The following is a 54,017-nucleotide window of genomic DNA, read 5'->3' as shown; positions in this document are numbered from 1 at the left end:
TGTGTTGGAGTCTTGTATGACTCGTTGAGGCATTTTGCCACATTTTATAACTAAGTATTCGATTTGACTTCCGCTGAATTATCTCTAAGTATGATTATCCTTTCATCCAAATTATAAATGACTTGTTCGTATGTATTAAGATAGGTTGTTTAACAAAAAGGATTAGATGTTCATTGATTCATAAGATGCTTCTGATATTGTTCATATCACCAGATGTCTGTTACGTCCAGGGTCGGGTTTGGGGCGTGATAACTATGCAGGGTGCTCATAGACCCCACTAAACTTATTTTGTTCATATTATTTACCCCCTTCACTAAGCTGATGATACAAGTGTTGACTGTCAGCGCTGATGTCACGTTGACGTTACGTCAAAAATGAGCATGGGCATCTAGGTAATTACTTTGGGTGGTGGGCTTGCTTGGGTGAAGTCTTTGTCTTTGTCTTTGATGAGCAATTATGTAGTGAAAGACCAATTTCTTCACAAAACACCATGTATATTTTTGTGGCAAAATAGGTTAGGTGATGGATTGCATCCGTCACTACTAAGCTCACAGCTAATCACTTCGCGACGGAAAAAACGAATCTGCAGTGAAGTTTGTGACGGATTAGCCACGTACAAATTGTATCTTTTGCCAAGTTTAGTGACAAAAAAATCTGTCTCCATATTGATTAATTCTGTCGCTGAATTCATATTATATTTCGTCATTGGAATTAATTCTTGATGAATATTATGTCGCCAATCTGTTGCAAAATATTTTCTGAGCCATTTCTCCCTATGGATACATCAATTCTATCGTTGAATTCATATTACATAGGTGCTTGCAAATGCTGCATTTTAATTTTTTTTCACCGGATGATTAGTGAAGCGGCTAAATAATGCAATAAAAAATAAGGTGAGTTGTGTAATTGACAATTTCACCATAGTATAGGTGTATTTCTATGTCTTATCCCTAAAATTTACATTTAGGTGCACATATCACGGCAGTAAATTATGTGACAATGAAGGAAACCACTTATTTGGAATGCTGATTGCGAAGACAGGATATGAAAAAATATCCATTTTTTCCCTTTAGAGTACAATTAGATTTTCGCTGTGGCTGAGCACTATTGTTCTTAGATATGTTGCTGTATTCTCATCAATGCTCTTTGGAAGAGTAGACTAATTAAATAATTTCTATTTTGTTTTAAAATGATATTGATTTTTGAGTTCCACACTAAGTAGAGAAAATGCAGAAATGTATATTAGTATTTTAAAAAGCTAGAGTATGTTTTTTATCATTTCTTTAGTATGCTTTTCTTCGTCTTCTTCTTATGCTTGTAGGAATTATTACTATATATTTCATGTAGGATTAGATATTAAAAATATCATTATTTATTTTTGTTTAATCACGTATTCAACCTTTTACCTACGTAACTTCTTCTATTCACAATAAATCATCATACAACTTTTTTAAACTTTCATTTAAAACAGATCACATGTTGTATAGAGGTAACTCTTCAATTCATAATAAATGGATGCCTAAAAAGTATAGTCACACGTCTCGTAGAGTCAATTTATGAGTCCTAATCATCTAAGTCAATTTATGAGTCCTAATCATCTATTAGTGGAATGGTCATCAATTATTACTCAAGAAGTGAATTTTGGATGATGATATGAAGAGGTTGATCAATGCCATAGAGTTCCTTTTAAAGAATTCTGTTTGTTAGAAAAAAAATAAAAATACATGGCATTACATATATAGGTGGTAGAGTTTTCATAAAATATCAATACGTAATATAGTAGCATTACATAGGGTGACCCTTTTATAACAGTTTGATGGGATATGTACGTACCTAAAACATTAATTGAAGAAACAAAAAATATGTGGCTGATTGAACTTTTTCTTAGCCTTATTTACTTATCATTATTTACTTGGTTACTATGTATAGACTTGTTTGACAAGTTGAACTATTGTTTCTTCAATTCCATATTCCCAGTAATGTACATTTGTACTTTTCAAATCTACCTCTATTCATTTGGATCACATCTTTGAGCGTAATATGAATTATTTTGAGAAAAGAAAAAAACACGCAGTTTACTGAAGGCCGTTTGGTTATAAATAGATAGCTGAAGTCAAACTAGTGCATCCATCACTTCTAATTAAGTTTATTCATAAGCATTATTTGCTTTTTCCTTCTAAAACCTCCTTTCTTTCGCTTTAAGAAGAAAAAGATACTCTTGCATCGTAATAACAAGTATTCCTTCATTAATCCATTGGGTCTTAGTTGTTTCCGTTTATAATTGTTTCTCTATTCTTAATTGTTTTAATTAAAACCTGGCAATGCCTTGTTTCTCCTTATAAATGTTGATTTTAATGGAACCAACTTTTAGATGGAGGACAGAGTTGATGGCGTACTAGACAATTGTTAAAAGAATTTATTCACCCCCATGTTATTCATCAGTCTTATCACCTTCGAAAACGCTTATATTACTTTCTATCAATAAAGATTATTCCTCATCTCGAATTTGGTTGACAGTTAATTCTGCTTCAATGCTTTATAGCTACGGAGAGAGAGACAACTGATATTTTGTATAAAATAATTAACAAATCAAATTAAATTTCACAAACTAATTTTAAGTAATTATGATGAAGTAGGTTCCTTGATTATAAATTGTTACGGATTATTTACTTATAAAAGATCGATAATTGGAGGTAAGAAAAATAAAAAGGGAACAGGAATATTGGAGTTCTCACAAGATTAGCTAGGCCTTTTAGCTGTTACAAGCGAAATTCAATATCTAGTTGAAAGGAATTGTAACTAATTAAGCCATACAATCATCGTTTTTTTTTTTTTTTTTTTTAAAAGTGTGTGATATTACTGAGTTTTCAACAAAAAAAATTATATTAATGAAACTTCATTAATGTCTTTCCGGAAACAATTGCATGAAAAGGAACTAAATTCATTAGCTTTTTATTCTTTAAGTTGCATGCGTTACATATCTGAATTTTATTCATTGCTCTAATCTACTTATAACCTTTAACCTTGTCTTTGGAAAAGGTCAGTTTAAACCAAAAATTGTTGTACTATCAAAATCAAAATGATAAGCACAATTTTTTTTTCTCCTTTTATTTATTTATTTAGTATTTTTGTGTTTGTTTATTATTGTGTGCCACCTCGCTTCTTAATATATGTGCTTCAATATTTACGAAATCTCCATTCTTTATACTTGAAATTGTAGGTCAATTATCTTCTAATTGGTAATGGCAGCACTTATTATGAGTGTTTAAAAATGCTGCACTTTTGCGTACTGGATGCAATATAGAAATTGTTATGTTAATGACTCTAAATTTCTATTTAAAAAAATAGGAAAGACAAAATAATTGAAGAAACGAGGGCGACGATGATACATTTGGGTCTTGGGAGTAGGTAAAACAAATTGAAATGCCACTTAGGAACCAAAATTGAGCTAGTCTTCGTGCTTGATTGAAAATATCTTATATTTTGAGGAAAAAAAATGACCTTCAATCCGATTTTTACTATTTTAGAGGATTCTTTTATGCTTCATAAGTTAGGCGTACTATATATATATATATATATATATATATATATATATATATATATATATATATATACTAGTGTCATTTGGCTCGCAAACCGATCTTATAAAATTCAATTTGTAGATATTTTGTAAATTTTTTCTGCTATTGTTTCTTTGTTTTTCTAACATCATTTTTTTTAGTTTATATATTAGATTTAAAAAAAAATAAAAAATAATAATCAAACATTGATTTTTCTAATTGCTATTTTACTTAGATATTTTTAGATTAAAATCTCCGATGATCCAAATTCAGCTTTTCATATGTTAAATTAATTTCATTTGTTTTTTTAATTAAACTTGCTTATTTTTTACCAAAAAATATAACAATATTCAATTAATGTTAAAAATATTTACTGCGAAAAAATATTGTTGTATGACGAAATCAATAAAGTTAACTTATTAATAAATATAAATAATAAAAATCCTTGATATTTCAAGATATTTTTGTAGATGTTTTCTCAAATTAAACACACGAAAAAAATATTGAAAAGTCCATAAAATTGATTGTTCTTACTTTAAGCTTTCATTTTCCTTCCAAAAATGCATATTAAAAAATAACATCTTTTTCTTTTACTTAATTTAATAAATCATTTTATGAAATTCACATTGTAATAAATTTTTCATGTTGACTTTAATTATTTTATCTTTTATTATACGGTATTTTGCAAAATATTTTAATATTAAAAAGGGAAAAAATATACTCCACGTTTTGCAATTATTTAGTATTATTACTATTTGGTTTCTTTAACTACGGTGTTTTTATAACTATAATATTTTATAGTTCCTCTTTTAATATAGTAATTTATTAGACAAATTTTATGTTGAAAGCGTGTGCAAGTAAAATTTGATTAATTAATTAACATACTTCGGACTATAATTTACAATTTCGATTCATTTTTAAGTATATTTAACAACGATAGTATATTTGTTTTTATTCTTTTTATTTAAAACCTAATCTTACCTTAAGTGAAATCTTTGTTAATTACTTATTTTTGCCAAAGATGTACGACACAAAATTACAGGAGAAAATAAAAAACTTTATCTATAACCGGACGAATAAAAATTTTAAATAGCAAATGATAATTGGTAATTAACATCAACAATTAATAAATAGTATTATAAAAATAATATTTTAATTCAATAATTAAGCCTATATTATAGAATTTGATTGACCTGATAATTATATTCTTTAAGTGTCTATAATAAATGCTCAAGGAAAAATATAATTATAAACAAATTTAATATACTTCATAAAAGATTCAAATATGTCTAAGCATATTTTGTGGGAACCACTAATCTTTTCCATGAATCATCTTTAGTGGCATAAAAAAAACCCTTAAAGTTCTCAAAATTTACCAAAATTTGTAAGAGTTTCCAAAGTAATAAAAAATTTAATTAAGGGTAAAAAGAGACAAAAAAGTCATGTGAGGACTACAAAAAATTGATATTCTCCCTTATATATAGTAGTAATATACCAAAATTTGTAAGAGTTCACAAAGTAATAATTTTTTTTAATTAAGGGTAAAAAGAGACAAAAAAGTCATGTGAGGACTACAAAAAATTGATATTCTCCCTTATATATAGTAGTGATATACCAAAATTTGTAAGAGTTTACAAAGTAATAAAAAATTTAATTAAGGGTAAAAAGAGATAAAAAAGTCATGTGAGGACTACAAAAAATTGATATTCTCCCTTATATATAGTAGTAATATATATATATATATATATATATATATATATATATATATATATATATATTACGGACTTTCGTAGTTTTCGGAATCATTTAGGAACAAAACTCTTTTAAAAACCAAACTTTTATGCAACTTTTGAAACTTAGCCATACAAAAGACATAGGGGCCAATATTTCATCATATCATGCATACGAAGACCAAGAAACAAATAAGAGTCACAGACATGGTCGGATCGCGAGAGTAGAATTTCCTCGAGGCTCGTGTCATAGCCTATTTACGACTAAGGCATGCCAAAAGAAAGAAGGGTTGAGCTTTACATACCTCGATTGCTCTCAACGCTAATCCAACTCAAGCTAATTCCAACCTACGTCTCGGGCTGCCCAAGGTCTACAAATAAGTCATAATATGCCAAACATTAGCTATAGATATTTGGGCATTTAATTCCAAACTAGCCCTTAATTCTACAGAAATTTGGGCAGCATTTCCCCTGTAAATAGACCAACCCCGAGAATTCAACTCGGCCAAATCAACAACAACCAAACCAATAATCATAATAACAATGTCCATAGGTGATTCAAAACGCATTCTACCATTAATAATTCCTTTCTATACAATTCGACAACATTTCATTTATATTCAAATAAACTATATACGACCAATTCAATACCAATGCTCACATATTCGATCACTAGTCCGCAACCATTCAAACAAGATTCGAAAACATCTCGGACAATTCCACAAAATCATTCAAATCGACCCACACCTATACACAATGCAAAACCTTCCAACCCAATTAGGAACATTCATAACACATTTTCTTCTTCCAAATTCATAAACTATATCAACAATTCCATACGTCTTCAACATTATTTCCATAGGCGGGCCCGGCTCGGGTCGACACCCGTTCGTGGGTCCCGCGACTCTCCTTTATGTACTTCTGATGACTTTTGAAAGAATATGATATGACTATGATCCCGATTTCAAGTACGATCAGTTTACTTACCTTTTGAGTTTATGATAATGATCTCACGCATATGATTTTGATACCTAACTATGGTTTCGAAGTTCGGGTTGATATGTTCCAGTGGTATTCGAAAGAAAATTCGATTTGACTATTGTCTTGGTTTTGAAATAATAGTTCGCTTCGACTATTCTATGAGTACACGTAATGACGGCTATGTTTTGATTTCCACAAGCTATGTCATATGATCTTGACACGTACCTACAATTTCTAAAATGCTACTTGATATGTTCTCGAATGATTTTCGGAAGGAACTTGACTTGACGGTCATTTAGCTTTTAAATGAGATTTCGTTTGATTATGTTGTTGAGTACGCGATGATGATTTGTGTATATGGTTTCTCACTACTACGCTCGTGCGAGCTATTATGATCTCTTTCACTGTGCGTCCGGGCCGGGCATGTATTCGTGCACGATTCTACAAGTATGATTCACCGCCCCTCACTAGAGGGCGGGGCATGTTATATGATATGATAATGATATGATAATATGGGGAGGTGGCCGGGATGGCATATGATGACTTCATTCACCGCGTCCCTCACTAGAGGGCGGGCACGTTATATGTACATGATATGATGATTTTACTTACCGCGTCCCTCACTATGTGGCGGGGGGGCACGTTATATGTATATGCGTCGATGGTTTTACTTACCGCGCCCCTCACTAGAGGGGCGGGGCACGTTATATCTATGCGTGTGTACGAGATGATTTTTTCCGACTCTGTTTCTCCGTCCCGATGAAATGTTCTATGAAATTGATACGTATGATTTATGTTTCGAGAGGCAAGTGTTACGATTTTACGTTATTGTGCTACTTTTACCCTCCCCGTTACGGTACGTCCCATTGTTTACGGTATTCCATATCCTATGCTTCGTAAATGTATTGGTGACCCTCCGTTATATTTCCTGTAGATGATATCCGAGTCACTGGAGGAGCTTATCTTATGAGGAGCACTCATAGCCATATTGGATCGTCGAGTAAGAAAGTTGCGGAATAAAGATGTGGCTTCGGAAAGTGCTTTTGTGGCGGAACAATAATCGAGAGGAAATGACACAGGAAGGATACGATTGAAGAAGAAATATCCTCACCTATTTCCCGGTACCTACTCTTCCCGGTTAAATTCTACTTGACTATGTTGCTTGATAATTGAATTGTTGTGTTAGTTGTAAAAGAAACTCCCCCGAGCGCTTATAAGATCCCGTAAGGTTAATCTAACATTCGAGGACGAATGTTCTAAAGGGGGGGAGGATGTTATATCCCGTATTTTGTACATTGAGACAATTCGGTTTAACTATGATAAGTTAGGGCCAAAACCATTCCGGGATACAAAGTCGAGACTTTTGACCCTCGATTTGATTTTGAGACATAAGTTGTTCATGAAATTGTTTGCATGGGACAATTAGGAAAATTTGGGACCAAAATTGGAATTATTGGAAGTTGAAAATCATGCATTTTTTTCCTTGTCTTGGCCGTGTGGTGTGGGAGTTGGCCCACACAATTTGTGGACAATTTTAATTGGTCCAACACATGTGTGGGCCAAGGGACACTTGTATAAGTCTTATATTAGCTTAAAAGATGACTACTACTTCATTATTCATTTCAACACTTAGAAAAAAAAAAGAGCAAGAAGTTGAAGAGAAAGGAGGCTCTCGGCCAAGAGGAGGAAAAAACCAAGTCAAATTCTAGCCATTCCAAAAATATTTTGTTGATGCAAATCCACTAATTTGAGGTCCCTAAGTAGCGTGGAAGCGTTGTTCGGGTCATCCAACCATTCGTTGTGTCAATTGCAAACCCTAGGCAAATTGTGGAGTTGAAGAAGAAAGGTGAGATTTAATTATGTTTTATGTGTTATAGATGTTGTATGCATGTTGTAGTATGCTAAAATGGATGAAAATCATGGAATATGGCATGTTGGAGTGAAGGTTGTGTGTGTAGTGCATAGCCGTGTGAGGTGTGTGTGTGTTGTGGTGTATTGAAGTAATGAATTGAAGTCTAGTTAGCATGTTGTGATCATTGTAGGGTGAAGAAATGAATGAGAATCATCTATATATGTTTGTAGGAGGTGTTGGCCGAATGTAGGCTATTTATGTGACAAGAAATGGATTATTGTTAATTAGTATTTTGGTTGTTGTCGTTATGAATTCTATGTTGGAAATGAGCGATTAACGACTCGAGATTTATGTTGTAATTGTATGGGCTGATTTGAAGGTTATTGTGTATTGGATGTAATTTGTATATTTATGAGAATAATATCGTTATGGTATGGATTATTGATGCAAATCATGATTTGAAAATGAGGAGTGTGTTATTGTGAGGTTCTCGGGTTTGGGACATTTTCGGGTAAATTGGAGCAATTCTTTGGATTGTTGGAAATATTGTGCGGAATTGTTTAAGATGTTCTTGAATGTTGTGGGTATGGGTTCGGGTTAGTATTTGAATGTATGAGCGTTGATGTTGGGTTGAATGTAAGCCGTTGAATCGAATATATTGAATGTTGTTGAATGATGTAAAAGAGAGTTATTAATGCTATATTGCCTTTCGGATTGGTTATTGATGTTGCTAGGTTGGTTATTGATGTTGTTGTTGTTGATTTGGCCGAGTTAAATTCTCGGGGTTAGCCTATTTACAGGGGAAATGCTGCCCAAATTTCTGTAGAATTAAGGGCTAATTTGGAATTAAATGTCCAAATGTCTATAGCTAATGTTTGGCATATTATGAATTGTTTGTAGACCTTGGGAAGTCCGAGACGTAGGTTGGATTTATCTTGAGTTTGAGCTAGCGTTGAGTGCGTACGAGGTATGTAAAGCTCAATCCTTTCTTCTTTTGGCATGCCTTAGTTACAAGTAGGCTATGACACGAGCCTCGAGAAATTCGATTCTCGCAATCCGAGCATGTTTATGACTCTTATTCGTTTCTTGGAATTCGTATGTTGATATGATGAAATATTGGCCTTTATGTCTTTGAAATATTTGATTTTCAACTTTTGCAAAAGTTTGGCTTTTAAAAGTTTCGTAACTACGAACGCCGTATCTTTCACAAAAAGGCTCGGATTGCCTCGATATGCTCGTAGGTGATTGTATGGTGTATGATGAGTATGTTTTTCATAGGCGGGCCCGACTCGGTCAACACCGTCCGTGGGTCCCGCGACTCTTCTTTTGTAATCTGACGACTTTTAAAGAATTTGACTTGGTTATTATTCCGATTTCTAAGTATGGTCATTTTACTTATCATTTGAGTCTATGATAATGATTTTATGCATATAGTTACTCACGACTCGTTCGTGCATTACATTATATCTTTCGCCGAGTCCGGGCCGGTTGCATTAAATCGTGCGCACTATGAGATACTCCGGTGTTATCTTGTGTTTATGGTTCACCCAGAGCACCTCGGCTAGAGAACTAGGGTTCCTCTTATATTTGGTGTTATGCTGTGTATGACGTTATGCTGTGATATGATGTGTGACGGGGATACGGAGATTTGAAACTTTCTGGTGTTATGTTGTGTTATGGCGCCATCGACGGGCGGGCGACCATATTTCCTGAGCCCTATACATGATTTGTATTTTGAAAGTAAATATTTTGATATTTTGGAAATGCATTCATTTTCTGTACTTCTGTTCGAGTATGATTCAGATTGGTTTACTATATCTTCTGCTTTGCATACTCAGTACATATTTCGTACTGACCCCGCTTTCTTCGGGGGGGGCTGCGTTTCATGCCCGCGAGTACGGATGCGCGAGTTCGGTGCTCCACTGATTTAGGACACCCTGTACTGTTGTTTGGAGTGCTCCCCATTAGGAGCCACGTTTTGGTATATATTCGTTCGTTGCATTTGTATATATTGGTTCGAGGGGGTACGGCGGGGCCACTAAAATCATATGATTCTGTTTGTCTGTTTAGAGGTACGTGGACATGTATGTGGGTTATGCCCGTTACGTACGATTGTGTTTGTATATTATTTGTTCGGGCTATCCCGTTGGCGGTAGCGACCTCGTCGGCTTGCATTTGTATGTGTTTTGGGCCGTTGCGCCATTTGATAGCCTTGCCGGCTTTTGATATATATATATATATGGTTGTGTTTGAGATGTGTTTGAGACAGTTTGATACAATCTGAGATAGCGTTTGATATTTGTGTCTGTATAAGCTATCAATTAAAGTGGTAATTAATACACCCGCCGAGTGCACTTTTACGTTGTTATAATATTTCTAGTTTATATAAATTCTTAGCTTAAAATTGTGTTTATGAAAATTTCTAACGTCATTAGATAATTGGTTTTCCTCACACGAAAAATAAATAAAATAATGGCTTGTAATCGGATGATAACATTGGAGCAGATTTGTATGTTTTTGTTTATATTGTCTATGACATTAGTAAATTGTGGAACATACCCTCCATCAATAGAAGAAGCATGTCTTTCGCAGTGCGTTGATTATTTAACAGAAGCAGAAAGCCAATACGATGTTCTTTGGACAATTTTAGAGAGCAGATGTAGAGATGGAGTACCAGAATTTATATGTGACACCAAGATGCTTTATGATGAGCATCATCCTGAGGTCTGTAATTTCGAATCCTTAGATAATATATCATGTGCTTTCCCTTAGTAAGATTACTTTAATTTGCATAATTGTTATTTAGCTTTGAGAATAACTTTGTAATACTTATGATAAAAATAAATGCAATGCATACAGAAAACTTTGTATATTCAACATTATGAATCTCTTATTTCATAGCTCATGATCAAATATTAGTGGAACAATTTGTAATGCCCAGAAAACTGTCGCAACATTTTATTTTATATGTTAAAATTTTGGTACGAAAAAAATAATCGTCACAATTTATTTTAATGGTTTTTTTCATATTTTAAATAGACATTGTTCAAGCATATTATATGAAAACTATTATATATGCTTTAAAAATAACTGAAGTTAATATAAATTAATATTCTACCAGTCCAAAATAGATAGAAAAATGCGTATAATAATTGTATGTTTAAAATATCGTCACCAACAAAGAAGTCCACAAACAAAAAGTCTTATTAATGCGAGTCTGGAGGGTGACGATCATCAATCATCCTCCGAAATGGACGCATTAACCTCATCAATGTTGCCAGTAATGGGACCGAGATTTATAGGTTCCATAGCTAATGGATGGTCAGTAAGAGTATTTGGTTAATCTGAGGGTGATGAAATCAATACCAGCCTGAGTTTGTATTAGCCGTTGTAATATTTCCTAATAGCTTCCCTATAAAAGAGTTTAGTAAATGGTGAATTAGAACATAAAGAATATTGAACATTCAATTTGCAAAACATAAAGGGGATGAATGCCATATATAAAATCAATAAGATTATGGATCTTATTGTTTCTTCTTGTTCTTATGCTTGAACCACATTACTTCTTAAAGTTAAGGATCAAACAAATCTATGGTATATATTTCATAACGTTTAGTTTATTTTTCATCATTAATTTTAGTATATTCACGCATTAGACGTTTTACATATGCAACTTCTTCAAATTCAAACGGTAATTCACAATAAATCATTGCATAGAGAATCACTGAAATTTGCATTGAAAGTATAGCACATGTCATATAGAAGTAATTCTTTAATCCATTATTAGTGATTGAACAGAGAGTGTTTAAAATTTAGAGATAAGGCAATGAAACATACCTAAATTATGATGAAGTTGCCACATTACACACTTAAACTATGCAGGGGTCCTATCCCCTGAATTTATTTTGTTCGTATTATTTACCCTCTTCACTAAGCTGTTGATGTCACGCTGCTGAAGCAAGTGTTGACGTCACGCTGACATTACGTCAAAAATAAGCATGGGCATCTGCGTAATCACTTTGGGTGGTGGGCATGCTCGGGTGAATAATTTGTCTTTGATGATCAATTATGTGGTGAAAGACCGATTTCTTGACAAAACAACATGTATATTTTTGTGGCAAAATAGGTTAGGCGATGGATTGCACCCGTCACTAATAAGCTCACAGCTAATCACTTCGTGACGGCAAAAACGAATTCATTGCGAACTTTGTGATGGATTAGCCACGTATAGATTGTATCTGTTTCCAAATTCAGTGCCAAAAAAATCTGTCTCCATTTTCATTAACTCTGTCGTTGAATTCATATTACATTTCATCGTTGGAGTTAATTCTTGATGAATATTATGTCGTTGATCCGTTGCAAAATATTTTCTGAGCCATTTCTCCCTTTGGACTTACATTGATTCTATCGTTGAATTCATATTACATAGGTGCTTGTACATGCTGCGTTTTAACTTTTTTGCTGAAAAATTTGCGTGCGAAGGGGGTAAATAATACAACAAAAAATAAGTTCAGTTGTGTAATTGATAATCACACCATAGTTTAGGTGTATTTTTATGTCTTGTCCCTAAAATTTACATTTAAGTGCACATGTCATGGCATAATTTATGTGACAATGAAGGAAACCACTTATTTGGAATGCTGATTACGAAGAGAGGGTATGGAAAAAATTCCATTTTCCCCTTAGAATACAATTAGATTTTGGTTATGGCTGAGCACTATTGTTCTTATATATGTTGTTGTATTCTCATCAATGCACTTTGGAAGAGTAGAGCTAATTAAATAATTTCTATTTCGTTTTGAAAATGATATTGATTATTGAGTTCCACACTAAGTAGAGAAAACACATCCATGTATATTAGTATTATAAAAAGCTGGAGTATATTTTATCATTTCTTTGGCGTGCTTTTCTCTTCTTCTTCAGTTTAAACTATAGAATTTCTTAAGGATTAAATAATTGGTAGTGTAGGAATTATTTTCATGTAGGATTAGATATGAAAAATATCATTATTTATTTTAGTTTAAAGCACGTATTCAACCTTTTGCCTACGTAACTTCTTCTATTTACAATAAACCATCATACATTTTTTTTTAAACTTTCATTTAAAATATATCACATGTTGTGTAGAGGTAATTCTTCAATTCATAATAAATGGGTGCCTAAAAAGTATAGTCACATGTCACGTAGAGTCAATTTATGAGTCCTAATCATCTATTAGTGGAAGGTTCATCAATTATAACTGAAGGACTGAATCTTTGGATGATGATATGAAGAGGTTGATCAATGCCATAGAGTTCCTTTTAAAGAATTCTGTTTGTTAGAAAGAAAAAAAAAATACATGGCATTACATATATAGGTGGTACAGTTCCATAAAATATCAATGTCTAATATAGTAGCATTACATAGGTTGACCCTTTTATAACAGTTTGATGGGATATGTACCTAATACATTAATTTAAGACACAAAAAATATGTGGCTGATTGAACTTTTTCCTGGCCTAATTTACTTATCATTATTTACTTGGTTACTATATATAGACTTGTTTGACAAGTTGAAAATATTGGCTCTTAAATTCCATATTCCCAGTAATGTACATTTGTACTTTTCAAATCTGCCCCTATTGGATCACAGCTTTGAGCGTCATATGAAGGAAAATAACTGTTTGACAAGAGAAAAAAAAAAAAAAAAAAAAAAGCAGTTTACTGAAGACCATTTGCTTATAAATAGATAGGTAAACTCAAACTAGCTCATCCATCTCTACTTCTAATTAAGTTTATTCATAAGCATTGTTTGCTTTTTCCTTCTAAAACCTCCTTTCTTTCGCTTTAAGAAGAACAAGATAATCTTGCAGCACAACAAGAAGTATTCTTTCATTAATCCATTGTGTCTGAGTTGTTTCCGTTTATAATTGTTTCTCTATTCTTAATTGTTTTAACTAAAACTTGGCAATACCTTGTTTCTCCTTACAAATGTTGATTTTAACAGAACCAACTTTTATATAAGCAATATTAGCTCTACTAGTCTATGATCATTTTGCATATGCTTGCACCCCCTTGTTTCTGGTCTCTGGTTGCTTGCTAGAGGTGTTCTCCATTTGTATTGTATTTTTATTTATCACTATCGGTCAAGTACTAATTCAATAAGTAATTTTTTACCAGCCTAATCTTAAAAAAAAAAAAAAAAAAAAAGTAATATAAGCAAGAACCAACATTGCTTACTTGAAAATTTTGCAGGATGGCAAATTTTTGGTTAGCTTTGCTAGTGTTTTCAACAATGTTGAGAGCTATTGTGGTACAACCACAAGAACCGACAGTGAACATCACAATACTTCACAGCGCCACTGCTGCAGGCGCAGGTAAAATATTTGTCTGCACAACAATATATACATTTTCTTGATGGGAGTCCACCCGCAAACTTGTATACTACAAAAAGTATTAACTACGTATTTGTTATGAGTCATCAACAGTGTGCCTTGATGGGAGTCCACCAGCATATCATCTGGATATGGGACATGGTAGCGGCCTTCGCAGCTGGATCATCACCATTGAAGTTTGTTACATCTAATTCTTTTTTTTTTTTTTTCTTCTTATAATATGCTTTGTTATAACTCTGGAAAGTATTCATATATTTAGGGAGGTGGCTGGTGTGACAAAATCTCGAATTACTATAATCGTTCAAATGGACGCTTAGGTTCTTCCACGAAGATGCAGTTGCAGAAACCACCTACCTATACATTTGGAGGCATTCTTCATAACGATCCCAAAACTAATCCAGGTGAACTGCTCATGTTTCAAATATTACATTTTTCTTGCTTTCTTCTTTTTCTTCGTACGTGTAACTTTTTGGCGACTACTAATTATTGTAAAATTTGGAGTTTTATAGACTTTTACAATTGGAACAGAGTATTGGTTAGGTATTGTGATGGATCTTCTTTCACTGGTGATGTTGAAGATGTCGATCCCGTAAGTAGCACAGTACTACATATATCTCTCGTATTGGAAAATTTCTCCAGCTTTATAACATTTGTGTCAATATACACTTTATTAGGATACCAAACTTTATTATAGAGGGGCAAGAATCTTTAAAGCCATTATGGATGATTTATCACAGAAAGGAATGCGAAATGCTGAAAATGTAAGATTCAACTGAATTCATGTACTTACTGTAAAATGTAAGTTCTTTTTATTTTTTCCAATTAGCTGAATCTTGGAAAAAACAACTATTACACAATGTCAGGCAATCCTATCTGGAACTTCAGCAGGAGGATTGTCTACAATCTTGAACTGCGACAAGTTCAGATCCTTCCTGCCAGAGAATGCCAGAGTTAAGTGTGTTGCAAACGCAGGCTTCTTCATCAACGCGTGAGCTCCTTTTGCTATATATGAATTATGCTATCACTCAAGAAAATGATGTTTGATCGTCTTATTATTTTATGTGCATGCCAAACTCAAGCATTTCATGATTTATGTAGGAAGACTATCTCTGGTACTTCATATATCCAAGAGATGTATAACAGAGTTGTAACTCTACATGTAAGTCTCAATCATCTTTTTTGTTCTAGTATTATGCTTACAAGTAGATGCGAGTTAGACTACAAATTAAAAAAGAGAAAAAAAAAGAAGTTACATTCTAAATTTGCTCTCCTATAACATTTTATTTCCTCTTGTTTAAGGGATCTGCTAAGAATTTGCCTCCATCGTGCACCTCTGCAATGGAACCGAGTCTGGTACATAAGAGTTGAAGTTTTAGAAACAAAACCATTTGCCAATGTTATATTGATATTGCCCTCTAATTATAACATTAGTTTTCTTTAATGATGGTGCAGTGCTTCTTCCCTCAAAATGTTGTTCCATATGTTCAGACTCCAATGTTTATAATCAATTCAGCCTATGATTCTTGGCAGGTTAATTAAGGAGACAAATCTCAATTTCTCTCGTTTTAAAAATTTTATTCTTCTCCTTTTTTAGTTTCTCTAAAGTCTAAAAGAAATTTTCTTCCAGATTAATAGCACATTGGTTCCTGCATACCTCGATCCTCAACGTGCATGGGATCATTGCAAGGCTCAAATAAGTAACTGCACACTTAGCCAACGAATAATCATTCAAGGTTAGTAGCACTTTTCTAGTGATCAACTAATCCATACCTTTCAAACCACACAAGCATACATGGCTCTTTATCTCCTTTAATTCTAGTTAACTTGTTTCATTTGTCCGTTCCTTCTTTTAATAGCTTTTGGAGTGGAGTTCTTAAAGACATTCATGGGACTCACCCCTTGTTATACGAGGGGTTATTTCATCACGTCTTGTCACACTCATGGTAGAATTATGTGGACGAGTTACTGGTTCAATACTATCTCTCTGACAATACTTGATAAGGTAATCTTTCTTTTGTTTTTGAATTTCAATCATGTGCCTCTATATCAGTCTTAATTTTAGCTTATGAGTTAATAACAAATTTTGTTGTAACATGTTATCTTTGCAGACAATTGCCGAAGCGGTTGGTGATTGGTACTTTGACAGAGTAGGATTTCATCAACATTTAGACCCATACCCTTTTGCTAGAGACTGCTAGTGAACTTTATGAAACTAGATGCTCTACTAAGCTACTGATTCAGTATCCAGCTAATGCAAAATTAACTTTGTTTAGATTTCAATTACTGTTTCTTTCGCTGATTATGAGGTGCTTGCAATATTCTGGCTTCTGTTATTTGACAGCTCTCAGCTCTCTTTTTAAATCTCGGACGGGTATATTTTCCATATTAACTTATAGATCTTGTTGTAGATTTATCTACCTCATTATTGAAAAAGAGTTCTCGGATATCGGTCATGGAACATAGCAATTTTGTAGATATTCACATATAAACCAACGAATTATCAAAAGCACTGACGCAGACAAAAACTAACAAATAAAAAGGAAAAGGAAAAAAAAAAATACTATTTACCTTTTCTTTGATAGCAAAATGTACTATGTTTTAAAACAAGACATTTTCCCAAGATAAGATTGCAGGGTATAATTAAAGGGGAACGATCAATAGAGCTTTACATACTGTAAGGCAAGTACAAGTTTATGGATAGAAATAATTATTTGATTTTATTTGACGGGTTGAAAAAGCTCAGTTTGAAGATTTAAACTATATGGTCTCTCTTCACTCGATGTGCATTAAGGTTTCAGACGAGACATCAAAGAAGTCTCTTTAATATGAGAAGTTACTTGAAGACAAAAGTGTACTCACATAAGTCGAACATCAAGCATTTAATTTTCGTGACGGTAGTCTGAAACCTTTTGAAATTTTCTAAAAAATTTTGAGAAAAGAAAATTATGCGAGGCACGTCACAAAGCTAAAAGCTTTTGCACTAATCAAGCCAGAAATAACGAGGACGACTTTTACATTACAGTGAATTGATACAGCAGCTCTCATATACAACCTCCAAAAGACAAGTAGAGGGCCTCAACCATCATAATATATCAAGTAACAGTTATATCTTAGACTATTTTTAGTTCTTTAAGCCATGCAGTATGTAATGGGCATGGATCCGGTTTCCCTTCTGCAATAGCCTTCTCAGAGAGTGAATAAAACCACCCGTTTCTCCATTTGAACTACACAAGGTGTCAGACAAATGGGATTGGTTAAAGCACATGATTCAAAATGTAATGTCAATTAAGAAATCTAAAATTTCTTACCTCCTTGACAGCTGTTGGAAAGTGCGCAACTGCTCGTGAGTAAGCGCAGAGCCTATCCTCCATGGCATCCTCAAAAACTAGGCCTTTCTCTGCAGCAGCTGCAGCCGCAAGCTCAGCAATCAGTTTAGACACCTGAAAGCAGCAAAACTTAGTTTAGTAACGTCTTGGCATCTAGATTATCGTCTGCATTAGCCACATTCATTATGAGAGCTAAACAAGCGAAGCATCTGACTGTAATTTCCTCCTTTTACAGGGGGGAAGACTAACAATGTGGCCCCTGGCAAGCCACCTTAGTTTGGAAAAAGGAGAATAAAAAAAGGAAACACGGGCAAGCCACCTTAGTTTGGAAAAAGGAGAATAAAAAAGATAGTAGTCTTTTCTTGCGGATGCACGTGATTCAAGTTGGTATTACTGGAACAAAAACTTTCATGAGTGCATTTAGTCCCTTTGCATCAACGTATGGTAGGCCTAAACAGTGACAACATGCATTTGAAGATACAAGTATTACCGTAGAACCATATAATAATGTTCCATTGGTGTGGCCTCAAGCAACAACTATATATGTATGCCATTAACACAACACCACTTTCTCTTAATACACTGCATATATGTATGCCATTAACACAATAAATATGTGGGTTAGGTGCACATCACGAGTTCGAATCCTGCTGCAGAAGAAAGTCTGGTAATTAAGTGGGTAGGATAGAGGGACAGGCCCAATATACATTGAGTTTTTAACCATGTGCCACTGGTCCTTAGAGATTTTTGGTTATATAAAAAAAGGACCATGTATGGTAAACAAACAGTGTTTTTGTTAATCCTAATCATCCTACAAAAGGGAAAATCTGCTGAAAACTGAATCAAGTACAGTAGTTACTTGAGCGATGTTATAACTTCATACAAGGACTCTGTACTTGGGCAATAGCAATAAAAATCAATGCCAGTGTTTTCTGTCCCTCTCACTTAAAACAAGGTAGCCTCATTGGATTTTTTTTTTTTTCCTTTTGAAATTTTAAAAAAAAATTGTAGCCTCTTGAGTTATGGGGTGAGGATAGTTGATTCTAACATTGTAGCACCATTAAAAATGATAGACAAATAATGCGACGTAACCTTTCAAAAGCAAATTAAAAGTGGATAATTTTTCAAAGGGTTTCACAGATGAGTCACTCACCTCAGAGCGGTACTCTTTTTCAACAGCTCCTACTGTTGCTCCAGGATGGCGAGCTCCAACCAGCATGAAAGCACATATCCATATAAGCTTCTCCAGCATTTGCTTCTGAAAAGGCTCCTTATCAAGTACCTATTTTTTCACAAAAGGCAAAATGCATTACAGATTTGAGTAGCAGTCTATTGCAAGCTACTATAAGGCGCAGTGCTGAAAGATGAATAATGGACTTCCTAGACCTTGTAACTAGCAGGTGAAAATATAAAAAAGATATGTCATCTCTAAAGACTATACTTTGTAAGGTACAAGATGAAATAAAAAAAGGAAGAGTTCTACAATCTCTTGCAACGATTTTATATCACCTTTCAATTTGAATGGGCAATATCGTTATCTCCTTTTGGCCACACAGTTTATCCTTTTTCTTTATGAAATACAGATTATGATGGCTTCATTTGATATTTGATGGCCATATGAGGCCCGATGAGATGTTCTTACTTGTCTGTGGCCCTGTGAAGCATATAGAATGTTTTCTGGCTGCGTGACAGGTTTGGGATAGTCCTGTTTACAGAAGATACTCTGTAGAAATTTTTGTAAAATCCTTTAAGAGTTAATTCCTCTCGTATACGCCTCTACATTCGAGGACGAATGTTCCTAAGGGGGAGGATGTTACATCCCGTATTTTTGTACATTAAGTTGCGTTGTGAGTTGTCGACGTAAGCTCGGAAAACAAGGTTATCCTTAAGGTCATAAGTGTTTAAAACCATGTTTAGTAGGTATTGGAAGGGTTAGAGGTTAAGCGAATCGAAAATAATAAGTTTCAGTGGAATTTCCCGACATATGGAGTGTCTTACAGACCATACATCGGAGAGGTATACTACCAAAGTCTCAGTAGTATTTAGTGCAGTATAAAACTGTTGTATAAGAAGCCTCAAAATGGAGGAAAGTGAGTCTAGTTCATCATGGAGGACAATACTGAAGCTAATGTTACATGTTGAAGTCCTCAAAGTACACCACACTAAACTCACACCAGCCCTACTCCGATAAACAGGAACTAGCCAACCTTCAATAGCATCAAACGGGAATTTTTCATTGCATGATATATAATGTTTAATGAGCAAATAATACGATGTGAAGCCATTCTTCACCTTGCAAGAGAGTCCTCCAGCATGCAATCTTGCAGCCACTGCAGATGCCCATTTTCCATAAGCGGCAGTCAATCCTTCTGGATTTGTATCAGTTTTCCCATCAGTTGGGGGTTCACCAAGCTTTGATACTGCAAAATATGCCAAAACTTGGTCTGCATCTCTGAGGCCTTTACTTTGGAACCAAGGCTCCAGCATCCCATTCTGGAAAAATACCAAATCTGCTACATCAAGATTTATGGCAGGGTCACATCATCCATTGAAACATAAGTAAGCGTAAACTACACACTAGGGAAAAAGAAAAAAAAAAAAACTAAAAAAACAGGAACTAATGCACTGACACTCGTAAAAAAAGAGAGGAAAGAATGCACTGTCTATTCATGCAAAAAAGGAAGTAATACTGTCTATACATGAGAAAACAAACTAAATATCACATTAACAACACTACAATTAGAGTGGAGCGTCGCATACTGCTAAAATTTCAAACTGAAATGTCATTTCATACATAATCTTAATAGTAGACAGCAAATATTCTTTGACGTTTGTTATGCTCTCCCTAAAGACCAAATTCAAGTCCAACGTTTGACAGCACGAATATTAGGCAGGGCCAAAGCTTAGCTTCAATTGTAGCAAGTAGTCAACCGATAATAACATCTAGAGCATAACAGCTTATAAGGAAATTAGTGCTGTGGTATGTAGTAGATGAAACTGTGGATGGTAGGACTAGGGAAAAATAAATACTACTAGTATTCAATTTATGTGAACCTATTTGATTGGGCAAGGAGTTCAAGAAAGAAGGATTTTTATTTTTTTTTAAATTTATGGTCTTAAACATATCATAACATTTGTATGACTATCACGAATTGGTTTGCCATTTCCATAAAGGAAATAAATGACAATTCGAAGTTGCGCATTATCTCTTTCGTGCAATGGATTTGGTGTAAAACCGAGTTTGCTAAATTTATCTTTCAGGGTTGACATGACATTAAAGAGATAAACTCACCTTTTTTTTTTTTTTTTTTTTTTACTAAGGCAGGAAAGAATGCTCACCAAGTTTAAATTTTTGAAACTCGGTTAAATATACTACTATAACTTGTGTGTAACTAGATAAAATGAGAAGTTTCAATTATGGTTCATTTTTTTAAACCCTAAAAAGTACTCCCTCTCTTTAATAAATGGTGTTTTAGGCTTTTCATTGTGTTTCGAAATAAGTGGTGCTTTAAGATTTCAAGAAGAAATTAATCTTATTCTTCCAAAATTACCCTTATTTACGTAATCAAGAATCATTAAGTAGCTTTTCCAGGAAAGAGGTAAAATTTGATTAGGGTAGTTAGTAAAAACACTAGCAATTTGTTAAGGAGTATGCATAAGCTATAAACACCACTCATTATGAAACGGAGGGAGGGAGTAAACAGGAACTTGAATTAATCAGGAGATTACTAATACTAAAGAGTAACAATGTAATTAATGGGAATTACAGCATACCGCTCCTACGAGATTTAGGAGTAGCTTCAAGTACAGCTTCAAGATCATCATTTCTAGTGCAAACCAATATTGGACCTTCAAAATCAATAGGTACAGGTTCACCCCTTTTAACCAAAACATCATCTCCATTACCCAAATCTTGTAAAGTTCTTCCTACACGTCCACCTCCAACTATAATTGCTGGAGCTACCTTTGTAGTTGTGCCAGTTGCCATGTTGGCTGAGGTAGATAATGATGCTCTAATTTTGGAATTCAGGTTGATTCTTGAAATGGGTTTTGTGTAGTGGTGCCAAAATGTTGAGCTAGAAAGGGTGATAGTGTTTGTCATTGCTGCCTTCATGATGTACAGTTTCTAGGGCCATGTTTTTTTTTTTTGTCTTTCTGTTATTAATGAAAAAATGGGGTTAACAAGAGAGCCACTCGTTTTCACTGATATGATCTTAGAATTTTATCACTTCATCAGTGGCAGTGGTGTAGGTGGTAGAAATTGTGATCCGGTTTGATGGTTGCTAGTTGTTGGGCTTGGTTCAGAAATGAATTGGAATGGCAGTGATGTGGGCTTAGTGAGCTTACGGCCCAAATTAACCTGGGCTTTTCTGGCGCAGCTTGGACTTATAAATGACACTTGTGTTGATGTAAAAATTTCACTATTTAATTTGGGTCTATTTTAGGTTTTTTTTTCTTTCTATACATCTACTCACTTCGAAATATTTCACATGTACAGTGACAAGTCTAACTTCAGACAAAAATGTCCAAAGTTATATTTGGCCGAAGTTCAGACAATATGCGCATGAACTTCAGTCATAATAAATTTCAAACATCACATATCTAAAATTGTTCTAAAATGAATAGACTTGCAATTTCAGCTTGTTTTTACTTACTTCTCCTTTTCACTTTATATGGCCTAATTTGAGAAGACAAGTACTTTAAGAGTGAAAAAAAAAAAATCAAAATTTGTGATCCTTAAATATAGCATCTCGTTTATGTGTCTATAATATATTTAAAACTTATAATTTATAAATGATATAATATTTGTGTGGTTATAAAAAATTTGTCATCAGAATAAAATGATATGTTCAAGCTAAACTTCTTTCTAAATTTAGAAAAGCATTCTGTTTGGAACGGCGAGAGTATGGCTTTCTCAAAAGGTATGAAACTATTGCATTTTCAAATACAAATTCCATGATTTTTCTGTAAGTTCATTAAATTAGAGTTTAAATCTAGAACCGTAAACATGCGTACAATTAGGGTATTTAAATCACATAAGCTGCGCATAATTCTTTCATGATGTCCCTAGCAAAAAGGGTTATGATGACACTCACATAGTGGAAATGAGCCGTCATTTTCTTGATCACCTAAAGGTAAGGTCCCCAAAAGGCAGAAAGTGGAATAATTGCTATATCTACAAATTCACAAGATCTGCTTGTTGCAGCTGAGTTTATTAAATTTGCTTCATTCAAATATGCTTCGCGGCAGTATTCAAATAAGTAGTAGCCGACAAAACTCCGACTACGGGCCCACAACTTACGCCGTCAATTGGGGGAAGACACACATGGCATCCTATTGACAAGACAAGAGCCAATCAAACTTCCTTATTTTACCGTTGGAACATTTTAATCTAAATTATGACCCGTTCCAACGTTTGAAAAAAAACCAACACAGTTGCCAATGCCCAACGTTTTTCAAATTCAAATTTCTGTTGATACCATCAATATGGCTTTCGGCTGCAAACACAAGATAAAGCAATATCCAACCACTACACTGCCCTTTCCTTTAAAGCACAAATAGAGTGCTCCACAACACAACAAAAAATCAAGAATCCTATTTATACCTGTTATTCTGCTCTTTAACAAATTCGGTTCCAAAATGTGTAGTTTCAAGAAAACTACAAACCCACTTCGTTCTTCAAATTCATATAATTCCCTTTATGATAATCCATTGAATGAGCCCAGACAAAACCGTAGCAGTAGCAATGGCAGCAACAGCACTATAGGAGAAACACTTGGTGTTCATTTGCTTCAGAACCAACTAGTTATCTCTGATAACAAAGAGAATGCTGCACCAAATAAACCTGAAAAATCCAATCTTTCTGATAAAGATTGGACTAGTAAGGTTGTGAATAACGATTTTTCAGTCCCGACGGGTGAGGTGAAGCCAACTTCACTTCAGTTATGCATACAAAAAAATGAACCAGATTCTAAGATTGGGTTGAAAATTTGGGAACATTCGGATACAGGGACGCCGAATTCGGGTAATATTTGGGATTATTCTGATTCCGAGGCTGCTCCAGCTTCTTCTTGGTCTACACTTCCTAATAGGTTTATATCTGCCTTTGCCTTTTTAGTTGAAAATCAGTTATTTGCTTACTACCATTCATGTTATAGATGATAGTATCATTTTGTTTTGCACAGGTCATTGTTGTACCGGCCTTTGCCTATGGATATTGGAAGATGTACTTGTGTGATAGTGAAGGAAGCATCTCCAGAAAGCCGGGATGCAGGGACTTTTTACTCACTTTATACAAACGTAAGGCTTCTTTTCATTACTTTCTTTAAGCTTGTAGAAACCAGTAGCAATAAGCATTTTCTGCTACTCAATGCTTTGGTCGTAGTCAGAGGCGAAGCCACAATTTGAACAATTTGAACTTTATGGGTTCTGATTTCTTAATACAAATACCGGGTTTGAACTAAAGCTAATGGGGTTTGCCCCTGGTCAAAGTTCTTTGTTCATATGATACTCTTATCCTGAAAGATGAGTTATTATGATAAACTTGTCATGATGAAGAGGGAATTCCACTAATTGGAAAATTTTGGATAGGTAAGTAAATTGAAGTAGTAACACATTTACAGTTTATTCCCAATTTAACATATAGAGGAGATTGAATGAGACTTAACTCAGGATAGAGACAATAGACAACACATTTTCTTTAGTTTAGAGGGCAAAAATAGAAAGAGAATTAATGAGACAATTTTCTACCATTTTACCTTGAAGAAGAGAAGCAGTAATGAAAAGAAATTGTGTTTTGTACTGTGTCATTCACTTGGTAACATATCCGTGAGAACTCGGTTAGTCAACTCCAAAATACTAGTGGTTTTCTAGTTAGTGCATTCTGCTTTTTTTAAGAAAGATTTGCGTTACTGTGACATTCCTCTCTGTCATATTTGTGAACTTTGTGCTTTTGTAGTATCTATTGACTTTGATGTCAATTTTCTGATGTCTCATACGGCAATTTTTGAACCGCATATTGGCCTAACATGTTGAATGGTACTCGAATTCCTCTTTGAGGCAACCCTGATTGAGTTTGTGCAAAGTTTCACCGATGTTGGAGTCTAGGTATACTAGCATATCACACTACTATAACCAGAGAAATATGAATATTATGAAACAAGATAGATGGTTATATCATCATACTGGATAATTTCTATAAAAGATTTACTTATAAACTAAACATAAATCAATACCCTATTATGGATTTACATCGAAAACAGACGTGTGATTTCAAATTTAGCTTCTGAATTCCATTAAAGCATATAGCCATCTTCACAGAATCGATAATGTTAACTAAGAGGTTGCTAAGATTATGGATGTCACTAAGTACTTAAACAAGTCATTTGAAGCAAGAAACTCTGGTGCACTTTGACTTGAAAATTCTTATTTGTGAGGTTACATGTTTTTTAGGAGTAATACTTATTTTGATAGTTTTTTCTTATCCATCTCCTTGAAAAATCTGTTAATGCCAAGCTGGTTGTCATCCATCGTTCGACATTTGTGATTTTTACTGCTTCTTTATGGAGTCATCCAACAATTGTTTTGTAACTCTTATGGACAATAAACCTAAGAAACCGATGCCATCAAGTTTCAGTTAAGATATTATCCCTTCTTTTGATCCAAGACAAGTGTGAAGGTGTTCATCTTACCATCAATTTTCTCGTCACTTGGAACTTCTAGTCAAATCTCGTTATCAAAAATTTCCTCAGACATATTGTGAGTGGAATTAGTAGACGGCTAACGTCGAACCCTCAAGACTCTTGCAGTCTTGCAGATTCCAGTATTATTCAGAGCCTTAATTAGTTAGCATCCTTGACTATCGTCATCTTCTGACTCATGACTTTTCATTTTGGTGCCTGCAAAAAAATATCGTCATCTTCTGGTTTTTGAGCCAGAGTATTTTCTAAGAACATTGACACCTGTACTGATATCTATTTCCCGTATCTTATTTAAACATGAAGGAGGGGCAGGGACGTCAAAATCGGAAACTTGCCATAGCCCATCACAGAAGGCGTGGTGGAAAATCTGAGTTTGTAGTTGCTCAAAATACAAAGGGAAAATGGGGAAAATCTGATGATAGTTTGATTGGACATGTAACTGCTAATCTTCTGGGATCAAAATACCACATATGGGATCAGGTACATTTTCTTGTAACACTATGAGCTAAGACACCTATTGTTCAGTGGTTAAATGACTACTTAACTCTTGCTGCTGCATAACCAATTTATTTCAGGGCCATCGTAATTCCACAACCAAACAATCAAAATTGCTGGGCGTTGTAACGTAAGCTTTGTCTCTCTAATTCCCATCCAAGAAGTGGCACTCAGACCATAGTAATAAAAGTATCATAACGCTTTTCCCCCCTATTGTCTACAGATTCATGCCTACCATCGCAACTTGGACCGGGAGCTACAGAAGGATGAAAGCATGCATACCAAAACACCAGTCCATGCAGTTAAAAAGTACAGCTCAGGTGAGGACTGTTGTCAACACTATAACACGTCGGTTAAAAAATTCATAATTACATTCGCAGTGAGCTTTATTCCTGCTCTTGATATAGCACATCAATGGACTACCCGCCGACTGGGAGGAGCATATGGACAAAGTGAATCAGTTGTTTTCAAAGATTCCTCACTACAATAAGGTATAACCGTATAAGTATCTTGTTTTGGATAGCCGTTTGAAATTTTTTGAGTTGACTCCTCAGTTTTAGCACATTTTATATGCAATTATTTGGTACATGTAGGTCTCAAGACAGAATGAGTTAGATTTTAGAGATAGAGGAAGGGCTGGACTCAGAATCCAGAGCTCCGTTAAGAATTTTCAGCTTACTATGGAGGTATTGAGTTCATTAGAGAACCTTAACAATATAAAAATATACACTAATCTTGATTGTCCTTATAACTGTTTGTGTAATGATTGTTAATAGAAGAATGGAAGGCAGACAATACTACAACTTGGTAGAGTTGGGAAAGCTAAATATGTGATGGACTACAGGTAAATATATCCTGGTTTTTAGTACTACTTCAAGTGGAGTACTTTAGATAATTTGACAGCTAGAGCTAAAATTAACCCACTGAGCATCCGATCAAATAACACTAATAACTTGAACTTCGTGTCGGTAACAGGTACCCATTGACAGGTTATCAAGCGTTTTGCATATGTTTGTCTTCTATTGATTCAAAGCTGTGCTGCACACTGTAAATGGAATCTCCAGAACATTTTGTTGTTCAACCTCTGAACAACAAGTCACTGATTTGACTAAGTGCAGTTCTGCAATTTTTTCTGTAAGGCGTAACATGATTTTGGAATAGGGATGTTGTTGAAGGAGATAATAGTATCTTTCATTCCTGCTTGTTGAAACTTCTACGTGCACTTGGTGGAGATTTTGTACAAGTTCTGGCTAATGAAATTTAACGGTTGGTAATGCATTATGGTACTCCCACAACTAAATATTGCACAACGATGTAGTAGCTCTGGCATTAGTACAGCATTATGGTTGTTTATTCATCTTGGTAGTTGATCTCCAACCTTTGCATTCTTTTACAGAATTGGGAGGAGAAGTAGGGGGTCCTCTATGACAGTCTTTTCTTCCCAAGAGTTACGATTGAGGATATGTGTGGTAGGAAGGAAAATGTTTTCCCGAAAAATAAGTGGTTTTCTTACTTAATTTCTTGTGTTTGGTAAGTAAGTAGAAAATATTGTCCCAAAAGAGTTTGTATATAATCTAGGCAAACACTATGGGATGAGGTACTCCTCGCTTCATACCAACACAGCCTGAAATAATGATACTTACAACAAGACTGAGTAACTCCTGGTAAGTGGAAACTGAATACCAATTTCCAGGGTACATCAAGTTAATTGGTGGGGTGTCAACACTGATTTAATTTAAATTGAGACGTTTTCGTCACTGCTTTTGTTCCCTCGGAAGTCGGAACTAGATTTACAGGGATTTAATTCTAGAGCCTGGTTATAAACGTAGAAAAACATTAAGCGGAAATGATCACGACAAGTACACTTATAGTATTAGAAGAAGTGGAAAATAGCAATTTCGTAAAAAGTGCACTTTGACACTATGTCTTGGAATTCTTGGAGGTTTTTGCCTCTGCTTAAGAAAATTGTTCTCGTCAAGGAAAACCATAGGATATTGGCATGCGAGCTATATTGGGTGAATAATGTTCAAGCAAAGAAATACTAGTACTTTTTACCACATGAGTGGTAATTTTGCATAAACTTTAGAGGCTAAGTTGACGGATGTATATCCAAATTCCGAACATACACCAACTATTCAAATTACTATCTAACTGAGGGAAGAGATCCCCTCCTGTATTGTCCATGGCATTCCTCGATTACTGACACAAATTCTCCAACTCAAATCCACGCAATCAATGACTGATGCAACCAACAATTTCAAAGCAGAGTAGTGGCTTGAATTGAAATCTGCGTCATGGTACGCAGAAGCTAAAAAAGATCTGGTTTATCAGTCAGTACAAGGGGATGTTCCCAAAGAGATTGTAATCTAAGTCATGGTCAAGTGCTTATCAAATGTTTGCCTAACTTCAGTGAGAGTACTATTAATAGATTTGTTTTCCATGTGGTTCAACAATTTAAGTCTACGTTTGGCCACTACTGATGTCTTAAAACTGGAAGCACGTGCGACATCTGTTGCTTTACTACTATATATGAAGGAAAAAGATAATTGTGTGAACTTGAACTGGAGAAATATAGGTCATTCAGTCATTGATTACAATATGTGCCGTGTGACAAAAATCAAGATATGCTCTGGACAATACTGGAGGAGATCAAGAATCTTAGATGAGAAAGTTGACAGATGTATATCCAAAGTTCCGAACATACACAAAAAGCTAGAAAGTTACGTATATTGAGGACAGACACAAATATTCAAGTAGAAATCAAATTACATCATACTAATGGTAACAGTTTTTATTATTGAAAACCTCATAACTTATCAAAGAATGTTTATCGCTCTATCTACATACAAATGAACCAAATACAATATTGGGAAAAAAATATATTAATAGTCATTAAACAAAATACTGGGGAAAAAATACCCTCTTCTCTGCACTCCTCTGGAAAGAAAAATAGTACCTTTTAAGGAAATTATCTGTTTTGATTTTCCTTTTTTGCTTATGTTACCTCTCCAAAGCGCTCCTTAACTTAAAATAGTATTCACAAATAATCTGTATATCTCACATCCAGAGTTATTAATTAATACTTCTTTCCATAAGGTAATTAAATAAGCTCGCTAGCTATCAAGCTCACACTGAAACATGGGCAATGCAAAAGAATCCAAGTCACCAAAAATAATATCATGCTCCTCAACGAAGCTACTCGACCCTTGGCAATCAAAGTACGTCTGAATATCATCGGGGAAGCTCCGTCGTGGTCTATCTGGCTCGGGTGGGGTTTGCGGGGAGTCAGCCACCGATGTTCTTTCAAGCATTTCCTTGAACTTTGAAGACTGAAGCAAAAGCCCTAGTGCTGATGAGGTCGCGGCTCCGCCAGCTGGACATGGCAGAGCCGCGACAGTTGAGTCGGAGCTCGAGCTTTGTTGCTGTTGTTGCTGGTGGAGGAAGGTAAAATTCATATCCTCTTTGGTGTTAGGCACGAGATGAATGTCATCAGTGTTAGGGTTAGGGTTTGGTTCAGTGTTGTTACTAGGGTTGTTAATGGTAATATTATCGCTAGTTTGGTCGGAAGGACGCAGCCATTTAATGTAACGGCTAAGGTCAAAGTTTGTAACGGCGTTTAGTCCACGGTATTCTATAGCTGCCATATCATATGCGGTTGCTGCTTCCTCTTGAGTAGCTGCATGTTATCGTTGGAACAAGTCAGAAAGATTGAGAAGCAAAATCATCTGATTTAATAGGATGAGTGCGGAATCAAGAACTTTAATGAGGAAATTTGTACAAAATACAAGAAATATCATGATTAAGATTTGAATCCGATGCAATTTTTGAATTACCTTTATTATTACCTTAACAACTTTTTTCTCATATTAAATGAAATTGAATAATTTATATATATATGCAAAAACAATTTTTACCTTATTATACACTAAATTTAACAAACAAAGGGATTCAATTGAACCCCCTTCTCAAAAGGTAGCTCACACCCTTTGGGTGGGGATGTTGAGGGGTATTCTTGGGAATGATCATCGGATTATAAATAGAGTATGAATTTAATTCTACAAACTTATTTGCATGACAAATTGGGTGAGATGTTGAAAAATGAAGACATGGGGCATGTTGTGAAATCTTAAATAGCAGACCTAGCAGTTGAAAGTTGGTGATCTATGTACCTTACAACCAACCATATTCAATTTTTCTTCCTTCCGTAATCTAACTTAGCTGTTCTCCCTCACTTATTTGACTTATTTCCTGCTTCCATGCCCAAGATTTTTATGGCTATAGACTAACATTATAAAGAGGCCCTCAACATGTAACTAAACATAACAGCATTCATTTGGCAGTATTAATACTGACAAAGAAATACATGCTCTAGACTAAAGAAATACATGCTCTAGACTATACGTAGTGACATGTGGCACAAATCATGCTTATTTCTTAAGTGCATTTAAGAATAATATCAACAAACACTTGGATTGATTTAAGGACAAATGCTTTTGAACATGATGTTTTTGTAAGGTCGTTTAACATGATGTTTTTGTAAGGTCGTTTAGGTAAGCGACCAAAGTATATTAATCTTGGAGCATACTCTCAACTTGGCAAACTTAATTAAACTTTGTCTGCCTGTCTTATCGAAACATCAATTTAGGAGGAAGGATTAATTAATTTTTCGCTTTTGTTAATTTTTAAATTTTCTACCAAAATGATGTGAGGTTGGATGAAAATTCTAGCAGATAAAGACAGTAGATAGACTACAACTTTAAGTACAAGACGTGCTAGTAAGAATCTCCTACGTACCATATGTTCCAAGGTAGAGATACTTGTTACCCAACACCCTTCCAATGCGAGCCTCCCATCTTCCATTGTGGTGGTGTCTACAAATTAAATCAAAAGTAAAATCATAGTAATTAGAAGAAAAGTTTCACGTAGAATATAAGCATTTTGGTGTGACTAAGTGATCAATGAAGTAAATATAATTTTAGAGACCAAGGTTTAAATCTTAACAAAGACAAAAATATTGTAGGTAATTTCTTCTCATTTGTGTTGAATGATTCTTACTACTACGTGTCTTTAAAAAAGATAAGATGTATGTCAACGCAGTAAGTTGCATTAATAAAACCGTTATCAAAATATATAATATTATAATAGAAAATATCTCTTCATCAACTACATAAATCTTGATGAACCGGAGACGTTACAAGTAAATGAATGGAAGTAACGTGAAGCATTTATGAAGAGGAGCTGTTCAACGTCAATATCAATATATACGACATATTTAGATGGCACAATACTATGAAGGATGGGAAGAGATGTAAGACTCATAATTCATAAATCATAAAAACAGTCCACAGTAGAGCGGCAATGATGGGCATCTTACTTCAACTTTTGACATTTTCAATTTCATTTATCCTTTTGAATTTGTTATTATATAATGTTACACATTGATAGTATAAAGAATTTTTTACATCATCAGATCAGCTAAAGAATATATATATAGATAAGCCTTCATAAATTAGAATTTTTAATTTTAAATATAAGGAAATCACTTATAGAATAAGTAAAGATAATTTGATAGTGTAAAAATTTGCTAGAAAACCATTACCTAGTAGCTATCAAATGCATGCCAAATATTCTCTTAATTCCCAACAGTTGGGATCTATATCCCTGGACTTGCCCGGAGACTCCTCCTTCACTTTTTTTTTTTTTTTTTTGGGGGGGGGGGGGTTGTGGGTGGGGGAGGGGGTTGTTGGTGGTGGCCAGGGGGTTGGGATTGTTGTCCTTCTAATGAAGTGCAACATTTTTAGATCACGAACATCTTTGCGGCAAGTTTTAAGCTAAGGTCAAACATTTATCGAGGATACTCTAACATAATGCTACTCCACTAATTTAATGATCTTGTACTAAGCGTTCAGTGTTACCAAGAAGTTTTTTACATGTGATATGAAAATAAACATTTAATTACCTTGCCACGCCTCTATATTTTGATACTCCCCTTGAAAACCCACTACTTTTTCTGCAAACATAAAAAAACATTAATTAACTACAAATATGAAGAGGAAACAATTCTTTACTTTGGGTGTCACTATATGTGTACCTTCTCAAAGAACCAATATACTCTTCTTTTGATTGACCTTCCATTTCCTTTAGCTCTTTTTCGTAAGTGGAAAGCTATACATTTTAAAATAAAAGAAAAAAATTGCTATTATTAAGAAAAGGCCCAAAAGTCTGCATTATCAAACAAATTAATTAATTAAAGGACTAAAAACGAAGAGTTTAAGAGTCAAAATTACAGGGAAATTAAGGATGGTATCTTGACCCCAATACTTCAAAGCCGCCAAGTCATATGCATGTGCAGCTGCTTCTTCATCATCGTACGCTCCTGACACAAATAAAAGCAAAAAAAACTTAGTTCTAACTCCTACGTATAAACTTCCTTTTAGAAATGGAAACATTATGTACGTTGGTGGGCCAAGTTTTTTGAAAATGAATAGCTTATGATAATATTGAAAATTAATTAGAATGACAAAGATAGATACTTACCCAAATAAACTGCATTTTAATCGGATTTTGTGATAAGCACGATTTGCGCCAGCACAGCCAATAGAAAACTTCAGTCAGTAATGTAGTTGAACAACATCATATCTAATACCAACTGATCTCTAAATGGTCGCTAACCAAAAAAAAATAAGAAAAAAATAAAAAGGAAGGGTAAAATAATGAACCTTGTCTTCCTTTTTTGTTTTGCGATTCGTTCCAACAATTTTTATCCCATAAATGAGCTTCATATCGACCCGTCCACCGGTGCCTATTAATGATCAGAACATTAATAAGTCTGAAAAAAATGAAATTAACTAATGATGATACCATTAAAATGAAAAACATATTATAGATAAATATACCTAGTGACTCCTCTGTAAATGGAGCTACGTTGTGGGGGAGAGTCCCTAGGGACACTCTTACGTGTTCGTTTCGCTTTGCCAATGACGTTGTTACCAGTTTTACTGGCAGAAGAAGAAGAAGTAGTAGCAGAATTCTTCTGATTCGACTTTGATGTTTTCGCCATTAAATTAAGACTTGAAGAAAAAAAAAAACAGGGGTTGTTTAAATTAAGAAATAATGAGTTCTCCAATAAGAAAGGGGAATTGAATGGGGGATATATATGATAACAAAAAAGATGAGTAATGTAACAATTTGAAGAGAAAGATGTAGGAAAAAGGAAGGTGGCAAAATAGATAAGGAAAGCCGGCGACTTTGTTGTAAGCAGGCCTTCTTTTGTGTGTTAGCTACTTTGTGCTTTTCTCTCTCTGTTTTATTTGTTGTTCTTCTCCCTATAATATCTGTAATGTATATTCTTCTGATTGATTTGGCCTTTCCGCTTTTTCTGCCTTGATTTATAAGTATATCCTTTTACTCAATCAGACTTGGGGTTTCGACTCCTCTTTAACTCTTCCCTTTTTCCCGATTTTAATTTTCATACCCCCCTCTAATTTTAGGTTAAAAATTAGGTGCAGCAATTTTAGTTCAACCGAATATCCTTTTCTGCTGTCTTTTTCCTATTAATAGTACTAGTATTTATTATCTCCGCCTTGATCTATAAAACAATTTTGGGGAATTGGGTTACGATTAGATTCATACTCATAATAATATAGTTCAAATAATTAACACATCAATTAGTCACTAAATTAGTTTTATATGTTATATTGTTCATGTTCCAAATGTTCAGTCTCAAACGTGCGAGGAGGTGTTGAAGTTTCATATCGGTTATTGGAGGGAAATTGATCCTTTTATATGGTCTTAAGTAATTCTAACTTTGTTGGCTAGCTTTTCGGGTTTAGTTAGGTCTAAGATTTATTTCATATCATGATATCAGAGTTAGGCTCATCCAAATTCTTAGTTTGCTCGAAGTTAGTCTCTATATTTTATTTGTCCACGCTCTAGATATCTAATATTGGACATGAAGGGTTGTTTTCTTCGATGAATCTTTTTTTAAAACAAAAATTGAATCGAGATGTGAAAAAGTCTATATTTCGTATCTCATATTCTTTATATATGATATTGGACAATTAGTATCTCATGAACTAACTTTAGGGGTTTAATTCGGCCTAAAGTGTCTTTCTTACACTACATGGACATCCCCTATTCTCAAACTTAATTTTTTTTTTTTTTTTAAGTAAAGGAAAAAGTCGTTTCATCTTTTTGGAAAAAATTAAATGATGATTCGCAAAACAATGAGAATTTTTGAAATGGTAAATTTGAAATATGAAGTGTATAGTTGAAAGGGCAATTTGCAGGTTTACCCTTCGATGGGGGTGGTCTTTAATTTTTACCCCTCAAAATGGTGGTCTTTAAATTTTGCTCTTCAGGCGAATTTACATATGGCACTGCAAATCTCCCCGCCCGTGCGCCCAAATTCTGCCTCAAGTCTGCCCTGTGAAATTCTGCCTAACAATTTTATTTTTTTTTTTTACCTGAGCTGGGGTTCGAACCCACAACCTCAGGGTGTTAGGCGAGGGGTAAAAATTAAAGATTACCAATTTGAAGGGCAAAAATTAAAGACCACCCCAAATGAAGGGCAATCCGCGCAAAAAAAAAGTAGTTGAAATAGATTGATCATATATGACGGTCCAATTAACATCGGACAATTCGCAGAATTGGCCTTCTTTTGGGGTGGTCTTTAAATTTTGTCCCTCAAATTGCTATCTTTAAGTTTTGCCCTTCGCCTAAAACTCATGAGTTTCGGGTTCGAACCCCTGCTCAGTCAAAAATTTAAAAAAAATTCACAAGCCGTAGTTTAAATTTCGCTCTGCTCTCTCCTGCGCGTACTTTTAGTTATCTTAACTAAAAGTCTACCGAGGGGGCGTACTTTTGCCTCGAGGCATATATTTTATTTTTTACTTTTCAAAGCAAACTTTTAGTTATGCCTTAAGGAAAAGTTAGTTTATGGGGCATACTTTTAGTTATGCCTTAACTAAAAGTATGTCCCATAAGACATAATTAAAAGTATGCCCCGAAATTTTTTCTTAAGGCATAACTAAAAGTTTGCTTTATAAGACAAAGTCTATGCTTCAAGGAAAAGTTCTGCCTTATAGGACATACTTTTGGTTATGCCTTAACTAAAAGTCTGCCCGATAAGGCATAACTAAACTATGCATTAAGGAAAAGTTAAGCCTTATGGAACCGACTTTTAGTTATGCCGCATCCGGCATAACTTTAGTTTTTTCTTAAGGAGTGTATGCCGGATCCGGCATACACGCCCCCCAGACTTGCCTTGCGAAATTATTTTTTTTATTTTATCCCTGAGCGTGGGTTCGAACCTCAGGTATTCGCCCACCTTTTCAAGCGAAGGGCAAAACTTAAAGATCACAAATATGATGGTTAAAGTTTAAAGACCACAAATAAGAAGAGCAAAATTTAAAGACCATCCCAAAAGAAGGGCAATACGCTCAAAAAAATGATTAACATCTTCATTGATTCAGTTCGCTTCTTTACTAAACTAGTTTTAGCGTACGTGTCAATAAATTAAAATTCTATAAATAAAAAAAATTATGTCAACTATGAATGGATGTCAAAATAGATGCAACTTCTCTACCGGCGAAAGAAATTGATTTGAATTGATAAAAAAAATTAAATTACCAGTAAACAACCGTTTGATCATATAATCATTAGAGCCTGTACCAAAAAAAAAATCATTAGATTCTATTATTAAATAATGACGATATGCTAGATCTCATGATTTATTCACAATTGAAATAGCTGCATGTAGTTAACTTCACAATTCTATTATTAATTTTAATTTTTTAACTTCAAATGTTAAACAACTTCTTTCCACAAGTTTGAACTTTGAAGCTCGTTCTTTTCAGTTTCACAACCACATCTAACAATAGTAGACTATCATTCAATACACATGAAAAATATGATAAATATTTATGAAAATACGTACAATTTTCTTTTTGCAAACAACTCTCTTTTATCTTAATAAGTGTGGTTCCAGCAAAAAAGAGTATTAACATCAACATATTACATATTCACATAGGTGATAAAAACCTTAACAAAAATAGAACAAAATGAATTAGAATAAGATTCAGAAAACAAGCATATCCTTAAATTCGAGCTTAATCGGCATGAAGTCTCAATTACATACTCCAATCTTGTTTCGCCTGCACAAGAATGATGAAGAATCAATTGATAATGACTTATATAGATGTATTAGAAGAAGGTAAAAACTCTAATAACAACTCTTAAGTAAAGAAAGAGGAATTTAGCTCCTAAACCTAAAATTTTGTAACCAAAAAAGTACTTCTTAAGTCTTACTTAACCTAAAAGGAGTTGAACGACAAGCAAATCTAATATCCTACTTAATTGATGATATACATTTTTAAAACATATGTAGATCTCTCTCATTTTTTTTTTTTTTTTTGGAGGGAACTTTAATTGGTCAAAATCCCATTTCGTGCATACTACTTTTACGTATCTTTGCATTTAATTTTAACTTAGTACAAATCATAGCCAGTAGTTATTGCCATAGATACAAAGCTAGCAAAATATTACCTTAAACTATTCCATAATCTCGTAATATACTTCGCATGTGTTATTAACTTTTTTTTTTTTTTTTTTTTTTTTGCATATATGTTATATTTTATATAAACCAAAAAGGAAATATTAATAATTAATAATTTAGTTGATTTCAAAGTTCTAAATTTTAGGTGCATTATTCAAATAAAGAAAGGTTTAATAATCAAATTTTAATGAATTTTTAACTCCTAAATATTAGACAATCATTAAATGACTATTTTGTCTATTGTAAAGTCTTTTAATGAAAGGGAGAAAGTTCAATTTCTAAGGCCCTTCGTACTTTTAATATAGTATAGATTAATGTTGTAGTTCGTTTAGTTTCCCGTCAAGAATTTTTCTCATACTGTTTTGTGTGAAAGAAAAAAAAACCAATCTCATCTAAATGGGAAAATGAATAATTAAGGAGCAGAAAAAAGGACACCTCAGCGGAGGAAACCAGTAAAGTTGAAAGTGAAACTACAATGTTGAAACAAAATGCAAGAAGCATGGTAATATGAGGACTAAATTTGATATATCATTATCATCATATTATACTATCTAAAAACGAAAAAGGGTCAAAACCCTTAAATTATGTGAATTGAACAAAAATGTCCTCAGTTCATAGTTTGGTCAAAAAATGAGTTTAAAATATATGAAATTGAACAAAAATACCCTTATTGTTACTTAATTGGGTCAAAAATGCCATTTTCATAATAAATATATATATTTTTTCCTTTTTAAACACGTTAATTTATAAAAATATTATTTAAAAAAAACCTTTTCTAGTTTCTTTTCTTTTAAAATCCCTTAACCTAATAAAAAAGTGAGAAGTAATATTTTTTCTTCTTAATCTCATTGTATCAATAAAAATAAAATTACCCATGTGTTTTTTTTTTAACTAATAATATATATCATATATATAAGATCATAGTAACTCCACCATTGATTTTCATTTAGACAACGGTAAAAATCTTTTTCCTAATAAAATAGAAAATATTTTTATTTTTAAATCTTTTCCGAATTAAAGTAGGATAAGCATTTGCTGATGTAATTCTTGGTTTTAAAGTTAAAATGAAAAGGATCAACAATAATTTCATCGATGATATCTAAAGATACTTTATGATTTGAAGCAACGTAATAAACTTTCTTGTTTTTTGGCATTATGATTGTTGTATCTTAACTTAAAAATCAAGGATTATATCAGCAGATGTTTATCCTACTTCAATTCAGAAAAGATTGAGAAATAAAAATATTTCCTCTTTTATTAGAAATAGTTTTTATCGTTATCTAAATGAAAATTAATGATGAGATTACCATCATTTTATATATATGACCTATATTATCAGTTAAAAAGGTGCATGAGTAATTTTATTTTAATTGATAAAACGAGCTTAAGAAGAAAAAAAATCATCTCCCACCTTTTTATTAGTTAAAGGCATTTTTAAAAGAAAAGAAACCAGAAAATATTTCTTTAAAATAATATTTATTAATAAATGTATTTAAAAGAAAAGAAACAATATATTTATTTGGAAAAGGGCATTTTTTACGCAGTTAAGTAACAATAGGGGCATTTTTGTTCAATTTCGTATAGTTTGAGGGCATTTTTGGACCAAATTGAACATAGGGCATTTTTGTTCAATTTCGCACAGTTTAAGGACATTTTTTTACCCTTTTCCGTTTTAAAAATGGGAAGCCTCTAATTTAATAATCGAAATATTAATATACCCATCAAAAATTGATGCACGTTTATGTTTTTTAAGAGTTAAATCATTCATTTAACATTGAATGTATAAAAATGCAGACTTTAAATGTCTTGACATTTTAAAGAAGCTGTTACGATGCATGTATCCAAATTATTTGTATTTTAATGCAAATTCATGTATCACACTTTTGTTACCTTTTTAGGGAAAATTTATATTTTATGTCTTCTCTTAAATTAGATAGTTCAAATTTCAGATGAAGTCGTCTTAACTATCTTAGAAATACAATTGATTTTACATCAGTTTGACAAAGAAAGGTGTATACATTTTGACAATTTAAACATATTTTGATATGGAGTTTTATGTACATTTTATATCTTAATTGATTTCAGCAACTTGATTAAAATAATTAATCAGCCAATTGCAGAGTTAAATATTGTTGATATTGTTAATATATATGTATGTGTAATAATAAATAATAACTTAATTAAGCAATTAAATGAAAATAGGCACGAACTACTTTTAAAGGGCAGCCCGGTTCACTAAGCTCCCGATATGCGCGAGGCTGCAGGAAAGGGCGGACGCGCCTATCAGACGTAAATTTTCTTCGTATTTCACGAGAAAAGTATGAACTACTTTTCTTTGAACAGAATTTAATAAAAAGGTGCAATTTTATTTTCTAATTCAATTTGGAAAATTTCTTTCTGGAAGAATCTCTTTCAAGGTTCAAAGTTGTAACATTCAGTATTAATGCGAAAATGATATCCAGTCTTATGTTTCTATTTGTTGTTTGTTCTTTAATTATATAAATATTTTTTTTTTTAAATTCTACTGATCTACATGCGCGACGCAGACATTCGAAAACTAGTAAAATAAATAGTACCAAAAGTTATTAACATCTGTTAATCAGAGGTAGTTGTAGAATTCGGGGATGTAAGTAAAGTAGGAGCACCTACTTACTAGCCACTCTCTATTAATTTCGTATGACTCCTGAATTATTAAATTATTACTTAGCAAATCTCTAATTAACCAAGGTTATCGGGACCACCTCGCTTCCTACTAGTACTATAGGTTTCATATTGTGTACCAGTCCTATTCTGGGCTAAGCTAGGCTAAAAACAGTTTCGGCGAGAATAAAGGCGTTTAAAACACATTATAATGGTCTATTGCGTGTTCCTCGTCGAAAGTTAAACACTTAAACTCGACGTACCCTAGCTAACTCGTAGCAGTAGGAACTATTTCAAGTTTTAGTAATGTATTTTTTTCAGTGCAAACAAATTTTATATCGTCAGATCATCAATATATGTTGCTGCAGATAACAATTCAATGATCATGATATGATAATTTTCAGAAAAAGCAACAACAACATTTTCATGTAACATGCTATAGCATTAGCATTTGTACGAAACTCGTCCATCAAAATAATAGCCAGTGAATATATATTTTTTGTATATTTTTTTTGATACATAATAGTGTATAAATTTTATATATTTAACTAGCGAATGTAATTGTATTGGACTGACTGGTCAAATGTGTAACTTGCCCAAATATTAATGAGTTCCGCGCTCCAAGCTTGACACTAGAGATTTTCTTTTTTATTTTGGGCTCGTTTTTATGACCATATGATCCATTAGTAAAGGTCGACCAATCGATATGTGGGCTGTCAAAGTCGGATCATCAATACTCCCTTTATTAGCTACATCCCTTTAAGTAGTGCCTTAAGTGGATTAAAAAAAAATGGGCATTGGTTAATAATAAGTAGACGTTTAGGTGAGCCCAATGCAGGGTTCCCCAAATTATGTTTATACGGGCATCTTATTGAATGTGCTTATCTATCGTTTCGATTTGTTTTTTTCAAATTACGGTTCAAACTTTTTTGAAATTCGAACTAAATTATCAAAACCAAAAATGAATTTTATTGATTTGGTATAAACATTTGTCGCAAATAATTTTTTATCGATTACTATCTGTGGCAAGCATTGGGTCTCCCCTTAATCAATAGAATATGTAGTCATCTAACCTTTTCCTTTAATTAACCACAAATTCATTGAAGTAGCTCGAGTATGAACTTAAGAAGAAAAATATATAAACCATCAATTTTGGTTGCTTGGCCAAATGAAAAGATTGCCCATATCTCCGAAATGCATTTCCCCCATATTTTGGCGGCATACCTTTAAAGCTCTCATCTAAACCGACAAAACTTTTTCAGACCCTCAAGACATTTATATCCGTTTTTCATTTCCTTTTTATCTTTCGAGTTTGGGTTGCAATGAGCCCAATGCAGTGTCAAGCAAAGCAACAAGGATCTTATGAGCAGATGTTTGTCAAAGTGATCTATCAAAAAGAGTGGCCCATGATTCACTCCCAATAGCAACTATTCTGGCCTGTCATGTAAGTGGATCAATTTATGGGTTTTGCCTTCGTGGATCTAACCCCTTAGGCTAAAACAAACAACATTGTTATTTGGACTGAATTGTGTTGCAAATTTGTGGACAAAGGCATCCTTATCTATCTAGACCTATTCCACTCGGCATAAATTATTTGTCTTTTATCTTCTAAAATTGAACTTTTGCTCCGCTCTGCATAAGTTCTGTAGGAATTAAAATATGCAATATAAGTTGTGTAGTAGTATTTTTAGAATTTGCTGTAGTGTTCAGAAACTAAAATTATGCTTTTTGGGGCATATGTTCTTTATCCATTTTAGAAAAAAAAAAAAAAAAAAAAAAAAAAAAGGTACCTAATTTGGTATTTTTGGGTGATTCCGTGTGTTGTGTGTGTGTGTGTTTTTTTTTGAAATACATTATGCGTCCCAACATAAGTTATATAACATTTATATAGTTTTTTATCTTCTGAAATTGAACTTTTGCTTCGTTGGGCATAAGTTCTTTAGAAATTAAGTTATAGTACATCATAAGTTGTGTAGTATTTTGAAAATTTTCCCGTGTCCGACATAATTTGCAGAATATTATGATGTCAAAATATAAAAAAATACCCCACAATATGTAACTTATGCACCACGAAGGGGGGTATTTTCGCCCTCTTATTTTTTACTTAAAGTGTTGAAGGGTACAATTAAAGACTAGGGACAAAAACTAAAGACCACCCCCGAAATAGGGACATTTGTGCGAATGACCCATTGTGCTGCTTCATGCTTGTCCCCGTAGGACTTATGGCAAATTTTAAGTCGTTTTTAATCTTTTAGGAAGTTCTTTCATTTCCTTCAAATGTACTTCATTGTCCATACTGTAATCATAGATGAATTCGTCTCAAATTCTAGCTTGAAGCAAAAACGTTGACATCATCCGGGGTAAATTTCCGTCAAATACGGTGATCTTTTTGGATTCAAGTTTTAAATGTGTTGTAAACTGATTAGATCAAACTAAAGTAACTAGAGATAACTGACTAAATTAAACATGAGTAAAACTAGGGCTGTAAAAAGGGCGGGTTGGGCTGAAATCAGCCCAATCAAAATGGGCTGAGGTAAAAATGGGTTGGGTAACGTTGACCCAAAAGATTCTTAAAATTTGAAATGGGTTGAAATTTGAAATTGGTAAAAATGGGCTGGGTTATGACCCGCCCAATTTTTGACCCAATTTTTTTTTAAACTGATTCCTTTCTACTAAAATTAATTTGTTTCAAATTCTTTTTTTTTTTCAAAATTAATCAACTCCATCAATAAACTCATACAACCCAACCTTTATTTGCATTTTCAATGTTATCACTGCAGAGTTGAGTACATTTTCAATTCGATACTGCGAAGATTGTTCAAGGTGGAAGGTAACCAATATTGCATCTGAATGTTCAAGGACACATCAAAACATAGAATACAATATTCTTTATTAGTCTCCGAAAAGTTTTATTACACACACCAGACAACTGAATATTAATACCAAACTTTATAAAGCTACGAGCTTCATTGACTCAAAGAGAGTTTATTTCATGACACAAAATACCACAGGACTGAATTCAAATACCAAAAACTGATACTACTACTAGACTTGATAAAAACAAAGAAACATTATTTGCATGTCTGGATCTATACCAGACTATAGTATTGCATACTAAAAGGAGAATAAACAAATTTTCTCATTAATATATCTTCTCCATTCGCGTATCCAATAATGTCCAGGCCAGAGTCGGTATAAAGTTCCTTCCCAGGAGTGTCACAGTAATGACACACGTAAAACTCAAAGTCCGGATAAAAAATACTCTCAGATCAAATAGAAACTACTACATCACAGTAACATTCAAACTTGACAGGCAGTCGGCAACTTCTCATAACCTCCCACGGTGTAGATTTATTTTTTCGTCGTTTTGATGAACTTGAAAAGCTCTCTTGAGTCACCTCATTACACACTTCAGTATGATCCATAATACAACCTACAAAAATGAAAGAAACTCTTAGCATATATAAAATAAAAAATTGCGGATTTTACAGCAAAAGAACAAAAGCAAGAAGCAGAAACACATAATGGTGTTTTAGAATGATTTATTGCTCTGTGTATATTGTATGCTAACAACTGAGTAAGTATACTGCTATAACAACCAAAAAAAGACAACATATCCCAAGTATACTGCTATAATAACATATTCCAGAGATACATAAATCAAGAACTAATTCAATTCACTTCCCCAAGAACCAACTTTGACAATGATTTTCCAGAACCCACAAGAAAATAGCAGCAACACACAAATGATTCCAAAAAAAAAAGCACAAAAATAACACTGGAAAAAAGAAAAAGAAAAATAGAACCCAAGAGAAAATCAGAAGTGAAAATCATATGTTGGACATCTTTATGTCTCAAATACACTCATAATTTATCATTAAAAAAAAAAATCGAAAGAGGAAGGGGAGAGAGAAACCTGGATATGTTGAATAAAGTGTGGAAGGAGAGAGAGAAAGAGGAAGATGAATAAAGTTGCAGTCTGGAATGACTAAATTATTTAGGGGTTTTTAAAAGTTGGACTTGGGCCATATTTTGGCCCAATTTTGGGCTGAAATGGCAATCAATTAAAAAATGGGTTCTGATGAATGGGCTAAAAATCAGCCCAGTGCTAATTATCTTGTGCCCAACCCATAAAATTTTGGGCGGGTTGGGCGGGCCATCACGTTTTGGGCCAGAATTGACACCCCTAAGTAAAACCAAGAAAAACCAGTAAGCAATTAATCAGAATTGGTTAGATTACATTAAACTATTAAAAATATTGTTTACATACTAGTGTATTTAAGTTTTCTCAAATGACCATATGACATCTGGTACGGAACTCACTAGTTAGGCGAATTCAGAGTGGTGTCACGGAGGGCCCATAATTGGTGAAGCTCCCTACCAGGGATTTTCTCTATTCCCACGGTTTCAAGCCGAAAACTCAAATTAAGGACGGAGAGATCTCATCTATCCACGATTGTATCATTGTATATAAGTTGGACGTTCTTAACAACATGTTAAATGAGGTAGTCAGGTAGGTCTGATTTGTTTAGCTGACACAGTTCGGATTTCGAGAGTCAAACTTCTTTATTTTGATTGTGAATTCGGACATACAATTTTTAAACTTTTTTAAAAAACAATTAATATTTAGAAACTAGACAAAAAATATTATAAATCATAATAATATTTAAAGGGCATACAAATAAATTGCTACAAAAAATTGTCTTGTTTGACTCTAGAAAAGCCAGAGGAGTAACTAACTAGGAGCCGGAGGGCTCAAACAGAAAAATATATTTTCTCCTCACCAAGTAGATAAAATATTTTACGTTATGCTTGAAAGTTGTGGCAACCGAGGGAAGAAGGTCATATAAAAAACTTATATTTTTCTCCTTATGTCTTCTTCATTATTTGATTTTCCAGTTCCCGTTGACTCATCAAACTACTTTCATTTTTGATCTGGATCTTACACTGCTCATGAAATCACTCAACAACAATTAGTTGAATAATGGACCAAGAAGATGAACTTCCATTAGAGGGGCAACTTCACAAAGTCAAGAACCAAAAAGAAAGAATCTTGGAACTAATTTTGAAACCATATTATTGGTTTAGAATGCTATGTGATGAATTCCACTGGAGCTTTGTGTCAGGTGTGGCTATTATTTATGGTATTAATCAGGGAGTGAGTTCAGGTCTAAGCAAGATTAGTACTCAGTATTACATGAAGGATGAGCAAAAGTTACAACCTTCTGAAGCTCAAATTGTTTCTGGAATAATTCAAATACCTTGGATGGTGAAGCCCCTTTGGGGTCTTTTAACAGATACTCTTCCTATTATAGGATACAGAAGGAGGCCATACTTCATTCTTGCTGGTATGTTTCAAGAATGTGTTTCTGGTGTCTAATTTACCATATTTTTCAAGAAAATTGATGTTAACATTAATCATATCTGTTGTATTTGTATGCATCTTTCTTATTTCGAGTTTCTATAAGTGAATCATCATCTTTGACTGTGCCATTTATTTCTTGTCATCATCTATTATCCATTTTAGTATTCCTGTCTGGTATGTTTCAAGAATGTGTTTCTGGTGGTCTAATTTACCATTTATTTCTCAAGAAAATTGATGTTAATATTAATTATATCTGTTGTATTTGTACCTATCTTACTTATTTCATGTTTCTTGAAGTAAATCATCATATTTGACTGTGCCATTTATTTCTTTTCATCATCTATTATCCATTTTAGTATTCCTGTCTGGTATGTTTCAAGAATGTGTTTCTGGTGGTCTAAGTTACCATTTATTTCTCAAGAAAATTGATGTTAATATTAATAATATCTTTCTTGTTTCATGTTTCTTGAAGTAAATCATCAGATTTGACTGTGCCACTTATTTCTTCTCATCATCTATTATCCATTTAGTATTCCTGTCTGTTTATATATTTTTTTGTGATTTCAAATTCGAACCTTATGAATATTTAGGTTTGTTTGCTCAGACCAATAACTTCTGAATTGAAATGTTGAAAAACCAAATGTCTTCTTTAACTTATGAACTTTACTCATTTCAATGTCTTCTGATTTAATGAGCTTTTAACCAACACACCATATAGGAATAGAACTAAATCCTAGTCTTCATTGGTTAATTTTCCATTAGATGCTTCAAACTTTTGTTATTGCTGCCACTCCTTAGACAGTTTGACTTATTCAGAAGTCTGAGCAAGACAATATTTGTTGCCACTGTTATATAAACCAGCTTAACACTGTCTTGAATGCTAAAATATTTGATTGCTTACTGGCATCATAGCAAAGTTATATGGAAGTTGTTGTGTTTCAGCTATAAATCATAGTATTTCATTTCTCGGTGTATCTGTACTTCTGTTGGGATCATATAAGCAAAGAACCATGGAATTAAACCTGCTGGAAAAATCTGCATAAGACACTGCATTTCACCAGCAGCGAGGAAAATGTAGGAAAAGGAAATCAGACTGTGGTTAAAAGGAAGATAAAATCTTTGATGCTTAAGGAATACATATAGATGACAAAAAAACAACAGTTCCGTAAATGTAAGAGAATGGAATGGATGTAGAGGATTCCTATTCTGTCTTAAAAGACATATAGTGTTGGAATAAAATAAGCCCAAATATAGCAATGGATACCGAGGATTCATATAGTTGACCTCAATTAGGGTACCGAGGCATAGTTGACTGATACCCTTTAGTTGGTTCAAGTGGTCAAATAACGGACGAAAAAAATAATTCTTTTGACTTACCTCTGTTCGTTCTTTAGGTTTTCTTGGTGCTTTTTCCATGCTGAGTCTGTCACTCAACCACAAATTACAACTTGCGTCTGCTTTGTTGTGCCTAACGGGAGCCAGTGCAGCGCAAGCAGTAGCAGATGTTACTATTGATGCCTGTGTGACAGAAAACAGCATAAGCCACCCTTCTCTTGCCAGTGACATGCAAAGCTTGTGTGGAGTGAGCTCTTCAGTAGGGCAGCTGATTGGGTTCACTATCAGTGGCTTTTTGGTTCATCTAATTGGATCTAAGGTTTGCTATCTCTTGACTTAATTCAATCATTGTCAATGGAGGAGTATTATTTCTGCTTTAATTTGCAATTTGCTAATTGGCTAATCATTTATCAAGCCTGAGGAACTGTTCTTGATTCTTTAATGAATCTTCTTAAACGTTTTTCCCTGTTGGATGAAACCACTGGATATTATTCAGATATATTGGTTTGTAGTAATATCAAAATTAAGATATGACAGTCAAACCTTTCTATTACGGCGTTGTTTGTTCAGTTGCTTTTTGGCTACTATAGCGAAATGCTATTATACAGAACATATAATATAACATAACATGAAAATTAGTTCCAAAAAAAAAAACAAAAAAAAACTTGGCTATTATAGTGTAATGTTGTTATAGAGAGGTATGACTCTATGTATATTCAAATTTGGGGAAGTTATTATCAAGAATTTTTGCCATCATCAGTCTTTTTAGTGGCTTAACCTACTCTCGCTTATCTGTCGAATGAACTTAATGCTGCTGCTGCATGAGTAGCCTGAATTACTGGTCATTGCCTTTTGTGACTTGATATTTCATTGTCTCCTGATAGATGTTATCTGGCAGGGAGTGTTTGGAGTTTTAAGCATTCCAGCTGCGCTGGTCATTTTGGTAGGAATGCTGCTGCACGAACCCTTTATACGCAATGTTGCATACAGGCAGGTATATTTGAACTTCGTACTGCCCTTTGCGCAGTTTAGGGTACTTCTTGATCATTTGTACTTGTTTTTTTAAGGTATGTTTCTGCAACAGGTAGGTCAAAACTGCTTGGATGCTTGTAAGACTATGTGGATGGCAATGAAATGCGAGCATGTGTGGAGGCCATGTCTATACATGTACATTTCTCTTGCATTGAGTTTGCATATTCACGAGGGAATGTTTTACTGGTATACAGATGCCAAGGGTGGCCCATTTTTCTCAAAGGTATTTGAATTTTATCTATTCAAAATGCTACTTATGTAGTTGACAAATAACATCCTCACCACAGAATATCAATCCATTTTGACATTTATGCAGGAGATTGTAGGGACCATATCTTCTGTCGGTGCAGTAGGCTATCTTCTCGGAGTTCTCCTCTACCAGAATGCTTTTAGAAACCATCCTTTTCGTTTCGTACTTTTTTGGTCTCAGCTATTATATGGTGCTTCCGGACTACTAGATTTGATATTGGTATCACGAGTAAATTTGCAGTTTGGCATCCCTGATTATGTTGTTGCTGTATCCGATGCAGCAATTTCTCATATGATTGGGCGTCTAAGATGGATGCCTCTTCTTGTACTCAGTTCAAAGCTTTGCCCCTCCGGCATTGAAGGAACTTTCTTCGCTTTGCTAATGTCGATTGATCATGTTGGCAGTCTCACAGCATCCTGGGCTGGAGGTCTGTTACTTCACACCTTGAATGTCACAAGAACTCAATTTGACAACCTTTGGATAGCAATAGTTATCCGGAGCTTTTCGAGAGTCCTTCCAATTGGCATTCTGTTTTTGGTGCCAAGCAGTGATCCAAGTGCTGCTATTCTACCAACTGAGATGTTGAAGACAAAAAAGGGCGACGATGACTTGGGCACTCAACAACTGGAGATGACACCGCTAGTGACCAATGTCCATCAACATTTAGTAGATTCATGAGTGCAATGCCAGCAAAGTCATATTTATCTGGTATGGCTTTAGCTTAGTTTGATGTTACAAATGATCTTGTAATTTCTTTTATAAAGTGCTTGTAACATCAGGTTTTACGCTGGCAGCCAGCCTACCGCAACCCTCCTCCTTTGTCCAGGCTTGGGCCTGCCCTGCAATGTGAGCGATCTTAATCAAATTGGGATTCATTTAGCCGACACTGACCTGTTTGGGACTGAGGCGTAATTGTTGTTGTTGCTGCTTGTAATATCAAGATATCCAGCTCAAGAATTGAAATGTGCTAATATGGTTGGCTCTTCTGGCCTTGTTGTGATTTCGAGGAGAAATAGGAATCATTTTGTGGCTGGAGGGCTTAGGATTTACCACTTTAAAATCTTATTTTATCGCTGCCTGTCTTTAAAAATTACTATTATAATATGTTCGTTGTCCTTACATAAGGATGGGCTCGGTTGTCGAGACATTCTATTATGGGCCTGATGCCTGTTTTCATATGCTTGTAAAGAATATGCCAATTTGTTTTTTTTTTGCTGTCACTATTGTTGACTCTGACGAGATAATTAAGCATCAATATTTTTTGAGTCACACAAAACAAATATTCATCATCTTCTTCTCTTTTCTACATAGAAAACATAGCAGTGTTGTTATAGAGATTCATTTTCCAGGAAACAATTGAAATTCATCTCTTGTAGTCAATATACTGTTTTCACAGTTTAGAAAATGATTGAGAACTGTTACATCATGAAGAGAAGTTTATGGGATATTTTACACTTAATTAAACAGTCTTGACAATTACTGTCACCATAAAACTCAAATAGTTATCTATGTTAAGCAAAGTAGTAAAGATATCACCGCCAACGAGTCATTATTGGCCTTAAGAAATTTCTGTCATTTACACGAAACGGCAGGTTTCTTTTGCAAATCCCACTTGTGACTGCTTTGTATCATATATGACCCTAGTGTTCCTCTGTTGAAAATTTCCAATAATTCCAATCTCATATTCATATTGGAGGCTTGCCAGAGCCAAACAGGCCTGAGATGCATCACTCTTCACAAAATAGAAAACCCCAGCAACATCCACTTCCATCTGAGCACCACCCTCAAAATATATTTTAATTGTTGGAATGTTCACTTCTTCATATGTAGAGAGGTCAAAGCAAGTGTCAAGAATTGAAAAACCTGGTGCTAAAGGGTACCCTGAAAATTGTTTCAAGAACTCAGCCTTAACAGCTTTGTAAATGGAAGGAGGAAGCCTTGTAATAACCGTGCCCGAGTCAATGAGAAATCCACTTTTACCAAAACTTGAATCTTGAACAGCAACCCCTCCAATAGTCATCCCAGTTAGATTGAGGAAATAGAAGCTAAAAAGCTGTGGATTTGGAACCATTTTAGTGTAAGATATTGGTGTAGAGTTCTTGAAAACTGAAGTATCGCCCCCGAATACTAGTGAACCAGAGGACTCGGCATCAGTCGAAGGCAAACAATAGGAGAAAACACCTCCAAACACATCAGAAGTTTGAGATATTAAAGAAAGATCACTCCTTCCTAATCCCATAAGACCTGAAGCTAAACCAAACAGTCCTCTATTATTCCTCCCACAGCCAAAAACAAAATTGTCAACTGAACTGCTTCCAAGAACTAAATGATCCTGGCCAAGTTCACCTTTAGTGTAGGATCCATCTCCATAACTTACAAGGTAATCACAACTTTGTGAATTAGTCCCACATAATCCTGAATTCCCCGTTGCAGATTCAAGAGACTGACAGGCTGATGAATTGCACGCGACCGATTGAAACGAAGGAGAAATTGTGGGGTTGAAAAGGGGTTCTGGTTGATTGTAACACAATCTACAAGGTTGGCATTGCACCCAAGTTAGATCACTTCCTGTGTCTACGATAACTGTCACATTTCGACCGCCTAATGTCACGGTGACAATGTAATTTAAAGTCTGCATTGAGACACCTGAATTGATAGGAATTTTAGAGGCCTCAACTTGTTGAGAAGTGATATTCTTGATATGGGATTGTATCTAACGAACTCGAATATCGTCAGCTAGCAATCTTTTCTGCAGCCTTTTGTTCAAGTCACCTCTTGATCTAAAGCAGTAATCTTTGTGCTTCATTTCCAGTATTATTGCTCCATTTTCACTTCCTGGAGAACCACAGATGATAATAGTTTATGTTAACAAAACTGGTCACATACTGTTTACTTTATAGGGATTGGAGAATTTATGAAAAGTTGTGAATTTTTGATAGCAGATCCCAAGAAAGAGTTTGATAATAAACATACTGCTATTAAGCTAAATTAACAACCATAGTACAATTTTTTGTTTTTGACAGAAAACTGGAACTTGCATTCCATCAAAAAGGGATAGAAGGGTTTGAATCATCAGAACAAGCAGAATTTAAGATTTGAACTACAATCCTGAGATAATCCAAATATCAGATAATACATCAAAACAACAACTTTTTTTATTGAGATAGTCATCTTTCTATATCATCAATATGTCTACAATGGCTTCTTCTTTTTTTTTTTTTTTTTTTTTTTTTTTGCAATAGACTCACTTGATTTTTGAGATGAACAAGTTGGCTTATTATGGTTGTGCCGTATCCTTTGAAGTGTTTTGAGTGGGAGAAATAGTTCCTCATCTCCATGACCAAATGGTCCTAGAAATAGCAGAGCAAATACAATGGAATATAGACAAAGTGACATTGTTTTTTAAGCACTATTTCCAGCTTTTTTTGAAGGTGAACACAAGAAAGGTTTAGAATAAGCTATGGAATAAGTTAGGAGGAGAAAAGAGTAGAGAGAATGAGATTCTTAGGAAATGGACTTAGGCATGAGAACAAAAGGAGTGGGGCTGGGGGAAAGGGGACCCCACAAATGCATGAGAAATTATTGGGAATTCACGTGCATATACTTGGGAAAAAGAAAGTGATTTTTGTTAGAGGAGTTGTGTGTTTTTGGACAATGCGGGGTACTTAGCTTTCATGAGGCTTGTTAATCAGAAATAGTATAATTTTATTGGTTGGTCCAAAGACATCTCATGGATAAGGACTCGGGAATTAAGGAGCCGTTTGGACATATGGTTTGAAATCATGACATGAAACCATGATTTGAAATCATGTTTGGACATGCAATTTGGATTTCTTAAGTTGTATTTTTTTTATAGACATAAAAACCCCATAAGTTGTGAAACAAAATATTCTCAATTCTTATACAATCTTACCAAATGAGCAAGTCATAGTTCATAACAAAACTAATACGCTACTAGAAGGCCTTTCTAAAAAATACAACATCAATTGATCAAACTTTAGTTTAATAAAAAAAAAATTAACATGAATAGTAATGTAACTACTCTTTAATATAATCCTCCTACATGGTAGACATAAATAAAGGTTGGTGGGAGTAATTGTTAAAAATATCTACCAACGTATGGGTCTTTTTTTTTTTACAAAATATAACTGTCACGACCCAACCAGAGGGCCATGACGAGCACCTGGAGCTAACCTCCCGAGCACCTCTTCTCATACATCTCATAATTATATCTAGGTGGACCACAAAGATAACTCATAACTATCATAATCTGTAAGGGCATGAGTCTAAAAGATAAATGCACATCTATATAGTCATCCTCAACTAAGTACATATGCACAAGCCGACAAGGCTGCCCAAAATGATACACAAAAATATGAACCGATGAGGTTATAGAACATCTAACTATATACATCTGTCTAAGAGCATCTACATAGAGTGCATGAAATCATAAAAAAGGGACAGGACCCCGCCGTGCCCAAATATGTACACAAAAGAATAATACCACTAGACTGCAGCTCCGAAGCAAGTGGAGCGCTCCTGAGAAATCGCTGATGAAGCACCTATGGATCTGATTCGTCTCCCTGCCTACCTGCGAGCATGAACGCAGCGTCCCCAAGCAAAAGGACGTTAGTACGAATAATGTACTGAGTATGTAAGGCATGAATAACAACATAATAAAGATATGGAATGTATCATAAGATAAGAGAGATAACTTGTACATCTGATGCCTCTTAAGGTGGACGTCACGCATGCTTAGCTTTTAAAAAAAAACATTTTTCATATATATATATATATATATATATATATATATATATTGTACGCGGAATGTGCAACCCGATCCATGTATCATATCATCCCGCATCCGGGCATCCGCGTACGGGTAACATCATAACCACGCCACCGGTGGTGCGTGCACATCTACATTTCTGCCCAACCGACTATAGCGCGGCGCGGTGTGAGAAAATACATACATATATATAAAGTATGCATGAGAGCCCAAATAAAAACTAGGACTCTATCGGAGTGACGTAAGGTCGATAAACCTCCGATTATCATTATGGAGCTACCATCATGAACATATCTCACCTTGAAGGAACAAAATCATAAGATGAGATCGACATCAATGATTAACATCAATAATCATGAAACAAGCTTAATAATATCACGAGAACATCAAGAACTATAAGCTTTGGTATCTTTAGAAATGGAATCATCATCATCATCATAAGGAACTTTTATCAACAATACCATAGGAACCTTGAGAATTATGAGTTTCTAGCAATTTTAGGAATAGGACATTATAGATATCACGTATGGGTTCACAATAAGGGAATCATGCCTTTAGAAAGAAAGGGTTAGCCTTAACATACCTCGTCGTCTCCTTAACTACTCAACGCTTATCCTCCCAAGCTCGTAAATCTACATTCAAGATGATTCGCACTTTGGGTAAGTAATTGAAATGCTTATATGGTCAAACTAAATTAATAAATGAGCTAACGAAAATTGGGCAGCATTTCCTCTTATATCTTCTATTTCCTCCAACTCAAAAACAACTCCCAAAACCACAATAAAAACATCAACAATTCCATAATCAAAAGATTACATTTCAATCATACTCAATCCAACCCCAAACTTCTTTTCATGAACAATCCATAAGAACAACTTCCTCAACATCATTATTACCCCTCATAACAAGATTATACTCATAACATGCTAACAATTATAGTTCAAGTTAATTTACAACTCAAAATATCATCAATTCATATTTGAACTTCTCCCCATAACTCTTTTCACTTTCTAAGGCTTGCTAAACTTCAAATCAACTTAACATAAGAGATAAGATGAAGAACATACCTTGTATTTGAAGAATTACAACTCACACACTTTGCTCCGAGACTTAATCCCCACAGCTCCAAGTGAAAGCAAGAACATCCAACTTCCATAAATTAAATTAGGTTTTCAAGGTTGATCTTCTCTTGATTTGATTTGGAATGATTTGGAGTGTTTATGGATGTTAAGGGAAGCTTAGGGAGAGATTAGGGATTTATTTTTGGGTGAAAATGAGGCCCAAGTCGTGGGAAATAATTTTATATGATGGCTCCAACTTCAAGTTTCTGGAAAAATTCGGGCAAAGTACGGGTTACTGTCCATCCCGTACTTCAAAGTACGGGTTACTATTCATCCCATACATTGGAGGTAAAAAAATTTCAAAATTTTCAACTTTCTGGAAATTTCAGGTTTAGTACGTCCAAAATCTACTGGACGTACATTTTTGTACGGGCCGTACTTCATCCCGTACTTCACAGAAATGCAATCTGTCAGTTCATTGGAAAGAAGACTCGCCGAACTTCAATTTGCATAGGTTATGGATTCCGTAACTCCTCATATCCTGGGAGATATGTCTCTTTGAAATTGGACCAAAAATCATGTCCAAAATTCTGCCAAGTTTTCCCAAATTTTCAACAAACTTAATTTCTTCGCTTCGCTTGATCCCGAAATCTTTAAATACTTGTCTAACACTTATTAAAAGTCTTCCTTAACCTTATAGGCGTATCATAGCCTCTCTGGACTCACGTTAGTTTGCTTACGATGATGCGAAAATTTATGAGATGTAACAATAACTTATGGATCAAGTTTTATATTTAAAAATTTTGAAACCCCAAATCATGCCTTTTTGGATGATTTGGGATTTCAAACTATGGCTTGAAACCATGAGATGAAATACATGTCTAAACGCTGATTTTATCTCACGGTTTCAAATCTCATGTCCAAACGCTTACTAACTGTCACAACTTACCAAAGGTACAGTACTGTGCTACT

General features: G+C 34.2%; 5 protein-coding genes and 1 pseudogene across 8 annotated transcripts; 3 read left to right on the top strand and 3 right to left on the bottom strand.

Annotated features, from left to right (window-relative positions):
- Positions 1-13,710: 13,710 nt before the first annotated feature.
- LOC132045120 (pectin acetylesterase 8-like) lies at positions 13,711-17,281 on the top strand. Of its 3 annotated transcripts, none has more exons than XM_059435657.1 (13): positions 13,711-13,855; positions 14,358-14,479; positions 14,591-14,673; positions 14,757-14,898; positions 15,007-15,086; positions 15,172-15,258; positions 15,361-15,485; positions 15,596-15,656; positions 15,797-15,850; positions 15,950-16,027; positions 16,125-16,230; positions 16,354-16,499; positions 16,606-17,281. In XM_059435657.1, exons 2-13 carry the CDS (start codon positions 14,359-14,361, stop codon positions 16,693-16,695), a joined length of 1,173 nt encoding a protein of 390 aa, XP_059291640.1. In that variant the 5' UTR covers positions 13,711-13,855; position 14,358; the 3' UTR covers positions 16,696-17,281. The 3 variants fall into 3 exon arrangements, with proteins under 3 accessions (XP_059291640.1, XP_059291639.1, XP_059291641.1); XM_059435656.1 differs by lacking the exon at positions 13,711-13,855 and adding an exon at positions 13,878-13,986; XM_059435658.1 differs by lacking the exons at positions 13,711-13,855; positions 15,797-15,850; positions 15,950-16,027 and adding an exon at positions 13,878-13,986.
- A 203-nt stretch (positions 17,282-17,484) lies between these two features.
- LOC132045121 (uncharacterized) lies at positions 17,485-22,049 on the bottom strand. The gene is made up of 5 exons (XM_059435659.1): positions 21,598-22,049; positions 20,116-20,333; positions 18,977-19,105; positions 17,806-17,937; positions 17,485-17,721 (listed from the first exon to the last, which is right to left on the bottom strand). The coding sequence occupies exons 1-5, from the start codon at positions 21,935-21,937 to the stop codon at positions 17,608-17,610; spliced, it is 933 nt and encodes a 310-aa protein (XP_059291642.1). The 5' UTR covers positions 21,938-22,049; the 3' UTR covers positions 17,485-17,607.
- A 1,185-nt stretch (positions 22,050-23,234) lies between these two features.
- LOC132045144 (tubby-like protein 8) lies at positions 23,235-27,294 on the top strand. The gene is made up of 9 exons (XM_059435682.1): positions 23,235-23,915; positions 24,009-24,123; positions 25,827-26,003; positions 26,099-26,148; positions 26,242-26,338; positions 26,426-26,509; positions 26,612-26,704; positions 26,795-26,862; positions 26,994-27,294. Exons 1-9 carry the CDS (start codon positions 23,464-23,466, stop codon positions 27,067-27,069), a joined length of 1,212 nt encoding a protein of 403 aa, XP_059291665.1. The 5' UTR covers positions 23,235-23,463; the 3' UTR covers positions 27,070-27,294.
- Positions 27,295-28,766: 1,472 nt separating this feature from the next.
- Positions 28,767-33,423, bottom strand: LOC132045125 (AP2-like ethylene-responsive transcription factor At1g16060). Its single transcript, XM_059435662.1, has 8 exons — positions 32,915-33,423; positions 32,738-32,820; positions 32,556-32,564; positions 32,306-32,394; positions 32,110-32,183; positions 31,978-32,028; positions 30,813-30,889; positions 28,767-29,694 (listed from the first exon to the last, which is right to left on the bottom strand). The coding sequence occupies exons 1-8, from the start codon at positions 33,076-33,078 to the stop codon at positions 29,132-29,134; spliced, it is 1,110 nt and encodes a 369-aa protein (XP_059291645.1). The 5' UTR covers positions 33,079-33,423; the 3' UTR covers positions 28,767-29,131.
- A 10,566-nt stretch (positions 33,424-43,989) lies between these two features.
- Positions 43,990-48,079, top strand: LOC132045083 (probable folate-biopterin transporter 3). Of its 2 annotated transcripts, none has more exons than XM_059435606.1 (6): positions 43,990-44,561; positions 45,973-46,232; positions 46,812-46,907; positions 46,998-47,168; positions 47,262-47,903; positions 47,994-48,079. In XM_059435606.1, the coding sequence occupies exons 1-5, from the start codon at positions 44,198-44,200 to the stop codon at positions 47,871-47,873; spliced, it is 1,503 nt and encodes a 500-aa protein (XP_059291589.1). In that variant the 5' UTR covers positions 43,990-44,197; the 3' UTR covers positions 47,874-47,903; positions 47,994-48,079. The 2 variants fall into 2 exon arrangements, with proteins under 2 accessions (XP_059291589.1, XP_059291588.1); XM_059435605.1 differs by having other exon boundaries at positions 43,991-44,561; positions 47,990-48,079.
- Positions 48,080-48,565: 486 nt separating this feature from the next.
- LOC132045084 (aspartyl protease family protein At5g10770-like) lies at positions 48,566-50,719 on the bottom strand (annotated as a pseudogene).
- Between the last annotated feature and the right edge of the window lie 3,298 nt (positions 50,720-54,017).

This window comes from Lycium ferocissimum, unplaced genomic scaffold (genome assembly GCF_029784015.1).
Source record: "Lycium ferocissimum isolate CSIRO_LF1 unplaced genomic scaffold, AGI_CSIRO_Lferr_CH_V1 ctg60, whole genome shotgun sequence".
NCBI lineage: Eukaryota > Viridiplantae > Streptophyta > Magnoliopsida > Solanales > Solanaceae > Lycium > Lycium ferocissimum.
Note: the sequence above shows the minus strand (reverse complement) of the source record. Positions and strands in the feature narration are given on the sequence as shown.

Bases quoted from the DNA above. Each gene is read 5' to 3' on its own strand.
- LOC132045120 (XM_059435657.1), top strand. From the start codon at position 14,359: ATGGCAAATTTTTGGTTAGCTTTGCTAGTGTTTTCAACAATGTTGAGA. The intron at 14,480-14,590 runs GTAAAATATTTG...AGTCATCAACAG, and splicing joins CGCCACTGCTGCAGGCGCAG to TGTGCCTTGATGGGAGTCCA. The intron at 15,486-15,595 runs GTGAGCTCCTTT...TGATTTATGTAG, and splicing joins GCAGGCTTCTTCATCAACGC to GAAGACTATCTCTGGTACTT.
- LOC132045121 (XM_059435659.1), bottom strand. From the start codon at position 21,937: ATGAAGGCAGCAATGACAAACACTATCACCCTTTCTAGCTCAACATTT. The intron at 19,106-20,115 runs GTGAAGAATGGC...GTGAAAAAATAG, and splicing joins CTGGAGGACTCTCTTGCAAG to GTACTTGATAAGGAGCCTTT. The intron at 17,722-17,805 runs GTAAGAAATTTT...CACCTTGTGTAG, and splicing joins TTCCAACAGCTGTCAAGGAG to TTCAAATGGAGAAACGGGTG.
- LOC132045144 (XM_059435682.1), top strand. From the start codon at position 23,464: ATGTGTAGTTTCAAGAAAACTACAAACCCACTTCGTTCTTCAAATTCA. The intron at 26,705-26,794 runs GTATTGAGTTCA...GATTGTTAATAG, and splicing joins ATTTTCAGCTTACTATGGAG to AAGAATGGAAGGCAGACAAT. The intron at 26,863-26,993 runs GTAAATATATCC...TGTCGGTAACAG, and splicing joins AAATATGTGATGGACTACAG to GTACCCATTGACAGGTTATC.
- LOC132045125 (XM_059435662.1), bottom strand. From the start codon at position 33,078: ATGGCGAAAACATCAAAGTCGAATCAGAAGAATTCTGCTACTACTTCT. The intron at 30,890-31,977 runs GTAATTAAATGT...TTTAATTTGTAG, and splicing joins AAATATAGAGGCGTGGCAAG to ACACCACCACAATGGAAGAT. The intron at 29,695-30,812 runs GTACGTAGGAGA...GATAACATGCAG, and splicing joins TCTCTACCTTGGAACATATG to CTACTCAAGAGGAAGCAGCA.
- LOC132045083 (XM_059435606.1), top strand. From the start codon at position 44,198: ATGGACCAAGAAGATGAACTTCCATTAGAGGGGCAACTTCACAAAGTC. The intron at 44,562-45,972 runs GTATGTTTCAAG...TTCGTTCTTTAG, and splicing joins GCCATACTTCATTCTTGCTG to GTTTTCTTGGTGCTTTTTCC. The intron at 47,169-47,261 runs GTATTTGAATTT...ACATTTATGCAG, and splicing joins GTGGCCCATTTTTCTCAAAG to GAGATTGTAGGGACCATATC.